The sequence below is a fragment of the Tasmannia lanceolata genome, unplaced genomic scaffold (assembly GCF_043159265.1).
Source record: "Tasmannia lanceolata isolate RefF3 unplaced genomic scaffold, GAP_Taslan_0.1 ptg000018l, whole genome shotgun sequence".
Taxonomy (NCBI): Eukaryota; Viridiplantae; Streptophyta; class Magnoliopsida; order Canellales; family Winteraceae; genus Tasmannia; species Tasmannia lanceolata.
Genome location: NW_027518695.1, coordinates 70,815,582 through 70,887,670, shown reverse-complemented (window position 1 = coordinate 70,887,670; position 72,089 = coordinate 70,815,582). Strand labels below are relative to the sequence as shown.

The window sequence follows — 72,089 nt, the reverse complement described above, 5'->3', positions numbered from 1 at the left end:
AAATGAGCTCTCTGTTAGAAAATCTAACTTGACAGCTAGTCGATTTGCCAAAAAAGGCTAAGACTATGGGCTGTAAGTAGATATTTGTATGTGCTTATACAAAATTATGTTATGGTCTTAATCAAACACCTAAATTGTGACATAAAAAAAATGACAAAGTAGTAAAGAGCTTTGGGTTTTCTGATCAATTACTCTGATAAATGCTTTTACTATCATTTTGTTTCAAATAAGGTCATGATTATTTGCTTGTATGTAGATGTTGATTCTTGTTTCCAATCTCTCTCCGTGGTGAATAATGTGAAACTAACCTTGGGTAAAGAATTCGACATGAAAAGACCTCAGTGTTGTTAACACCATTCTTGGTACGAAAGTAAATTTTTGAAAGGCAAGGAATCACCCTTGGCCTAGCCCATTATATGAAAAAATACTTTTTTATGGGGATGCAATGAGTGCAAACCGATTGAGACACCATTTTGATTATACCAAGAAGCTGATCTCTAAGGCAGAGACAGTGTGTGGATCATTTAGATTATTCTAAACTGATTGGTAGTCTCATGTTTGTCATGTGTTGTACTAGACCATACATAGCCTTTATAGTTGGCATGCTGAGTCATTTGACTAGCACTCCTGGCCATGAGCATAGAAATGCCCTTATGAGGCTAATGAGATACCTTTCGTGTACTCAAGAGTATGCTCTGAACTATAGTGGCCATCCACTTATTGTGGAAGTTTATTCTGATGTATCATGGGGCTCAGAATCAGAGGACAGCAAATTTATTGCTGTTGTGTGGAAGTCGAATTGGAACTTTATGCCCTAACTTCAGCTATAGATGAAAGCTAAGGGATAAAGAATCTGATTATGGTTATGGCATTCCACTGACCCAGATAAAGATTAGTTCTTTAGTGGGTTAAGGATTAGTTCCTTATGTGTGTTATGTGATAATCAAGCTACAACAATAGTTGTGAAGAACTCACTCTTTAATGGTAAGAGGAGACATCTTAGGCTGCAACAGGCCATATGCTGAATTATCTCAAGAACACAGGATTATCATTTTGATTGATACGAAATCGAAGGATAATAGGCCGAAGCTCTTACAACAGGGACTGACCAAAGATCGAATATTCAAAATTGTGGGGGAGATGGGGTTAAAGACCGTGTAGACATGTCTTAACCTACATCCATGTTATTTTGAATTTTTTGAATCTCCCTTTCTTGGCCCAGATAGACACTTGATATGTTTCGATGATGTTTACAGTTGTTGTGTGTCATTCAACATTTGATGTCATTTTTGGAAAAGGTTGTACATTCCAAATTTGATGATATAGCTTAACTCAAATATGGATAAGATGACTGTAACATTCCAAAAAGAAACATGAAATGGTTCTTTGCAAAAGAAACTAGTTTGGTCTTGTTCTTTATTGAAATTTGACAATAATGATTAGTTATTTGAAAAAGAAGCTGTTTAGGTCTTGTTCTATATTGAAACTTGACAATGATGTTATGGTGAGAGTGATACTAATACTTTTTTAGTCATTTTGAAATTGTACTAAGTTCTTCTTCAGGTAGAACTAGATACTTTCGTAAATTATGGAATTGTACTAAGTAATTCTTCAGGTAGAACTAGATGCTTTCATGTTTTCACAATTGGTTGGATTTATTTTCATGAAATTCATATTTGGTAATTCACAGGGATTGGCGAAAAATGAGGAGCTTGTCTTGATTTGGACGGATGACTTACTTGATGAGTAAATCTTCTTAAGTCATGGAGACTATGCTTTCATTTTAGTATGTATAGAGTTCACTTGTTTGCGAAACTTTATTTTAGATCTCGATGAGAATCATACTCCATGAATGAATTCCTCTAAGATCAGTGGGGTTCACTTATATGTGAAACTACTTTTTGGTTGAGTTTAGCTTGTTGTATATCTAAAACTCTTGGTTTGTCATAAAAGGATTCATGTTTTCAGTTGGATTACAGATCTTTTATGATATAGACCATATGGTGATGTGGATGATTCAATATTTTGTTTTGAACATTACACTGTCTATCTATTGGATTGTGCTATATGTAGAACATAGGAGGAGGTTGTTGGGTATATAATATAACCCATGTATGTTCTAATATAAGCCCAATAAGATAATGGACCGGTGTAGTGGGCCTATTTGGGCTAGAGCCCACTAACCTATTAAAACCCTAGTTTATCTAATATATATATATATATATATATATAGGGGCTGGAGGCAACAAACTTGGTATTCCAAATAGATACCTTGGGTGTAATGCTTCAAGCAACCTCTTGCTTGACCTAATTCCTCTAACAGGTGCCACCCTTGATATTTAATCCAATAACAGCCGACTTTAGAAGAGGATATTGTTGGATCAAACACCAAGGGCAGCGGCAGCTAAGTTGTACTATCATTACGCGCAGCTATGCGTGTCCACTATATAATTTTGCCGAAGTACACAACAAAGACAATTTTAGGGTCTAGTAGAACTACCTAAATGGATGTGGAAGGGCTTATAAGGACTTGGGCATCCTCTTCTTCTTAATGCTTAGCATTTAAGAGTGAGTTCTACTCGGGTCCCAACAAGTGGTATTAAAGCCAGAGCATGGTAACTCCGGTGTGCCCTTGAGGATGGAGAAAATCCCTTGGGAAAGATCTCATAGTGTTCATGCGTAGCTTCCGTGTGGAGGAGGAGATTGTTGGGGGTTCCACGTGAAAGCAAAAGATCCCACATCGAAAACTGAATGGATGTGAAAGGGCTCATAAGGACTTGGGCACCGTCCCATTAACGGCTAGCTTTTCAGGGTGAGTTATACACAGGTCCCAACATATATAAAATGGGTTTTCGTCATAGATACACAAAATAAAAGCATATCACCAGTGAAAAGAAAATTCCTTGTGAGACTTTTTTCTTATCTCAAACATGCATATTAAGTATTGCACTATTTTTCATACAATACTGTATTTTGCTTGTCTTCAAGAAATTAATCCCAACATATAAACAGTTGGCAACTAACTAGGCATGGGATTTTAGATTACAGATACTATAAAAAATCCTTATATATTTCATCATAAAACCTTTGTTCTTGTTGAAGAGAAGTAATTCATCTAATAATATCATTTGAACATCACAACTTAAGAGTACTAGTATTCACACGAAGATGTTTTGATAATGGGATGACTCAGTTTGTTTAACCCTACTATGATTAACGTCCCAGAGCCTATCGGGTGCATTTCGATTGCCAAAATCAGGAATCGGTGTGGATATCCGATTCCAATTTAGGCGATTCTAGCAATTGGTTTCGTTTACCAAATGGAATCGGAAACCATACTTAATTGCGATTGGAAAAAACAAGAGAATATTTGGTGCCTTTTTTTTCCCTCCCAATGGGGTGGAATCTTGATTCCTAGAATAGTGAGAGAAAAACGGCGTTAAATCTCCATCCAGAGGCATTTCACCAATCTACATGAAAAATGACTAAAATAACCCTATGACATAAAAAATGATCAAAATACGTCAGTCAAGTAAAAATGACCAAAATACCTCGTGTCATGGAAAACGACCGAAACCCCCTATATTGGGTGAAAAATGACCAAAATACTCTTAAGTCGGGGAAAATGACTAAAATACACTTACGACATAAAAATGATAAAAATACCCACATAGAGGGTAAAATGACTAGAATAGCTCCGAGACATGGAAAATAATTGTAATACCCCTATATCGGATAAAAATAACCAAAATACCACTGAGTCATGCTAAATAAATGAAATCACCCAAGATAAAAAAAATGATCAAAATACCCACATCATGTAAAAATGACCAGAATACCCCTAAGTCTTGAAAAAGACCAAGGTACCCCTAGTCATGGAAAATTGCTAAAATGCCCCCTGACATAAAAATGCTCCAGATACCAAATGTCGGGTAAAATGACCTAAAATACCCTTGAGTAGTGGAAAATGACTAAAATACCCCTATAACATAAAAATGATCAAGATACCACATATCGGGTAAAAATGACAAGAATATCTTAGACCGTGGAAAATGACTAAAGTAACACTATGGTATACAATAATCACAATACCCCATACCAGGTAAAAATGATCATAATACCACTAAGTCATGAAAATGACCAAAATACCCCTAGGTATGGAAAATGACCAAAATACCGCCATGACAAAAAAGATCAAGGATACACGAACTGGGTAAAACTATGCGGAATACCCCTTAGTCATGAAAATGACCTAAATGCCACTAGTCATAAAAATGTGATGATCAAGCATGTTGTTGAATATGGCATGTGTGTTTTAATGCCTAGTCGTCGGTCTGATCTTTATTAAATTGCTATTAGAGTAAAATTATTATAATGGATCTAATTTTGTTATCTTAGCAATGGCATTTCTATGGTGTCAATGTCTTAGTATTATATATTGTTTTACTTTTTAGTAAAAAAAAATCTTATTTATTAAGATATTATGAAATATTTATTGAAATTTAATTCCATTCCAACGTTGGTCTAGACGGTACCAAACGCTAGAATCGGAATTACGATTGATTCCCCAGATGAATTCTAGTGCTTATACAAACACTAGAATTGGAATTGTTATTCCGTTTACGAGGAGATTGGATTGGAATGTGATACTAATACCGATTCTCGATTCCCACAATCCAAATGCATCCTTTTCAGAATTGTAATAGCCATAGAAGGCATAGCCAAACAATGTAAAAACAAGGTGAGTTCACCTCATTATCAAAACATGGTCATACCTCGTACCCTGTTATCAGTAGCCTTTAAAATTTTGTTGTTTGGCTTAAAGCCATGGGTATGATCCCCAATGACGATAGTTCGAATCCCCCTGCACTAAACCTGATGCGCATAGTTTGTGGGTGATTGATGCACATCCATAGGGATTAGTCCTACCCTAAAATGAGTGGCGATACCCATCATAAAAAAATTAGCCTTTAAAATTTGCAATGCAATTTCGGGGGAAGTCATTTCGCGGCTCAATTTTGCATGAGAGAATAGCCACAGGCTCACTTTTTAGCAGATTTTGTCAAATTCATTTAACTCATCTGCAGCTGTTGTTCTCTCCTTTGAAAGTGAGCCGCAAAATAGATTTATGTAAAATTGCCTAGCAAAGCCCAAGTAATTTCATAAGAAAAATTCATTCAACGTGGCATGATTTGGCATGATTGGTGTAAACTATTATGTTCGTGTTAGTGATTTTGGATTTTCAAAATAATGTATTCTGCATGTTTTAGTGTTTTTGAAAAATGTTTTTATCAAAAGCGTTTGGGAAAAAGAAAATGTTTTCTTGGAATGATTTGCTTTTTACAAAAGGATGTAGAAGTGTAGTTGAAAAGATAGTCCCGTACCGAATGAGAAAAAAGGAAAGAAAAGGGCTTATAAAGCCTTACCCTTCTCTACTACTTGTTTGGTTGCACATTGGGTTGAACTCATGGGTGGACCCGTGGGACGGTGCAAAGCACTGTATAGGGCGCATAGTGGCACTTTTTTAGGCGCACTTTGCACTTCATCGATCACAGCCATTCAATAATAAATGGGTGCGATCTAACAGTCAGATTTCAAACATTCTGGAAAGGTGCCCTGTAGAGGTGTTCTTTACACTGAAAAGACACCAGAGGTCTATCATTTGAGTACAGAAACGAATTGGCAATTCCCTTGTGCAATTCTGACAAACTTTAAACACTCTTCTACATTCTTTCAAAATCCCCAAGTATTTCTACATACTGTTTTTCTTTTGTTTACTGTTCTAGATACTGTTCTTATGCAGAAACTGTATCTAGAAATTTTTCTAAGGCTTGAAATTTCTGAAGGGCATTTCGGGTTTGATTCCGCTAGTGCGAGTGTGGACCCCGATCCGAGAGAGAGGCGGCGGTGAGGGACGTGTGCCCCCACGCGAGTCAGTCTCAGGATCATCCACGTGAATGGAGAGCTCTACCAAGGAACTCTCGAAAGAAGTGCCTCTCACAGCATGAGTGGCGATACAAAGGTGAGATACCTCTCGATTCGGGGACTAGCCCAGATTCGAGGCGTACCTTATACAAAGAAGAGTCGCCATCCAGGGAAGTAGGCCCTGGATCCCACACTATGCTCTGTTGCAACGGATAACCAGAGATATAAAATAAGGTTCGTGCCTGGTTACGAATTCGGAAGGTCTAAAGAGCACCTCATCCGCCCAAGTGCAAACACCTGGTCTCTTATGCCATTTACTTAATAATTTTGAAGAGTTTTGGGCGAAAATCATATGAAATGGGAATGAATATCTCCGAGAAGACGTCTATCTAATCATGCATGTCTCGGAGATGAAATCAAAGGCACACAAGATAAAATAAAAGAAACATGTGCCACCTAAGCATAGCTAGGTTATTAGTGACATGCCTAATGGGTGTCTAAGTTCTGATGAACAAACACATGCATGACACACCAAAAAAGTATAAGGTCTGCGCAATAAAGTAAGAAAAACACTGCAAAACATAGAAAATGACTCGATACCATACAACCCTAAGACTCTAATCTATACCTAGGCCCGAGTCTTTAGATGATCTGATGTTCATCCAAAGAAGCCTACGTATCCCCGCCTCCACGAGAATCAAGGCAACGTAGTTCTTCGCACCTATTCTAAGCTATGATGCCTAAGACATCTAGACTTCTATCCTAGACTCGATCTAAAAGACCGGACTAGTTCTTAAAGCTTCTTGTGTGATTATTTAATTTCCAATGGATTGTAGATTTTAGGACACCCTATATGTCTTAACTAAATGCAGGTTAGCCCTAAGCTAATGCAGGTGGTTCCTATAATCTATTTGTAACTAAGCTGTATATCCTAAGGAAAACAGTAGGATCTATCGCATCTTAGACCTAGTCATCAATTGGCGATGTGGATCGCCAACTGACCGGACGGAGGCGTAAAACTCCTAGCTAGGACTCACTCCTAACTCTAACACAAACAAATGAAACACACAACAAACAAACAACGAATGAGGGAGCAACTCCCGACTAAAAAACTCTCTAACTAGAATAACTTCCTAACTCTAAAGGAAGATCATTTCGAAGAAAACAATATTTTGAAAGATTTTTGTAATTTTGAAAGATTTAAAATGCTTATTTTTAAAGGTTTGGCTGGACTTGGGATGTGGATCCCAAGCTGCACTACGTACCCTGTTGAAAGGGATCAAGCCAACGTAGTTCGGAAAAGATTTCCTAACTACTCCTAATGACTCAAGATTTTTGAGATTTTTGGTTATTCAGATGTTTTTGTTGTTTTTAAGTATTTTTGACTCAAGGGGGACAAATCCTATCATCATAAGGGGAGGACAGACTCCTGATATCCCGCAAAGGTTGGACAGCATCCTATGCTTTGCGGGGGAAAAGAACAGAAACACAGCTCTGCAAGGGTTGGACAGCATCCTATACCTTGCAAGAGTGGATAAAAACATGATACGATGAGAGGTAGAATAGAATCCTAAACCCTATGATGATAGAATTTGATTCCTGAACAAGAGGATTGACTCTCTAGACTAAGGACGGATTCCTGTGCTAGTTGACTAATCAAACTAAGATAAAGCTCAACAAGTAACAAGGAAAAAGAGACTTTGCGCATATTTGGCAAAGGTAAAAACACCCAGCCAGGCCGGACAGCTACCTAGCCCTAGGGTGCAACAAATGTGCAACCCAATACCCATAAGAGTAAGGGGTATGTTGCCAAGCCGAGCAAGGTGTTCTCCCAAAACCAAAAGACGCACAAAGATGAGTTTTAGAAAGAAAAATGAGATTGGGTGAGACTCCTAAACACAACGATGAACTCCAAGAGAGGTGCTGACGAGACATGGCATGTCTCCTAAGGATAGACTCACTAATGAGACAAAGCTTGTCTCTAAAGGATACAACTTTCTCTGTCTGAGACATAGCCTGTCTCCCTGAGAGAGCTCTAGAGAACTCTTTCATTGCCCTTGCAATGAATGGATTTCTAATTTCTAGGGGATACACACCATAAAGACTTGGACAAGTCTTTAAATAAATGAGAGGAGTACTACTTGGACTAAGCGAGTCCCCTAAGGATGGGCTTAGGCTAGCGCCTTCATCGCCCTTGCAACGAGAGGGAATTCTAATATCTAAAGAATTTAACAAAAGTCTAAAAGACTGTGTTAGTCTATCAAAAGAGAGAAGGAAAGTCTACCATATAATCACAAATTCCATTATATTCTTATAAAAATAAATCAAGTACTAAACAAAGAAAAATTTTCAATAAAACAATACACGATCTATAGCAATTATAAAATGATAAACAACATTAATTAGTCCAGACCAGCCGCTGGATAGCCTAATAAAGTAAAAACACTTCAAAACCAACCACAAACCCCAATACGGGGACTCCAATGAAATCAGATGATGCCAAAGTAATCATCTGATATCAAATACATATGATAATATTTCTAATCCCGCCTTGAGATCAGACAGTACTCATGTCGATAATATCGAACAGAGTAGTCATCTGATCTCCTTCTTCCTATTAACAATTTATTTAAATAAATTAATAGGGCAGCAAGCAGTAAACTAATCAGTGGACAGCAATTATGTGCTAGTGAAACAACCAATGGGCAGCAATTTATGCAAATAAGGGGCAGCAAGTAATGAACCATTAATGGACAGCAGCTATATGTTAGTGAAAAAAACAATGGGCAGCATTTTATGCAAAATAAGAGGCAGCAAGTAATGAACCATTAATGGACAGCAGCTATATGCTAGTGAAAAAGATCAAAGGGCAGCAGTTATGTATAGAATAATGGGCAGCAAGGAATGAACCATTAGTGGGCATCAACTATGAGTTTTTTTTTTTAGACCAACACAAATCATATTTATAAAGTGCAGATTTGAGCCAAACTAGTGCCAAAACAGGGCAAAAATGTGTAATAGATGTGCAACAGATGTGTAGTTGATGTGCAACAGATGTGCAACATATGTGTAATTGATATGCAACAGATGGCAACTGACGTGCAACAGATGTGTAATTGATGGCAAATGTTATGAATTTTCTTCATACATACTATGGTAATAGGTTTGTATAAATTTACAAGTAATTATTTCGACAAACATATGAAATAGAAATCAAATACTTAATCAAAATTATCAAGACAAAATAAATAGAACAAATTATTCCACCAATTATGAGGATTGCCTTACTCCAACAATAAAATGAAGGTTGCTAATGATTTTCATTTCAGGTTATGGCTAACTGGTTTAAAGTTTTATTAATGGAATATTCAGCTAAATTTGATAGTAAAAACAATGAATAAGGGATAGAATACACAATGGCACTGCTTATACTTTCAATATTATGCTTTAGTAATGATCTAATCATACCATACAATCAGGAAAACACAGCTAAACTAATCTTATTTGCCCAAAGAATAATTTAATTTGCTCACAGTTACAAGAGAATTTCTTATGAATCAAAATTTTCTACGACTATGATAGGTCATATGGCCATGTAAACTTATCAAAGAATATAAAAATCTAAAAAAGGATGAGGATAAGCACTGGTAAACAAAACAGGGCATACATACTATGTGAAGCTTTTCAACATTTCTATTCCTCTTTAATGTCATTCATTTTCTAAAAATTTTGGATAAAATCAAAACCTGCTGAAATTATAATAAACATGAATATTTGTAGTAATACCTTTACCAATGATACATATTATATTGTATCGATCAAACAGAACAACGCAGAAGTTCTTAATACTAATGTTAAGATCCAACCATGTAGCGCCCAAAAAAAAAAAAAAAGAAAAAAAATCTAAATTTGAAAGAGAATCAAAACAACCTGTTTTGACATCTGATATCTGATATAACAACAATACAACAAGTAACAACGATACAACGGGCCACAAAATGCAGAGATCAGATGAGGAAATAAGATCAACTTCTTTTCTTTAAAATACCTCTAAATCCAAAACTTTTTCTAAATCCTTTTGATTACTTTTTAACTCCACTTCTTCCTTGCTTGATCTGTACTCAAACCTTCTTAAAGAAGCTTAGATTTTTTTATAAAAGCGAATCAATAGAAATTTGAATAAATTAGACACATCATGAATTCCCTAAAGAAATCTGTAATGTGTAATACTAATGGAAATATCCAAGGTGTATCTGTGCATCTATGATACATGCAACTGAAATGATAGAAACAACTCAATTTAATGCATTCCTCAAGGACTAGTATGATTAAGATAACCACTCCCCTTATTACAATCATTTTCTTAAACCGGTCTCATAAAAATACCAAACCAGAGAACAACAATGGCCAAAACAATTCCTTAGTCATCATTTTTTTTTTATAAGATTGATCTAAGTATACATTGAAAACCGATTCTAAATAATGAATCAAAATTAATGAGAAAATACCAGAAATTATCATTATGATTTTGCTTTATATCTAGATTATAAGAACAAGTGAATAATGAACATGTGCAATCAAAATCTGAGTACTAACCTAGATTTAAACTACAACAAACTCTCAAAGCATAAATTAACCTTGAAGATTTAAATCAAAGACCTGATCTGGATCTAGCAATAATCAAGCTATTAAATGCTAAAAATTCAAGTCAAAATTCTTCAAAATATAGATTATTCCTATCAGTAATCACATAATAAACAAATGTACAAATCATGAAGTGAAATTAATGAAATTAAAAGTAAAAGTAAACCGTATAATTGTTACCTGAACTGAGAGTGAAAATGTCGTCCTGTTATGACAAAAATATATCGCACAAGCTAATTGAACTACTAGTTCTCCTTTCTTCTTGAAATTCTTGCTAAAAACACGATCTGACCTTGAAAATTCTTCAATCAGAAACAATGAGATACCTTGATTTGCTCAGATTTGGGATGGTTTAGATCCATAATAGAGATGAGGAAATGATAGATCTGATCGGAGCTTTAACAGAGGTCGACTGGAGCTAGAATATTGCCGGAGAAGAAGATGTCGGAGATGAGGAGGGTGCGCGGCTGCTAGCCGGAGATCCCGTCAGAAAAAATGAAAAATAGATCTGAGATCTGCTTTCTCTCTCTAAAAACACAGTTCTCTCTAACTCAGATCTGAACCTCGGTGCTTGCAATCTCACCGGAGAAGAGAATCGGTCAGAGCTCCGATGTATATGCCGGAGAAGATGAAGCTTGGATCGGATTTGGGAAAACGAGATCTATTTTCTCTCTCTATCTTTGCTAATTTCTTTCTCTCCTCCTCGAATTTTCTCCCTCTTCAATGAAAGATCGTGAATCTCGATCTGGAAATCATCTCACCATAGCTGTGTAGATCCGATCTTTAAGAAAGAGAAACGAGCCGGAGTCTTGACGGAGGTTAGCCGGATTTTATGGAGATCAGCCGGATTCCGGCAATGGCTTAGTCGGAGAAGATGCTTGCTGTCAACGAGGAGTAGTCGGAATCCAACCGGAATCCGGCAATGGCCTAGTCGGAGAAGAGAAAGCGATGATCGGAAGAAATGGGTTTGGGGTTTTCTCTCGATCTCTCTCTCTCTTTTGATTAAGGGAAAAAAAACTCGATCCTCTGTTATCAGGCTTAACCTCATATATATAGTTTTTTAGAAATTTGATAATGGCACCCCATTTGATAAGCGCACAAATGCGCGAATTCACTTGGATAATACACCCCTCCCATATTTGATAACTGTACCAACTTGGCTTGTCTTTTCCGAAAATCTTCATCGGATTTTTCTGAGATTTTGCAGGGGCTTTTCTGAAGTCTCGAGGCTTCTAAATATGTGTTCATGGGCATTTGAAGCAATAGGTTGACCTAGATTTTCATTAAAAAGCAAGGATTTTGGGATAAAAATCAAAACCTAGTGGGCCATTCCTTGATTGCACTACATATACTCTCTCAACCCGTTTGCTGGGCAAACGCGCTCGGCTCTTCCTGAAATTTTGCAGGGGCTTAGCTGGGACCCTAAGCTAGCTTGGGGTGAAATTTGGGATTCTATCTCATTTATCTGATGCGGCTTTGCTCAAACATGAAGGGATTAGGGCACGGTCAAAATGGGGTGTCTACAGCGAGGCGTCATCAAACATTAGTAGGGCGGCTTCCCTACTAAGCTTCATTGTATCTTGGAGGCAATTCATGGATCCCCTTTGCACACTACTGGTGGGGGCAAATCTTGTCTTAAGGAAAGTGGTATCACGCCTTGAAGCAACAAATTTTTGTTCTCTCCTCACCAATAGTAACCATCAATTCTACAACAATCTTAAGACAAGAATTTCTATTGTTGTTTCAATGGCACTCTATTCAGTTCGTCAAATGACCTAAGACTTTATCAAACTCGAACGTTTCGCCAAAGGAAATTTCAAGCGGTGGCAGAAGAAATTGCACTTCATTTTGACATCACTCAAGGTTGTTCGAGTTCTCACAACACCAAAGTCGGTAGCAGTTGAAAATGAAACTTTGGCGCAAGCTCGTGCAAGGCTGAAGTGGGAACAAGATGACTATATTTGCAAATGGCACATACTCAACGCTATGTCGGATACACTATTCGACATATATCAAGCCATGGGATCAGCAAGCGAAATCTGGAATGCACTTGAAGTCAAATACTTGGCGGAAGATGCCAGTAGTAAGAAATTCGCTGTGAGTCGATTTTTAAATTATCGCATGGTAGATAAGTCTGCTATTGATCAATTACATGAGATACAACATGTAATTAATCAAATTCATATGCAAGGCATCCTTCTGGATGATTCCTTCGTTGTCCCTTCAATTATCGACAAACTTCCAGCAATTTGGAAAGACTTTAGAAAAAATCTAAAACATAAGAAAGAGAAAATGTCTCTTGAAGACTTGGCTCAATGCCTCAGGATTGAGGAAGAGTCAAGGATAAGAGACAAGAAAGAAGAGCTTGAACCTCTATCCTCTAACTCTAAAATTCATTTGATGAAAAATGTCAATAATTCGAACCAACAATGGAAAGACAATCAGAAGAAAAACAAGCATCTTTAAAATAAGTATAATAAGAATAAGAATAAGAAAAAGAAGGGTACTTGTTTCAACTGTGGCAAACATGGCCATTACAAGAGTGAGTGTCGGCTTCTTAAAGATAAGAAGTTGGGTGCACCAACAGACAAAGATAAGTTTGTGGCCATGATTTCTGAGGCAAATGTCCTTGAAGATGGCAATGATTGGTGGATTGACTCGGGTGCGACGAGGCATGTCTGTAAAGACAGGAACCTATTTTCAACTTATGAAACAGTTGAAGATGGAAGCGTGTTATACATGAAAAATTTGTCGACCGGAAAGGAAATGTGGAACTTGAGTTGACATCCGGCAAGCGACTCACTCTAACCGATATGTATCATGTACCAGAAGTTAGAAAGAACTTAGTATCTGGAAGCATTCTTAACAAGAATGGCTTCAAACTTGTATTTGAATATGATAAGTTCATTTTTTCTAGGGGGGTACTTTTGTTGGGAAGGGATATATGTATGAAGGAATGTTCAAACTTAATATCAATAAAGTGAATGTCTTTGCTTATGTTTTGGATTCTTCTTTATTTTTATGACATAATCGTTTAGGACATGTAAATACTAGAAAAATGAATGATATGGTTAAGTTAGCCTTAATTCCTAAATATGAAAATAACTTTGTAAATAGATGTAAAACATGCATGCAAACTAAGAAAATCCCTAAGTCATTTCCTAAAGTAGATAGAACTACTAACTTGTATAGTGATGTATGTGACATTCATAGTGTTCTCACAAAGGGAGGTAAAAAGTACTTTGTTACATTTATTGATGATTATTCTAAGTATTATTATGTGTATCTACTTAGTAATAAAGATGAGGTTTTAGAAAATTTTAAGATTTATAAAACAGAAGTCGAAAACCAATGTGAAATAAGCATTAAGTGCCTTAGATCAGATAGGGGTGATGAATATCACTTTTCTCATTTCTGTGAATCAGTAGGCATAGTCCATGAAACTTCTGCCCCTTATACACCACAACAAAATGGTGTAGCAAAAAGGAAGAATATGACTCTTATTGAAATGATTAATGCTATGCTTGTTAATTCTTATTTAAATAAGAGTTTTTTGGGTGAAGCTTTACTTACGGCTTGTCACATTTTGAATAGGGTACCTAGTAAGAAATCTAATATAACCCCTTATAAATTGTGGAAGAAAAAGAAACCAAACTTAAGTTACCTTAAAGTTTGGGGTTGTAGGGCTATAGTTAAAGTTTCTAAACCTAAGTTAAGGAAATTAGCTGAAAAGGGTATTGCGTGTATCTTTTTGGGATATGCTAGTCACAGTAAAGCCTATAGGTTCTTAGTTATAGAATCTAATGATTTCATAGAAGTCAATACTATAATTGAGTCTAGAGATGCCATTTTTTACGAAAATAAGTTCACTTCAATTCCTAAAGAAATTGAACCTACAACTTATGTAGAACAACCTTTAGAATCACTAACAGAAGTTGGTGAACCTAGTGTATAACCTAGTAAAATAAGAAAAAGTTCAAGAGATAGAAGGGATAGGAGTTTTGGCCCTGACTTTGTAACCTACCTGGTAGAAGGGACAAGAAAAAAACTCCAAGGTTCTGTCTTGTTAAACTTAAGTATAGAAAGTGACCCTAAAACCTATGGAGAAGCCATAAAGTTACAAGATGCTACCTTTTGGAAAGAAGCAATTAATGACGAAATGGATTCTATCATGGGCAATAAAACTTGGATTTTTGTTGATCTACCACCTAGGTCTAAACCTATAGGATGTAAATGGATCTTCAAGAAGAAGATCAAAGTAGATAGGACCATAAAAAAGTTTAAGGCAAGGTTAGTTGCCAAAAGATTTACTCAAAAACCCGGCATTGATTATTTTGACACATGCACCAATTGCTAGGATCTCTACCATTGGAGTGTTGAATGCTCTTGCATCCATATACAAACTTCACATTCACCAGATGGATGTTAAAACTGCATTCTTAAATGATGAACTTGATGAAGAAGTGTACATGGAACAACCTGAAGGATTTATTCTGCCAAGCAAAGAGCATAAAGTATGTAAATTAGTCAAATATTTATATGGCCTTAAGCAAGCCCCTAAACAATGGCATGAAAGATTTGATAAAGTCTTAGTGTCAAATGGTTATAGGATACACGAATCAGATAAATGTGTGTATAGTAACTTTAAGGGTGGCAAATGTGTTGTTATTTGTTTATATGTTGATGACATATTAATATTTAGTACCGACATTGAAAGCATTCAAAGTACTTAATCATTTCTTTCTCAAAACTTTGATATGAAAGTGATATCATGCCTTGAAGCAACAAATTTTTGTTCTCTCCTCACCAACAGTAGCCATCAATTCTACAACAGTTCCAACGTGGATGCCTAACCACCACGTCCCTTAGTTCCTTCCTTTTTCGCTGCCAAGGCCTACCTTGGCTTTTCGCGGAAGCAGAATTAATGGAACGAAAGCTGAAATACTGCAAACGTCCCCAAATGTGGAAATGATTAGGGGAAGAGGGTATTTTAGTCCTGGAATATTAATTTATAAAATATTAAATTAAAAATTAGAAAGAAATTAGTTTCCTAGTCAGAATGAATTAGGGTTTCCAAAAGCCTGCTAAATTAGGACTCTTAAAAACAAGAGTCTATAAATAAACTCTTAAGGCTACAGATTTTGGAACTTTAAACCCTAAAGAAAATTTCTGTGGAGCTTTGGGAGAGGAGAACGAAGAAAGCTTGGAAATCCATCTCCTAAAGAGGTAAATAAATATAATCAAAATATAATTTTGGTTTATTCTACTCTCTCCAGAGACTTAGGTCTCTTGAGAATAAAGAAGAGATCATATCTATATAGATTTAAATCAAGCCTTGTGTTCTTCGATCAAAGAACCACTGATTAGGGTTGAGGAAATTGATTTTCCCCGAAGATCTGTGCACTCTTTAGCGGTAGATGCCCTGATCAAGTGAGGAGATTAATAAATAACTTATTAAGATGTTTAATATGTTTAAAGGAATAATAAAGAAGCGTTTTCGGGTAGAAAATCCGGATGGAAAAATGTTCTTGCGGGTTTTGGGAAAAACTCAAATCGCGAGGTTCGGACGCCCTAAGGAGGCACCTGAAGGGTAAGGGTCGGGCGTTCGAACACCATAACGGAAAATTCCTGAGAGGGGAAAAATTGCAGGGGCGCCGAGAGGGTGGCTCAAACGCCCGGTTCGAACGCTCGAACACACTATGAAGGGCTGATTTTTGGGAGGTTTTTCCAGTGAGTTTTTGGGACACAGATTTGTTCCGTAAGACCTAAATAGTAATCCAAGGTATTAATTAAGGGTTAATATGAATTGTAGGTGATACTACAAAGTGATTTAAAAGATCTTGTTCGTGAGAGACAAATCAAACAAGTACCACAGATGAGTAGACTTGTTCTACCACAATTATTCTATATGTTGAATATGATTATTTATGCAAGTTTATGCATGTTTCTAATTGATATTGATTGTGTTAGTGTACACGAGGGTCAATATTCATAGTGTGGTATTGACTCCTAGTTCGGATCTACCATACGTACGTATGTGCCAGTTGGACTTTATAGCCACAGTTTTTGCATCAAGACATGGTGTTGTCTAAATGAGGATGCAACAATTAACGTCCCTTGAGACGAAGTGTTTTGCAAGATTACTAGTACATAAGACTTTTTCTAGGCCGTCGAAGAAAAGTCACGGATCAAGCCGCAGTTACCACTCTACGCAGTATTTTCGGGGGTGTAATCTCGTACGAGATCGTTGGGATTCGGCTTCCTACGAGTTAGTAGGCAGGTTCCGTTGGCTACGTAGTCTAGCAGTACTAGTCTCACTACACTAGGCATCAGGCACAGTTACAGTTACAATTACAGATACAGTTATGCATGTTTATGCCAGTTATACAGATTTGCTAGCTAGATTGCTATGCCAGTTACAGATTTACATACTGTAGACACCCCATTTTGCTCTACCTTAATCGATAAAGAAATTAGGGTTTGTTTTCCGTCGGTTTTCCAATGTCTTTCTTTCCCGCATCCGTTTGTTACAATTTCTAAATATTTTTGGTCATTTCCGTCGTGTTTCGCATTTTCCCGCTAAATGTTGAGAAGGATTATTCAGAAAAATCTAAACTAGGGAGAATTTGTACCCGCTGGTGTGGGACCTGCTAGTGTGGGACCTGCTAGTGTGGGACCCGTTTGTGTGGGACCCGCTGGTGTGGGACCTGCTAGTGTGGGACCTGCTAGTGTGGGACCCGCTGATGTGGGACCCGTTTGTGTGGGACCCGCTGATGTGGGACCCGCTTGTGTAGGGCCCGCTGATGTGGGACCCGCTTGTGCGGAACCCGCTGATGTGGGACTCACCATTAGCATGACTTAACTTTCTCTACCATTTCCACTAACTTCATTTTTCCCTTTAAAATAACACCATTATCTCCATTACCATTATATATTCCATTATCCCCACCACCATTCCCACCATTACCATTATATATTCCATTATCCCCACCACCATTCCCACCATTACCATTATATATTCCATTATCCCCACCACCATTCCCACCATTACCATTATATATTCCATTATTCCCACCACCATTCCCACCATTACCATTATATATTCCATTATTCCCACCACCATTCCCACCATTACCATTATATATTCCATTATTCCCACCACCATTCCCACAATTACCATTGTTTATTTCCATTATTCTCCACCACACCCACCATTCACATTATATATTCCATTATTCCCCACCACAATTCCCACCATTACCATTATATATTCCATTATTCTCCACCACACCCACCATTCTCATTGTTTATTTCCATTATTCTCCACCACACCCACCATTCTCATTGTTTATTTCCACCTCTCCACTAAGTTTTTCACTATATAAAGAGAGGTGATGAGAGAAAAAAAAAAAAAAAGGAACACATTGTTTTTGGATAGTTTTCTCTTTCTCTCCCTCAATATCTCTCACTCTCTCACTCTCACACTATCATTATCTACTTTCTCTCCTTATTTGTTTCTCCCCATCTCACTCCCTTGTTCCATATAAAAAAAAATATAAAAGAAAATAAAACAAAGAAAAAGAGAAAGAAAGCGGAAGCGGATCAAGTGGCGGTGCGATTTTCGAATTTTTCGGCTCTCGGATTCGGCGAGGATTTCGATCACAGGTAGGTACTTAATTTTTAGATTTTTCTAGAATTATTTGGTATATTTGCATGATTTTTAGTATTTAATTGGATTTAGTTGAAAATTAAATATGTATGCTCAAAATCATGATCTCCATGAGTGTTTCGAAAATAAAATATATACTAAATGAATTCCAAAATTAATGAAATTTCGTGGGAAACTAATATGATACCAGTACATTCTACCATGAAATTTTGAGAATTTTGAGAATTTGTTTGGTATATTATTTTATGCTTTCTTTGAAATTTACCAGCTTTTGGAGGAATTGTTACTGACATCAGATCACAACTAAAATTCTTAAAATTTTTACAGTAGTCTTCAATCTCACATTTCTAGTTACTGTAAAAGTTTCAAGTGATTTGGATCTGTTTTCATATGGGATGTAGGGTTAATTCATAATCTGGTCTGAAAATTAAAAAATCTGAAACTGATAGTAAATGGTTTCCAAAATTCATGAAAATTTCTCAGTATGTTATTTTTACTTATATCTTATTACTGTAGAAATTTCATTGAATTTAGATTCATATTTCTAGTGGTTTCTGTGTTATTTGTGCAATCTGGTCAATCAATTGTTAAATCGAAATTAAATATGAGCTTAATGTAAAAATCTGTAAAACTCTTTCCGTAAGCTACATTTCATCATATCTTGCTGCTGTAGAAATTTCAACTCATTTCGAATTCGTTTGCTACAATTTCACTTGTAAAATCACTCATATGTTTAAAATTGATAAAATTCATTGAAAATCCGAAATTAATTGAAAATCATCTGAATATTTCTAAAGAACCTTAAATCTCTGTCACACATTAACTCCTTAATCCATTGAAACAGAAATCTTAGGATCATTAGAATTCCCTGGAAAAATGGTCAGTGCATCCATAATCGTATCCCAATTGCAACCGATCTTTGACAATTTGAATACTTAAGCTATAGCATGTTGTTGGCTCCGAGGTTACTGTCCACGGAAATCCTGAGATATGCCAGGCAATAAGATGTTATAACCTAAGTATTAAATTGCGCAAGGAAAGAACGCACGATTCCCTTCCTTGGATGCTATTCTGGGCCGAAATTGGTGAACCCTAGAACCATTGGTAATCCTCAAGTGTCCATAAATCGAAAATCCATGAAATCTGAAATTAATTAACTTCAAGAATTTGAATTGATTTGTCTCGAGTCTTCCGGAACCATTGGATTATGGTTTCCAATCTAAGAACCATTAGAGCCCAATTTAGGAACACTAGTGTTGTGTCGTGTCCTAAGTTTTAGGGAGTCCTAGAGTTAGGAGTCCAGCCTCATCACGGACGTTTGTTATGTATAACAACCGTGCCATAGGTCTAGTCACACTAGTCACCCAATCTTTCCTTAAGACGAGCCTAGTAACCTAGGATGTAGGCAAACCTGCATTAGTCTAAGGAACAATTTGCATTTAGATAAGAATCATATAGCATCTCAGATGAAATCCTAAGATAATAAAATCCTCAACTTGAATTAAATAACTTCTCTCAAAACTGTTGAAACAGTCAATTCTGTCTAGGTCGGTGTCCTAGTTGAGTTAGGCATAAGTAGCTTGGCTTAGGTGCACCGAACTACGTCGACTCTGATCCCAGTGAGGCTTGGGTACGTAGGCAGCTTGGATGTCTGATGGCATACCACCCGCGAGTCGGCACCACAACAAATTGTGGTGTTTTGTATATTAATTTTCTTGTAAATGCTTAATCAAATCACTTAGGATTTTCCATGAAATTAGAATTTTAGGAGAACTGTCACTTAGATTGAATCCAGACAAATAAAGAAATCAAGATACACATTTAGGATTCACATTGAAATTAGATCATAGGATGCATGTCCCGTAGTTAGCACATTAACAGAGAGTTGAATGAGCCATTTAAAATAAATTTAAAAGAGTTAGCTTTTGGAATCGAAGACCGATTATCGGGCAGGAATGGTGCATGTGGTGGATAACTCCCCATACCTTCCATTCTCGTAACCAGGTAGCGAGTCTAGATTTCTGGTTAATTACGGGTCCTAGATCCCACATCTAGGTGGCGACTCTGTCAATCTCTTTCGTGTGGAATTCGGATTGCCTTAGTGATCCCAAGTTCACATGAAAGATGAATTCAAATCAATATTAAAATACACACGCCAATCGCGTGGGTACGAGAGACCAAGAGAGAGAGTGCATGGCGGCTCGCGCCCCACCCCTCTCGCGGGATCGTGTCCCACACATACACTGCCAATTATTCTGTTTTTATTAATTGGTATTATGTTATTATTGTAGACAGTTTATTTCACTGGGCATTAGCTCATTCCATGCATTCTATGTTACAGATGGAGAATAGTAGGATGCATGATTTCGCAGGCTGGGGAGTGAGCAAGGGTGACAGTTTAGGATATATTTATTATTTTCAGTTATTCAGACAGTAGCTTTAGTTTGAATGAACAATTAGTTATTTAATTTGGTTTAAATTGATGTAGTCCGTTGGACAAAGATATTTAGTTTCCGCATTGATTACTCTGATAGTTAATTAATTGGTTAATTTAAGTAGCTCTGTTTATTGTACGGTTCTAGTGTGAATGCCTTACATATTCGTGGTTGATGAATATGTGGCGCTATTGTGTGCCTAGACCGGGAATTCGGTTTGGAGCGTGAGAAAAACAAAATAATGTAGGGAAGGGAGAGAAGATAATAAATGCTAAGGGTTTTACTTCAAGGGAAAACCAACCTCCAAGAATTTGTAAATGTGAAAATAAATCCCTCCTTCAATGCCCTTGTACATACTTTTAAATAGCAACAATAACAATGCCCTTATCAAATCCCTATCAAATAGCAGTAATTCCTAATAGCTAACATATAACTCCTAATAGATACTGGGGGTGGACATGGTTCGGTTCGGTTCGGTTTTGGGGCATACCCAAAACCGAACCATATATAATCGGTTCCCTAAAATTGGAACCAGAACCGAACCATATATGTTTGGAACCGAACCGAACCAGAACCATATATAATCGGTTCGGTTCGGTTCTGTTCTGGGTTTACCCAACCTTAAATAAAAGCACAACATATGATGAAAAATGCAAGAAAATAACAGAAAAGAAAACACCCAATGAGAAAGTAGCCTCTGAAATTCACAGAACACAAAAATCTCATGACATATTCACCTTTTCTTCTCTGGAAAATCTTGTAAACCCCTCACATAGAGCTATGCATATTGAAAATCTTAAAACCCTCAATTTCTCCTGTGGGCATGCAACTAGAAAAGAACTTGAAGAAGATTAAACCCATTGACCTTGAATAAAAGTAGAGCATACCTGGTTTTTCACTTAAAATCGGAGAAGATGAAGGCAAGTTGCAGGTTACGAGGTTGGAGAGAAGGAGGCAGGGTTGGAGAGAAGGAGGCGGCGAGAGTGGAAAGCTAGGGTTTCTTTTTTTTAATTTTACGATTGTGATTTTTGTTGGTTTTTAATTTTTTACTACTTAAAGTCGAAGCAAATCAGTAACATGGGGGTGAATTAAAATTTTAAAGGCAAAAGAACACGTTAAAGAGGGGTGAATTAAAAGGGGGAGGGGTGATTTTATCAAATGCCTAAGTAGGGTCAGTTCTCGGTTCGATTCTCGGTCCTGGGATCCCAAACCCAGAACCGAACCGAATTTCAACCGGTTCCAGATTTTCCTAACCGGAACCGAACCATATATAGCTGGAACCGAACCGAACCAAATGTGCCGGTTCGGTTTGGTTCCCGGTTCGCACCGGAACCATGTCCACCCCTAATAGATACCCTATTTTAGTAAGAGAAAGATCAGCACAGAGTAAATCCACTTACACCCAACCCTTGCTAATCTCTTACTGCAACTAGCAATCTTACTAGTCATGCCATGGCTATGAATGTGGGGCCATGCCATATTCAAGCACGTAAAAAAAGCCCACTAATTGCACCAATCATAACAGGATAAGAAAACGATTTGAGGAGGGTATAGGTCAGGATGGCCTATGTGCCTTGTACGTGTGGACCAATTAGGTCCACAAGCAGGGTACTTAGGCAAAGGCCTTCTTAGCCATACCTATCATCTCTTTCTATTAAGGAAAACACTTCTAAAATGTAGAGGCAGGCCATTTTCACCTTTTTTTTCTTTTTTGCATCTACATGCTATGTCGATCATCCATTTGTAATTGACACCATTGATGAGACGACCCACATGCATGGTGGTGGTCCCATATTGACATACATGGCTTTCTTTTATGTCTTATGTCAGTACAATTTAGGCCTACTTGTTCAACGATTCAAACTATTCATTTCTTAAGTTTTGCTATGAATGAAAAAGGGACTAGATCATCTAATGAAGATAAGGCTGACTTCAATGGGTTCTACTTGTGCTGGTCAGTCAGATCAATGGACCAGATCACACCCATGCAGCACAAATGGGTTCCAAAAAGTGACTGTTAGGAAAGAGCCTAACATCCATTCTTTAGAGAGAGAGAGAGAGGTGGATTTGAATTGGATTTTCAGGTTGGAAACTTCTTCCAAGTCTTTGACTTTGAATTATTTATGAAGCGTGTAAAATGGTGGAAGATTAAAAAAATGGACTACTCCGTATTTTACGCTCACGTCAAAGAAGAGAATACTTATCTGTATAAATTTATCGTTGAGAACATATAATTATGTTCTATCGGGCTCACTCAGAGAGCATTGGCCAAAGCAATTTTTAATTGTGATTTAAAAATTAGCAACTTATGTGTTACGTGCCAAATCGGCCGTCACACAAATAAACATAAAGAAAATAGAAAAGAGAGTGGAGAGAGGTTGATTCGAGACAACCGGACCTCCTAATGGCTCGATTCGAGAGGAACCATGACCCTTCAAAACAAAGTTGCCTGTGCTGTTTTAAAATTCATCTTATTCTCATTATAATACTCATTTCATCTCATTAAATACTAACACAAAGTAGTTACACATCACCCATCCACTTCCCCACTTACAACACACACCATCAACAATTAACACCCACTACCCTAAACACATACACCATAACTAACACCCATAACTCTAAAAACACATTCCCACAACTAGATAATAATTAGATTGTAACTACCCATATACACCATAATTATATGCACATAACATTATGCTTAAAATCTTTTAGATTTAAGGTACTTTTGGACTGAGAGATCCAGCACTAGAATCTGCATTCTATTTCAAATACGTTCAATTTTGGCATTTAATTCAAAAAAAGAACAGAATCAGGAGATAAATATGACATCGAGGTGGAGTTAGAGTGGGAAACGCCAGAATCTGTTTCCCACCGCCCAAGAGGTGGTGTTATGATTCAGTCCTTATCAGAATGAAAATTTTACTAGAATTTTTTTAATAATTTTTTTTTTTTTTAATTCCATTTACACAGGAAATGAAATAGAAACCGGGATAAGATGCCGATTCTGATCGATTCGTTTGTACAAATAGAACTCCACGAATAAGGTTTGCAAACAATCATCGATCCGGCCTGATGCCGATTCATAGGTGCAAAGGCTACCTTTTGATCATATTATCTTAGATAGGGGCATTTAAAGAAATGCTCAGCGCATAAGCATCCTTATTCGTTTAGTCGGGAGGTGATTGATATGCTCAGAGACAATAAAGAAATCCCTTGGTCCGGTAAATTTATTTTGCAGGAACTGCACTCTCTCATTCTAGAGTTGAAGCTGAGGATGTCTCATCTGTAGAGAGGGGCCAATCAATTAAGTTGCCAACATTTTGGCCAACTATGCTTGTGATATGAAATCCAATACTGCCTTTAGGCATTGGAGGGATCTTCCTACTTAAGTTAGAAGTGCTTTAAGCAGTGATGTCTTGGGTCTTCAAAGTATTCGATGTAAGTAATTCTAGTATAGCTATAGGTTTTGAGGTGATTTAGGCGGGACGTCCCCACTTGTAATTTTCTTTACCTTATAAATAAAATTTAGGCTACTGATATTGGCACTGCAATGTTTTGATAATTTCACTAATTCACCTTGTGTTTTCTTTTTACTTGGCTGCTAAGAGCTTTTTGGGAATTGTAAGCAACTGGTTAAAAAAGAAAAGACATGGTAAGTTAGTGCAATTATCAAAACATAGCAGTGCCAATATCGGTAGCCTAAAATTTAATGTGCTAGCCCTGGTCCCTAAATAAATTACAGGCTAAAAAAGAACTGAATTAGTCTTTTATACAACCCCTCACTAACAAACCCCAGTCCCTGTCTCCCTCTGTCTATCTCAATCTGATTTTGTATCTTTTTGGCTCTCTTGCATGTTCTTGCCACCCTTGATATTTGATCCAACCACAACCAAGTCTTTTATGGAATAAAACATCAAGGCAGCTAGGCGCACACACCATATAAAGTCACTACTCAACAAGCCTAGTTTAGGCCGAGCCACATGGCATTGTCATGATTTAGCCCTCCTGACTTGAAACTTGCATTTAGGGGACGATCACAAACTGTTTGATCAATGCCTTGTGAATGTTAATGGCAGATGACCAAATCCCTATTTTACAAATGTCCCAAACGGATGTGATTTCCCCATAATGTACCTGTAAATGCAGACCTCTAACCATAGGACGATGCTGACATTGGGTGGGCTTCTCATGCTTCTTGTAATAAGAGCTTCTCATTGTACCATTCCCCTTAAGATTGGAATTTGTCAATGGACCCAATTTGGTTCGGATCTACCTATGTCTATGTCATGATCCATTGGAATTAATCTTTCTTAGTTGGATCCCAAGGTCTTACATTTTGTGTTTTGTCACAATTTTATTAAATGGGAGTATCCTTGGTCCTATCGTTTTACATAGGCCCTGTTTCTTTGGAGTAAAATGGGCCCAAAATAAATTTGGCGTGAAATGTTTTTATGCCCATTTTATGTAGAAAGAAACAAAACCATAGCTAAATTTATTTATTTTTACAGTGGAGGCCCACATTGTTTGGGTGATCCAAACCATTCATTTGATTGGTCCTCACATAGATAGGGTGTCCACAAAAAATCAGCTCCATAGGATCCTCCTAACCCTTAGAACCATGGAGGCAAAAAATGGACAGATTTGTGAAAGTTTATACACGTCCATTTTACCTCCACAAATCGTAGGGTTGGTATGACCCTATGGATGTAATTTTTTATGGACACCCTATATATGTGAGGGCCAATCAAATGAATGGTTTGGATCACCCAAACAATATGCCCTCCACTGTATTTTAAGCTAGTGTGTAGATAACTTATCGACACATGTGTGTAGAAACTGTTTTCTCTTACAAAGTTTAAATTTTTAACATGTATGTTCAGTTTCTTACAATGAAACTAGAGAGCGTGCTTTAGTGTGTTTTCTATCCGATGCAAAGAGAATATATGCAAAATCTATAGTGATTAGTAGTGATTAATTTGAAGGGGAGTGATAAATCGACTCCCATATATCTTAACTCGACCCCGTGTGTCTATCTCTCTCCTCTTTCTCTCTAACCCAGAGAAGAGAGAGAAAGACACAAACGGAGTCGATTTAAGATATTTGGGAGTCGATTTATCACTGCCCTAATTTAAATTGATATATAATGCACACCCAAGTTGTGAAAAAACTAAAAAACTACTTTACAAAGGAATATCTACAGTATTAAATAGGTCAAGGTATAAATTAGAGCACACGAGGGCCCATCTATGGTTGATACAGACCAACATGGGCCCAACCGTGATATGGCCCACTCTCGCTTTTTGACTGAACCTCAAAGCAAGACAAACGCCGGTGTGATTGGTCCTTGGCACACCGACATGGAGATCAACAAAACAGCGGAGAAAGTCAAATAACTTAATATAATAAGAAAAAAAGCTTTCACACAGAGGAAGTCAAATATAACAAAAGCCTTTAAGACACACTTGGCCTTTATTTCCAAATTCTCTCTTCCTGTGTGTAAAATGGAGGAGGAGATAATAGAGGAGAAGAAGAGCAGGGGAAGCTTAAGCCTAAGATTCGAGAAAAGGGCCTCCTCCTCCTCCTCTAAAATAGCTAGATCCAAGAGCTCTTTGCTCTCTTGGGAGGTGAGGGGAAACACAAGGTACGAGAGACTCTCTCAATCCATGAGATTACCCCATGAATGGACTCCTCCTCCTTCAACCAAGAAAACATCTTGGCTCTTTTTCAATCGTGTCTTTTCCAGGAATGCCACCGACAAAACCCAAGGGAGTTCTCAAGAGAAGAAGAAGAAGAAGAGGTGGTCATCGTGGCTACCAGATCCCAACAAGAGATGGCCTGTCCAGGGATGGTGAAACAAAGAACACAAGATAAATATGACTAGACATCAATCAATAGATATTCTGTACATATGTATTATTTGATTTAATTGTTTCTGCAATGGTTAAAAAAAATTGAGACACCATTCTTTCCTTCATTACTTTTTTCTGACTTGTCTGGGTTCTCCAATAAATTTTGATTCTGATTCTTATCATTTCTAGGTCATTATTTTTTCTGGGTCAACTCTAGAATTTCCAAGTAGCATTCGATCATCATTTGTTGGGGATGTGAAGATGAGTTTAGAGGTTTACAATCAGGGAACACAGGATCCGTAATTAATAGGGACTTCAAATCAGTATGGACAGGCTTGGTGAAGAGATTATAGGGATATCTAAATCTCTATATCTCATAAATAAGAGATCGGAGGTTGCATCATGATTTTTACTATTTTAAAGCTGAAACTGTTGGATATATGTTCTAATATAAGCCCATAGATAATGGACCAGGTGTTTGGGCCCATATGGGCTGAAGCCCATAACCTCTTATTCTCTCATCCTTATCCTCTCAATATTTATACTTTGTATAAATAGGGGCTGGAGGCAACGTGGTAGCATTCCACTTAGATGGAACCCATGTAATGCTTCAAGCAACCAAGTTCCACCGAATCTCTTTTCTTCTCACTGCCTCTAACAGAAACTAGAGATTTCATAAGCCCTTGTTCTTGTAATCGTGCAAATTCATCAGGATTTATTTGAATTCCATGGAGATTCTCTTCTTACATCCAAACCCCTGCACTGATCTAACATCGTATCGATCCAATGTGCCACCCTTTACTGTCCTCCTTTTTTGAAACGTGTTTGTGCTAAGTTTAAGTCACTCAAGCTACTCTTATAGCTCCATTTTCAACAGATCAACCTAAATGTGGGGTTTCCCTTGATTTCTGCAACAGAAACCCAAATCAGTTCAATTACCAAAAAAAAAAAAAAGACCCAAACCGGTGACTTAACTGTGCCTGGATATTATGGATCCACATCAAAACCTGCTTCCAATTGTTTAATGTGGACAGAAAGAGCCCAATAAGGAGACCTTGATCATTCATGATTCAGTATATAAAGGCTACACTATTTAGGCATGGACACATCTGTCAGTGTTAGACAGTATGAGGTGTCAAACATGGCAACCTTCGGAAAGTTTCATCTTAACATGTATGCACGGTTATATGATGATGTGAAACCATCAAAGAGATAGATATAAATATCTCTTAACCAAAGCATAAGATATAGAAACTTTTATCTAGATGAACAAGAGCCATTATTTTAAAACTCAAACATGGACCTTCCCAGAAGCTCGAACAATCTGCATGAATTGGAGATTGATACAACCTGGAATATAAGAAGCTGGAATATAAGAAGAAAAAGAGGTGGTCATCCTGACTACCAGATCCCAACAAGAGATAGCCTGTCCAGGGATGGTAAAAAATTTGATTTGCTTCTGCAATGGGTAAAAAACTCAGACACCATCCATTCATCTGTTACGTTTTTTCTGACTTCTCTGAGTTCTACAATAAAACTGGATTCCGCATTCATTGATTATTTACAGATTGTTATCTTTTCTAGGTCATTATTTCTTTCTGGGTAAACTGGATCCTAAAATTACCAAGTAGGAAACATCACTCGATCAACATGTGTTAGATGGAAGAGGAGTTCAGAATTTTACAATCAGGGAATGCAGGTTCCATAATCAAGGGGGATTTCAAATCAATATGGGAAAGACTTGGTGGAGAGATTATAGGGATATCTGAATCTCTATCTATCAGAAAAATAAGAGATCAGAGGTTGCATTATGATATTTACTATTTTAAAACTAGAACTAGAGATTTCATCTACATTTATTTGAATTCCATTGAGATTCTTTTCTTACCGTTTTTTCTCTTCCTTATTTTTTTCATGTTTCTCTTCCCTTAAATCTGGATTTTGTAAAAGGAAAATGCTAAAAAGAGAGCCACTTTTATGTTCCTAAAAACCAAAACTTATTAGGCTGGATTTTGTAGGCTGGAGTTCCTTCCTAAAAAGAAAGTCACTTTTATATTCCTTCCTAAAACCAGACAAATGGTCCCCTTTCAACTGGCATTACCACCATAAGGCAGTCTAGTTTTTTTTTTTTTTTTTTTTTTTTGGTAAGTAAGTTAGGGTTAGGCAGACCCCGACCAGCTAAAATTAATGAGAAAGAGTATTACAATCTAAGGGGGCTCAAAGGCCAACAGGCGGGGAACATGCTCCCAGGCAACAAAAAGAACAAAAGAGACAAGAAGAAACATAAGAGATACAGAGCTATGTCCTTGTGTAGGGGACTCCAGCAGAATCTGTTGCAATAATATCTTTGAGAGGGTTTGGGATGGACGACGGAGGGATGTCATCACCCTTGCAAGGGCAGTCCTCTTTTGAAAGGAAATCAGCAGCTGAGTTTGCTTCTCTCCAAACATGAGTGACTTTCCAGTCAACAAAGGTAGCCAGACCAAGGTAGATTTTGTCCAACAAGGTGAGGGCCTTCCATGGGCAGGGGACTTGAGAGTTGATAATATTGACTGCATTGAGGGAGTCAGATTCAACCCAGATTCTGTTGAGGGCTTTTTCCTGAGCCAAAAAGATTCCATAGTCAATAGCTTTCAGCTCCAAGATTGTGATGTCGTCCCCAGAAGCAGAAATAGAGAAGAGGGCGAGAACAGAGTTGGGATTCCTAATTAGACCTCCCAAGGAGGCACCATTAACAAAAAGGGAAGCATCAGTGTTAATTTTGGCAACACCGACAGGGGGCTTGATCCAGGAGCAGGTTCGAGTTAGATTAGGTTTCAGATGGATAGGGATATTGAAATGGAGAGCAAATTGGAGACTTCAGGGGGAATGATTATCATGGGGGTGGAGGAATCTAATTCTAGTTTGAATCTTGTCGATGATCAGATGAAGAATATCTCTTTTGTGGGTTGGGGTACCGACGTGAAGTCTTGAATTTCTTTCCTGCCATATACAATATATGGCTGCCCCAAAAGAAACTTTCATGGCAATGGTATATTGGCTTAAGCCCCTGAATTGATTTCTCACCTATGCTTCTTCATCACATAGAGTTTTGCCAATTTTCCTTCTGTGATTAAATCTCCAGAGCAGAAAGTTCCAAATCCATTTGGAGAAGGCGCAATTAAAGAAAAGGTGGTTTACTGATTCAAGCCCAGAGTGACATAGAAGGCAAGCTTGATCAGTGGTAATACCCATGGAACACAGACGGTCTCTTGTTGGGAGTCTGTTGCTGATGGCTTGCCATGCTGTGAGAGCATGCAGGGGAATGTTTCCCGAAAACCAAATGGTTGAGCACCAGGGAACTTTCTGCGCTTTGATTCTGACTTCGTTCCAGGCTGATTTTGAGGTGAAAATACCATTTGAGCAAGGTTTCCAAATAGCTTTATCAGGGTAGCCAGGGCGGATGATTTCAGAAGAAATGGTCTTTTCTAAGACGGCGAGGTGGGGGAGATCAAACATCTGGTCCCAGATGCCATTAAGGAGAAGTCTACTTAGGTTGGTTTTCTTACTGATGTTGGTTTGAAGAGAGGCAGAAGAGATTTGGTTGGATATAGTCCCTTCAGGGTGCCAAGGGTGGTCCCAGAAGTTTATGTTTTCCCCTGTTCCAATAGAATAGCAAATGTGATTTTTCATGATGTCCCTGGTTTGGAAGATTCCCCTAAATCCCCATGAAGGATGACTGGGCATCTTCATTTGCCAAATGCTTTGATTTTTTATGTATTTGAGTTGGACCCAGTCATTCCATAGGGATTTCCTATTCGAAATCAGCCCCCAGAATTGCTTCATTTGGCCAATACGGTTGGTGTCTCTGATTCTTCTCAGACCAGCTCCCCCTTCTCTTTTGGGAGTGCAAATGACCTCCCAAGAGATGGCATGAAATTTTTTGTGCCGATCTTCTCCACTCCAAAAGAAATTTCTCAGGATTTTTTCAATATCATCTAACACCCCAGCTGGAATGTTGAAAGAAGAGGACCAATAAATCTGAAATGAGTTAAGGACAGACTTTATCACCTCAAGTCTCCCAGCTCGGGATAGGTTTTTGTTGCACCACGTGGAGATCTTTTTCCTAACTTTAAAAACAAGGGGGATGCAATCAGTAGAGTTCATCCTGGAGGAGGTTAGGGGAAGACCAAGATATTTGATTGGGAGGGTGCCTTCAGGAACTTTTAGAATATCCAGGATGGTCTCTCTACCATGGGTGCAGGCTTTACTGAAGAAGATTTCGCTTTTACTTCGGTTAATGTCGAGGCCAGTGCACATTTTGAATCTATCAAGGCAACTAAGGATTGCTTTAGCTGTGGAAGGGGTTGCATCTGCAAAAATCATCACGTCATCTGCAAAAAGGAGGTGAGAAATTTTTGTTTTGCCCCTTGAAAATGGGGTTCCAAGGGAGCCAATAGATAGAGCTTCGTTTAGGAAACAAGACATCATTTCCATGACAATAGTGAAAAGGAGGGGGGACAGAGGGTCTCCCTGCCTCAAACCATTTGAGGATCTGAAGAAGCCTTTAGGGGATCCATTTAGGAGGATAGAAAAGGAGGGGGTGGAGATACATTGAGATACCCAGTTGCACCAAGTATCATTGAATCCCTGTTTGGACATGAAACTCAAAAGGCTTTGGAGATTTACATTGTCAAAAGCTTTTTGGAGGTCGAGATGGCTTGTTTGGAGTCTTTTGAATGGAAGTTATGCATGACATCATGGGTAAGGAGGATGTTATCTTGAATGAGCCTACCTTTGATGAATGCAGACTGGTTGGGGCTGATGATGTCGCAAATGACTCCACTAAGTCTGGAAGCAAGAATTTTGGTGATAATTTGGTATAAGAAATTGCAGAGGGAGATAGGCCGGAATTTGTCTGGGGAGGTTGCATCAGCTGATTTAGGGATCAAAGTGATGAAAGTGGTGTTTAGCTCCGAGAGCATTTTACCACAATGGAAGAAATTCTGAATAGCAGCTGTCACTTCTTCCCCAATGAGATACCAAAAAGCCTTGAAAAAAGCAGCATTGAACCCATCAGGCCCAGGGCTTTTGTTTCCATCCGCTTGGTGAATGACTCTTTCAATTTCTTCTTTGGAGATAGGATCGGTAAGGGAAGAAGCTTGAAAGGGGGAGATGACCCTTAAAGGGTCAGGGACCTGCCAGAAGTGGGGGTCAGTAGAGTTAAGGGTTTTTTGAAGTAGTTGACGAAAGATTCTTCTATCTCTGATTTAGAGGTAGAAATATCTCCATTGGGCTTTGTCATTCCGTGGATGTGGTTCATGTTCCTTCTTGAGTTGATGGCTGAGTGGAAGAAATTGGAGTTGGAGTCCCCCAGATTTAGCCAATCGATTCTAGCTTTTTGACGGACAATGGCTTCCTCTTTTCTTGCTACAATGATGAGGTTTTCTCTGATGAGTCTTTCTGTCTCTCTGAGGGAATAGTTTGTGGGATCAACGGCAATTTTAGATTGAATTTCATTTAGTTGATCCTTGATAATTGGGAGGGTGATGTCTATTCTTCCATAGATTTTGTAATTCCAGTTTTTGATAGCTTGTTTCACCAACTTTAGCTTTCTGACTAATCTGAACATGGGAGTCCCTTTAAGATTGATTTGCCACATTCTTTCGACAACTTCATACAAGGAGAGGTCTTCCAGCCAAGCAGAGAAAAATCTAAAGGGGGGGGTGATCCCTGGAGGATTCCGGGAGCAAGTGGATAATGATCGGAGAGTGATCAGAAATGCCGGGGTTTTTGTTGACTACAAAAGATTGAGGAAAAAGGGAGAGCCACTCATCATTTACAAGAACTCTGTCCAATTTTCTCAGTTTGAGATTATCCTTTTTTGACTTGTTTGACCAGGTAAGGGGTGGGCCAATAGTCTTTAGTTCAAGCAGGGAGCAATGATCGATACAGTCATTGAACTCTTTCATGTCTTCTCTGTTAGGGCTGGCTCCTCCCAGAGTTTCGTTGATGTATCTGATAATGTTGAAGTCGCCAATTATCAGCCACGGGGAGTTTGGGGGCTTTAAACTGTTGAGGTTGTCCCACAAGGTTCTCCTGTGAATCCCAAAGTTGCTAGCATATACAGCAGTGAGAAAGCATGAGGTTTGTGATTGAAGGTGAAGGACAGTTCCATGGATATGCTGGTCAGAGTCCCCCAGAGGAGTGAAGTTAATGTAGTGGGGGTTCCAGGCAACCCAAATCCTACCCTTGATCACATGAGAGTAATTGGTAACAGCATTCCAATCGGGGCAGATTTCCTGAATGAAGGGGAGGAGGTCATCCTTCTTTGCTTTTGTTTCAAGGAGGCAGATTATCTCAAGGTTTTCAGAGGCAATCAGGTCTCGAGCAACTCCTCTCTTTGTAGAGCAAAGTCCTCTAATATTCCAGCTTGCTAGCTTGATCATTGGAGAAGGGAAGGATTTTAATGGGGGCTGAGTCAGCATCTTGATGGAGATTTTGCATAGGGTAGGTGCAGGTCTTGGGTAAGTGGGGAGGATTGAGGGGGCAGATTTGGTGAGCAGGGTTGAGAGGGAGGTGGAGAGTGGAGGGGGATTGATGATCCTGACCCAGGGGAGGGGGAGATGGGTGGGGGGGTGGATGGGGGGAGGGGTGTTGGGTTTGAAAAGGGGAGGGAGATTTGAGATAGGGTCTGGGGCAAAACAGGGTGTTGACTGGGTCTGTCAATGGGGATAAATCCGTGGAGTTATCAGGGTGGGGAGAGGATTTGGTGGCTCCATTGGCCTCAAGACCATAAGAAGATATCTGAACCTCTTTGCCTTTGCCATTAGTTTGGTTGCTCTTGTCCATTCCAGGTCTTGGAGGAGGATTAGATAGATCTTCCTCAGAACCTTCATCTGATCCTTCTTCTTGGATCTCACAGAGAAGGATGTCGAATTTGTTTGAAATGATTGTGGGTTTATCCTTTTTGCTCTCCAGAGTTGTGGTTTTCTTTGGGCTTGATGCTGGATTTGGTTTCTTGGAGTTTGGGACTAGGTTGGGGTTGGAGGTTTCAGTGGGGTTTAAAACTGAGTTTTGGGTTGTCTCATCATGGGAGGGTCCAAGTACAGGCAGATAAGGCAGTCTAGTTGCCGGGTGGATCCAAGTATTGTAGGCTGAGGCCAAGTACAGGCAATCCTCAAGATCCCAGGTGAGAAAGCTGAAGCAATGAAGCAGCAATGGCTTGGCCTCTGACAAGGGCAACGTGGAGGTGATCCTCAGAAATGTTTTCTCCAATTTCTTGTATAATTGTTTCTGACTACAAGGTATTGAGGAAACATTCCTCTTCTGGTAAGCAATCAGCACCGGCAACCAAAACACGTACAAGCTTCAAATGAATCTGGAAAAAAAAAAGAAACAAGAAAAAAAGGAAGCCTTTAGTAAAACTTAAGCAACCATAAACAGTTCTGACATGCAAATTTTCTATCTTTAGGTTTAGGGTGTTTTAGCAAGCAGGGAGATGTCCAGTGTCTCCAATTTTCTAGACGCAATCAATATTTCTATTCATAGAAGAGTTCCATCACTGAGAAATTCAATTGTCTACCCTCAATCATACAAAAAACAGTGACCATCTTCCATGCAAAACCCCATATGTGGATTATATGTTGGCCAATCAAAGATTAGGAGTAGGTAAAAACACATAATTCTGGTAAACCGTGTTTCAAAGAGGTATCACAACTATGTAAATTTTACAATCTATTATTGCATGCCCTGCTTAAATTTCCCACAAGCATGAGCAGATAAAGGAGATAGACTTCACCAGCCAATTCTTAATGATGATCGTAAATCCAGTGGGAAAATCAATTGTTCGTTGATCTTCAAAAGATAGGGTGAATCAGTAATGTGAAGCTTATCTGGTACATGAGACACAATCCCTATGTGTAGGGGTTTGTTACAAAAAGATGCGGTTAGAGGCATTCACTACAACCCTTTTGTTGGAAAGAAAATGAAAGCGACGGTGAATGACGCATTTCCTACAACCCTTTGGTTGAAAAGAAAATGAAAAGGTGAGGATACGGCATCGACAGAGTGGCACAATGGGATCCAGTTGTGGAAAGAGTTGAGAAGAAGCTGTCGACATGAAAAAAGCAACATTTATCATTTGGAGGAAGAATTACACTTGTAAAGGCGGCCTTGTCAAACATGCCAGTATATTTCGTGTCACTTTACAAAATCCCGACAAAAGTGGCAAAGCGGTTAGAACAACTCCAAAGAGACTTTCTACTGAAATATTATATGAGATGGGAGAAAGTATGTAGACTAAGACAAATGGTGGTCTAGGACTTGGACAATTAACAAATGGTAAAATGATTGTGGAGATACGAAGAGGAGAAAGAGGCTTTGTGGCATAAAATCATTGGGAATAAGTACGGGCGAGGATGGGGGGATTGGGAGAGTAGGAACCCAGTCATAGGCAAAGGTTTGGGTGCATAGAAGTCTATATGTGTCTCAAGACACTGGTATGAAACATTAGTTAGATTTAACGTGGGAAGGGGGAGGGTATCCGTTTCTTGCTAGACCTGTGGATCGGAGAGTCTTTGTTATGCGCACGCGAGCGAGAGGGGTGCGTGGGGGGGGGGGGGGGGTGTGATCTATAAAACTTAGGAGATAGCCGCCCCTTTTGATTACTTGGGACATAACATACATAGTGAAGTGAGATAGCCGCCCCTTAGATACTAACAAGAAAAAGGAAATCCTAAAACGCTAAGGGGAAGTGATATAGCCGCCCCTTTTGATTACTTGGGACACCCAACCGAGGTGCATCAATGACTGCAGAGGGGCTGATGTACTTCACATCATAAGGATTCAATGAGGTTGATTGCCACGTACAGTGCTGCTGGGTGGCCCAAGCAATCAAAAGAGGCAAGTATATATATCAGTTCCCGTAAAGGGTACAACATTTCTAGCTTCTAAAACATCAAGTTGCCGAGGCCCAGTTTGTTTTAGATCTGGTATGGGTCAATAACTGGTTGTTGGACTGAATTTTATGTCTAGTTAACCAGTCCGGTCCATGTTTTTAACGGATTTGGAGAACGTATTGAATGGACCCTAATATTCCACAACAAAAGCAGGGACTTAGCTCATATGCAAACATGAAATAATTTGTTCTCATAAGCAAACACATAAGCAAACATGAAATAATTTGCTGTTAGAGTGGGTATATGAAGTTGTTTCAAGCCCGAACCTTACCTTTCTAGCAAGGGCTACAATTAAGAAACATGGGATTACTCCCAGCCCAGGGTGAATCACTGAGACTCACTTTGTATAGGCGAATGAAACTGGCCCTAAAAGACCAAATATACCTTGAGCCTATATAAAAGAGGAAGCTAAAGCAGAACAAAATTAAATCAAAACAAGTGGAATAAACTACCGAGGTTTCTTCACATATCTCACCTAAGCAGTCACAATAATTTAATTTAACTTAAAAATAAATCATTGAATCACAGCCATTGAACAAAATAGCTTATTTTTAATCTCAGCCATTCATCTAAATATCCTTTAACCACAACCAACCAAATTCTGCTTTATCAAATAGCTATATTGAGAGAGATCAAAACACCTAAAAACACACAATAAAGTGAAACTTTTAACAAACAATTTATAATTTTAAAAACAAAAACCTGAGGAATAATAGGTTGCACACTACATTCCTACGACTCTGTAATGAGTCGTGTCTAGATACACTAAGGTCAAATGAGAAAATCACCCAGCAATTTCTGAATAAAGAGAAGGCCCTTCCCTCACCCAAGGAACTCTGAATTCCGATATTCCACACCTATATACAATGATCTATAAAAATTATACTTCAATTAAGAAGATGATCAACAGATCTTTTCACATGAATTGTGGTAGACTGTTAACGCTTTTTGACATTAAATCACATGAAAAGGGGGGGCGCATAATCCCAAGGGGTGGGTGAAAAAAATCATCACCATTATTTTACACCTGTTAACAACAGAGTAATATGTTGTGACAACCTCATCCTTCCGGAAAAGAAAAACAATCTAACCCATCTTTCCCCAATAGGAAGGCTTGACTGGCACACATATAAAACTCCTAAGCTGCATAACAAAACGGTGGTTGCCCAAATCTTATATACTGTGACACTAGGGGAAATAATGAAGGGTAACTCAAAAGGCATAAAAATGACAACTAAAATGGAAAGAAAAAACAAATATGAAAATAAAATAGCAACTTAGCTCCTCGGCTCGCTAATGAGAATAAACCTCACCGGAAACAAATATTCAGGCAATACATATGAAAATAGAACAAAGAAAAAACCAAATGGATAAACAAAACTCTAATGCTTGCAAATATAACGAATACAAACACAGTACCTTAACTCATTGGTTGAGAATCTTGGAAGTATCATGAATGATAAGAGTGCGACTTATCGGGCAAAGCCTCACCTATCACGATCTGTTGCAGGCAAGACAATGAGACCGGTCCATTCTGTTCATACAATGAGAAAGTTATGTAATACAGCTAGCTATCTTCCACACCTCCCCCACCGTGGTGCCAAGCCCAGTGACTTCTTGAAGCTGAGAGACGAAAAAAACAATGGAGGAACCCAATAAAAGAGACATGGCTAGTCAAAAGTGGGGGACTCGGTAGATGAATATCTCGTGCTACCTCCCCGGAAGACGAGGGAATATAATCATATATATTCAGTAGGGTATATTTCGACCTGCCATGCAAGCGCACCCGGTATGGCAAAAGGTCGTTTACGCTCACATTATACTTACATATATAGAAACAGTAAAAATCGCTTCACCATAACCTAGAAAACCTAGAATAGTTCTTTCCACAGAAGTGGAGAACCATGTTCCAACGACATCCCTGGAACTCCAGCCAACCGTATTTTTATGTTTAGAAACACTCGTCATCGCCATCATAAGCCTCCACATACATGCAACAGCAGATTTCCCGTCGTTCGAAGCACGGTCCAATTGAAAAAAGAATAACCCCCCGCGCTGCAGCTTCTTTGGAATCACCATTAGACCCTGGAGCTTTTCCATGGCTTCTTTTACGCAGTATACTCAACTACCAAATTTATATGATAACAATACAAACATAAATAGGTCTGATAAAGTGGGTACAACACATGCAAGGCCCAAAGCCATATACAACGACGATGGCAACATAAGCAAATATTAAAGGAAAATTACATTACATGTAACAAGAACACAATTTTCCAACTATCTAAGAAATTCAAATTCTAGAAACAAAGAATAGTGGATAATAACAAGAGCAGCATTCGATGCAAAATAGCAAACACCCATATATGCCATATAGTGGTGGGATGATGTTTAAATGAAAAGATGATATTTTCCAGTTTCCATCACAAAAATTCAACATACCCATTCTTGCATTTGCTGTATCGATGCTCAATTGGAACATTATAAAAATTCCATTCATAGAATTCCAATGATGTTTGCCACTGTCACAAATTCGATTCATAGTCATATAAAGGCAAACCAGAAACCGAAGTCAAAATCTCAATCTGGGGGTTGATCTGCGCAGGATTGCTAAATTAGAAAAGGGATGCCATTTTATTTGACCATGAAATATTTTTAGATAAAACTGTAACAAAGGCATCGATCCTAAATCCTCAGCTTTTCTCTTTAGTGAAGTGAGTGAATGGATTTCGGAATTCAATGCTTTAATTTTTTTTTACATAATTATAACTCTAACTACTTCCATCTAAAATCTTATTTTCAAAATACAGCAGAAAGTTTAATTACAATCATTCAAATTTCAATGGACTGAAGTAACACATAATTAAAAAGTTCATAAAAGTTATAATGTTTTTATAAAGAAACTGAACAGAGGAGATTGACGAGGGTCGTCATCTTCACAACCGATTTGCTTTCACACCCATCCCAATGACTAAGTCTCCTCATTTGCAAAAGCTCATTTACTTCCGTTCTCTAAAACTCGGAGAAAATGGGTCAGAAGTTCAACAAGTATCAGAAATCAATATTTAGAGACAGTTCTATAAATATGAATAGTAATTGGTAGGTCCCTCGATGAATAGTAACTATGAATATTAAATTGAAAGTGATTATAAATACTATCTTACATATGTGAATACATATATATATATATATATATATATATATATATATATATATATATATATATATATATATATATATATATATATATATACACACACGCATTCTTTTTTATCATCATCTGAGGTGGTGGCTTAGTGGAAGAAAGTCGTTCAATCCAAGTAGTGTCCTGGGTTCGAATCGTGCTACCCCCATTTACGCTTTACTCTATTTGCTGGTATTTTTACCCTTAGTGAGGCCGGGTAATACCATTCAATCTAAGTAGTGTCGTGGGTTCGAATCGTGCTACCGCCATTATGTCAGATGATCTTATGCCCTGAGTGATTCAAGGGAACATGAGCAAAAGCAAATGATTACCCACCTACGAGGCTCTAAAGTTTTGAAAAACTGTCATCCTTTTACCCATTACGCTTTACTCAATTTGCTGCTAGTTTTACCTTTAGGGGGGCCGAGTATCACATCTGCTGCTATTTTTACCCTTAGTGGGGGGCCGGGTATCACATTCTACCCTCCTTAAAAAAAATTTCATCTCCGAAATTCGACTCTCTAAATTCTCTTCAAAGAGACTATAATATGTTTAAAGAGTATAACTCCAAATAATTCGAAAAAATACTAATGAATATAAGACTCCCAAGTGGCATCTTTGACGCCGTAGTGATGCCAAAGTACCTTAACTAATGGAGTTTTCTTTGTTCATTAATACTTTTCCCTTTTGTTCTAGGACACGTATCGGTCCCTCTAAAAAAGACCAATCATCTTGAAGCTCTACCTCGTCTTCTTCATGACAATAAAGTGGGCTGACTTGGTGAGACGGTCCATACTTACCTAGATACTATCAAAGCCACCCTTCGTCATAAGTAATCCCATGGCAAAGTCCATGGATAGACTGTCCCATTTCCACACAGGGATCTCTAAAGGCTGACGAGTGCCTCCGGGTCTAATGCTCTAGCTTAATTTTCTAACAAGTCCAGCACCTGGGAACATAATCAGCCACTTCCCTTTTCATTACATCCCACCAGAAGTCCCTTTTCATATTCTAATACATCTTGGTGGTACCTGAATGGTTGGTGTAGTGAGATTTATGAGCCTCATCCAAGATGCTCTATCTGAGGTCCTCCTCAGGTGGTACACAAATTCTGCTCTTGAAATCTAAGCAGCCATTTGTTCTAACGGAAAAATCTGGCCTTGATTCCACATCCGCACTCAATTTTTCAATCTCTGCATCAGTTTGCGCTATCTCAATCGAATTTAGAAAGTCCGACTGAACTTGAAGAATGGCTATGAAAGATCTAATACCAAGCTCACAAGTTCCTAAAACTCAAATCTCTAAACTCTTCCCGAAGCTTCCACTCTTTCATCATCAAGCAAGCAAGCTTAACACATCCCCGACGACTGAGGGAATTTGCCACCTACAAGAAGACGAGGTGGAGCTTCAAGAGAATTTGGGCATTTTCAGAAAGAGAAATAAATATCCTACAACACAAGAAAAAAGCATTGACGAACAAGAGAATTCCACTAGTCAAGGTACTTTAGCATTACCATTGCGACGAAGAGGCTACTTGGGGGAGGAAGTCCGATATTAATAAGAATTTCTCTTGATTATTTAGAGGTACTCTTTCAAAATCATAGTCTCTCTTCAGGGAGTTGAATTTCGTCCCAGAAAGGGACGAAATTCCTTTAAAGGGGGGTAGAATGTAATATCCGACCACATCAAGGGTAATAATAGCATCAAATAGAGTAAAGTGTAAAAGGTAAGATGATGACAATTATTAAAAAAAAAATTAAGCCTCGTAGGTTAATGTTCCACCGAATTACTCAGACTATGAGATCATCTAGTGATCTGTTTATCCGGTGGATTCAGTAAAGTAGGTGTGGCGTTTAAGCGGTGGGCCCCACTGGGAGTGGGTCTTGTAAGTAGGTCACACAAATATTAATAGTAAATGGTGAGTCCCACTCAACTCAACATAGCCTTTGTCCCAAATTAGTTGGGGTCGACCAAATGAATCCTTTAGAAAAAAATTCATTAAGGCAGTAAAAGGAATCTACTCGGCTCTGCTCTAATCCTTGTTCTAGTTGGGTTGTTCTACGTGGATCATTTTCTTCCATTCTATCATATTTAAGGTCATGTTCTTTGTTACGTTCCAAGCCGTTTTCGATTTACCCCTACCTCTCTTTACTCTTTCAATTTGGCACGAGTCACCTCTTCTAACCAAAGCATCCAAATGCCTACGTTGGATATGTTCAAACCATCTTAAGCGATGCACTCATCTTCTCAATTGGTGCCACTCCCACCTTTTTATAAATGTCTTCATTTTTAATTCTACTTATCCTTGTGTGGCCGCACATCCATCAAAGCATTCACATCTCCACTACACTCTTATGCACATGATGCTTCTTGGTGGCCCAACATTCTGAGCTATATAGCATGGCTAACCTCACAGCTGTCTTATAAAACTTTCCCTTCAACTTGATATAGATTGGTGAGACCTAGTATGAATAGTAATTATAAATAATAAAATTAAAGTGTTTGTGAATAGTATCTTCTATAAGTACACAATCGTTTTTTTTCATCATCTGCGGTGGTAGCTTAATGGTAAGAAGCCGTATAATCCAAGTTGCGCCTTCGATTCGAATCGTGCTAGCCCTATTATATCCCACAACCACTTTTATTAATTCACCAAATAACTAGTTTAGCTTCATCAATGAAAATAAAAATAAAATAAAGAATAAAATATTTACTGATAAAAATAATATAAAATAATACTAATAATAACAACGAAATAATATTTATTTATTTATCATTTACTATTCATTTATCCTGCACATTTACTATTTAATATTTCTCATAAAATATAGATATAATTGTAAAGGAACTGAAGAGGGCTATTGAATATGGTTTTGTTATATTTAAAATTTTCTTGTCCCAAGATGTGTAATTTGGGGTCATCAAACAGTATTAATTTCTATTCAATGAATATCCTTTATTTCCAAACTAGTATCCTTTCTATTCTAAGAAAGTGTCGTTTCTCTCTAACTTATGTTCTAAAAATAGTGTACTTTGTGAACAATATAGTGTCTTTTGTGTCCAAAATTTATATCTTACAAACAGTGTTCTTTCTGTCCAGTTTTAGGATCAGCATATATAGATCTTAAATTATATTTTTTCAAATCTTAAACTTATAGCACACTTATATACGGGTATGATGTCCTTAACGCATAATACTCGTACCCTAGGTTTCAAATTTTGGTTTTGGAATACGTTTGTCCTTACCGAAACCGAAATTCGTGTCTTTTTGTGTCCAAAATTTATATCTTACAAACAGTGTTCTTTCTGTCCAGTTTTAGGATCTAGAACTTAAATTATATTTTTTCAAATCTTAAACTTATAGCACACTTATATACGGGTATTGTCCTTAACACATAATACTAATACTCGTGCCCTAGGTTTCAAATTTTGGTCTTGGAACACGTTTCTGTCCTTACCGAAACCGAAATTTAGGACAAAATTAGACGAAATCTATTCACGCCTATTTTTCTCCAAATATACGCCTATTTTTTCTCCAACTTTATTGCGGCTGAAATTTCAAAATGTTTATAAAAAATAATTATAAAAATCAAAATTTTTGGTTGGAATCCGTCAAATTTTGGACGAAATTTCAGGATAAACAAAATTTTGACCAAAATTTCAATTTTCAGTCAAAATTTAAAACTTTGCTCGTACCAATATCATAGTCATACTAAAATTGTGCACAATGGTGATAATGTAAACAGTTAATGAAAATGATGTATACAGAAAGAGAGAAGTGGTTCTCCAAAGCCTTTACTCCTTTTTCTCTCTGTTTCCTTTTTCCGCACTACTTTCTTTCTAACTTCCTCTCTTCTTCCTAATTTATTCTCTCTATTTTGCTTCTTCACTTGGTGTGTATTTATTCTCCCATGTCTTTTTCCCTCCTTTTGTTCTCTCTTCCTCTCCTCTCTTTCCCTTTTCTTTCTTTCTTCCTCTCCTCTATTTTATTCTCTATTCTTCTACTTCTCTCGGTGTCTATTTGTAGAAAAAGTTTGAATAAAAAGTACAATTAATAATATCTAAATAGTGATAGCTTTACTAAATTCAGACACATGTCATTACTATATTTATTTTATTCATAAATAAAAGAATAGTATAGGTTTACGTATTTGAATAATGAAGACTTTTGAATAATATAAAAGATTAATATTAATTATTAAATATTCTATTTTTTTTTATTCAATCAAATTTCGTCGATTGTATTGTAATAGTAAAACATAACAGTTTCGTCGGTTATCTATTAAACGATTTTGTCGGTAATTTATTACAATCACCATTTCGAAAATTAAATCCAGGTTAAAATTTATTGTGGTAGTTGTGAGCCCCACTAGTGGTGGGACCGGCTGGCTGTTGGACTCGCTTGTGGGCCTACAGTTAAATAATACTTGGTGGGTTCTATTACTAATAGTAAATATGAATAGTAATTTGGATATTGTCTATTAATAGTAAATTTAAATAAAAATTTTCTTTTATAGTAATCTTGAATAGTATTTTTCAATAACATATTATATGTATATAAATATAATTTTTCTTTTATCATCATTTATGTTGATGAACTAGTAGCAGCAAACTGTTCAACTGAACGTTTTAAATTCAAATTGTGTCATTCCCATTTATGCCAGATAATCTCATGCCTAAAGTAATTCAGAGGAACATGAGCAATAGTCGACGATTACGCAACCTATGATACTTTCAAAACAAAATTTCAATTTTAGCAACCGTCAATAGTAAACTTGAATAGTAAATGGTGATATCAAGTGTGAATAGTTTTTATGAATAACTATTTTTTACAGGATATTACATACTACTCACCTTACAAGAATTTTGTCCCCGAAATTCATCTTTATCAAAACAAAATTAGGTAAAAAATACACAGTTATATTTAAACCATGAATAAAGTCAACAAAAAAAAATACCACTAAATAACTAAAAACTTCTCCATAATTTCAAATTCTCATTCCCAAGTAGCATCTTCGACATCATGATGATGCCAAAATACCTTGATTAATGGAATCCTGTTTCTTCTTCAAAACTTTTTCCTTGCGCTCCAAAATGCTCACGGGTCCTTCAAAAAATGACCAATCACCTTGACGTTCTACTACGTCCTCCTCAAGCACATGGGAAGGGTCAAGATGATACAGGCAGAGCATGGAAACATAGAACACATTATGTATCCGTTCAAGATTTGGAGGTAACTCCAACTCATGAGCAAAAGCTCTGAATCAGCCTAATGAAGCGATAGAGAGAGATCTTCACAAAAACTGCATCACCATTTTGAAGGGAGAGATTAGATATTCGTTGAAGGTTTGGAGGTAACTCCAACTCGAGCTCCATACGTCAGCGTAACTCTTCTGCTTACTCTGAGCAGCTTTCAATTTTTCATATTCCTCTTAGAGTAATAGATCTGACATAAATGGCTGACATGATTCGAATCTAAAACGTTGAATTGAACGGTTTCCTACCATTAGGCAATCGCCCCAAAATGATGATAAAAGAAAAAATATATATACATACATAAGATGTTATTCAAAAATGCCATTCAAGATTACTATGCATAAAATACTATTTAAATTTATTATTGACAAACACTATTCAAATTACTATTCACAGTGCAACCCACCAAGTATTATTATTCACAAGCAGAGCCAACAAGTGACTCCCAACAACAGCCAACAAGTGACTCCCAACAACAGCAAGTCACACTACCAACGAGTCTTGCCACTACTAGATCCCACCACTAGCGGCACACACCTCAAAACTACAACCATAAATTTTCATCTCTGATAAATAATAGTTATAATAAATCACCGAGAAGACTGGTTGTGATAAATAACCGAGGACACTGTTCGATTTTAGTATTAAAATAATTATAGACAAAATTAGTTAGAATAAAAAATTAATAAAATTTATAATAAAACAATATTAATCTTTTATACTATGCAAAAAGCCTTCACTAACTATTCACAATAGTCACTATGCAAGTTCACTATTGAGATGCACTATTTAAAAATACTATTCACACACGGGTCTCACCAACAGTGGGTCTCACAACAAGCAGGACCCACAAATAGCAGGTCACGCCACAACTATCATTAATTAATAGTTAAATAAGATTAATTATTATTTTTAATCTTATTTTTAAGAGAGTAGTTGAAGATGGTAGGTGAAATAATAATTAAATAAGATTAATTATTATTTTTAAGAGAGTAGTTGAAGACGGTAGGTGAAAATATATCTATAAATAAAGGAAGAAAAGAAGAAAAAAAAAAGTAAAGAGAGAGAAGGAAAAAGAGAGGGAGGAGAAGGAAAAGAAAATCCACTTCATCACTAACAAGGTAAGTCTTTCATATAGATAGTTAAAGTATTTATTTCATATAAATAGTTAAAGTATTTATTAATATGGTTGGTTCTACCACCTATTTAAATATCAGGATAAAGCATGCATAAGAGGCGATAACTCGCTATAGATTATACAAGTTCTAGCATTTCACCGTTCAAATAAGATAATAAAACTTCTATAATCTATAGTGAGTTATCGCCTCTTATGCATGCTTTATCCTGATATTTACATATGTTGTATAACCAACCATATTAATAAATACTTTAACTATTTATATGAAATAAATACTTTAACTATATATATGAAATTAATACTTTAACTATATATATTAAATAAATATTTTAACTATTTATATGAAAGACTTACCTTGGTAGTGATGAAATGGATTTCCTTTTCCTTCTCCTCTCTTTTTTCTACTCTCTTTACTTTTTTTTTCTTCCTCTTCTCTTCCTCTATTTATAAATATATTTTCACCTACCGTCTTCAACTACTCTCTTAAAAATAATAATTAATCTTATTTAAGTATTATTTCACCTACCGTCTTCAACTACTCTCTTAAAAATAAGATTAAAAATAATAATTAATCTTATTTAACTATTAATTAATGATAGTGGTTGTGGCGTGATGAGCTATTTGTGAGTCCTGCTTGTTGTGGGTCCTGCTTGTTGTGGGGCCCGCTGGTGGTAGGACCCGCTTGTGTGGGGCCCGCTGATGTGGGACCCACTGTTGGTGGGACACGTGTGTGAATAGTACTCGGTGGGTCCTATTGTGAATAGTATTTTTAAATAGTGCATCTCAATAGTGAACTTGCATAGTATTTCTGCATAGTAATCTTGCATAGTGACTTGTGAATAGTAATTATGAATAGTAACTATTGGTAATTTTTAATATATGTAAATATCTACTCCTTTTTAGTTGACATCTGGGGCGGTGGCTTAGATGTATGAAGCCGTTCAATCCTAGCTTAGAATTGAGTTCGAATCGCGTATGCCCCATTATGCCAGATGTCCTCATGCCCGATTAACTCGGAAAAAAATGATTAATGGCCGATGATTACCCACCTATGAGGCCTTTTTTTATATTTATTTGTATATATATACAAATGTATTTTACCGGTTATTACATTCTACCCCCCTTAAAAAAAATTTCGTCCTCGAAATTTTACATACCTTAAGAAGTAAATAGATGAGGATACTTTTGTTTCATCTCCTCCTCCGGTTCCCATGTTCACCTATGAGGCCTTTTTTTATATTTATTTGTATATATATACAAATGTATTTTACCGGTTATTACATTCTACCCCCCTTAAAAAAAATTTCGTCCTCGAAATTTTACATACCTTAAGAAGTAAATAGATGAGGATACTTTTGTTTCATCTCCTCCTCCGGTTCCCATGTTACTTCCTCGGTGGCTTGGCTCTTCCACAGAATCTTCACCAGTGATATTCTTTTTGTCCGAAGAATTTGTTCCTTTCGATCAAGGATTTGTACTGGTTGCTCTTCATAAGACAAATCTTGTTCCAACTGCATTGGTTCTGTTTCAGTACATGTGATGGGTTCGCCAAGTATTTCCTTAAAAGTGAGACGTGAAACACATTGTGAACATGTGACAAGGCTGGTGGCAAAGCTACACGGTATGCTACTGGTCTAATTCGTTCAAGTATTTCGTATGGTCCAATATATCTGGGACTGAGCTTCCCTTTCTTTCTGAACCTTATCACACCCTTCCAAGGTGATACTTTTAAGAATACACGGTCACTCACTGCAAACTCCAGGTCTTGACATCGATGATCGGCGTAGCTCTTCTGTCTGCTTTGAGCCGTCCTCATATATGTTAATGTGCGAACTAAGTGACATGCATCTTATGATCTAATTTCAATGTGAATCTTAAATGTGTATCTTGATTTATTAATTTGTCTGGATTCAATCTAAGTGAAAGTTCTCCTAGAATTCTAATTTCATGGAAAGCCCTAAATGATTTGATTAAGCATTTACAAGAAAATTAATATACAAAACACCACAATTTATTGTGGTGCCGACTCGCGGATGGTATGCCATCAGACATCCAAGCTGCCTACGTACCCAAGCCTCACTGGGATCAGAGTCGACGTAGTTCGGTGCACCTAAGATAAGCTACTTATGCCTAACTCACCTAGGACACCGATCTAGACTGGATTGACTGTTTCAACAGTTTGAAGAGAAGTTATTTAATTCAAGTTGAGGATTTTATTATCCTAGGATTTCATCTAAGATGTTATATGATTCTTATCTAAATGCAAGTTGTCCCTTAGACTAATGCAGGTTAGCCTACATCCTAGTTACTAGGCTTGTCCTAGGGAAAGAGTGGGTGACTAGTGTAACTAGACCTATGGCACGGTTGCTATAAATAGCAAGCGTCCGTGATGAGGCTGGACTCTTGACTCTAGGACTCCCTAAACCTAAGACTCCATAGGACACGACATGACACCAGTGTTCTTAAATTGGGCTCTAATGGTTCTTATGACAGAAACCGTAATCCAACGGTTCCGAGAGACACGAGATGAATCGATTTCAGTTCTTGGAGTTAATGAATTTCAGATTTTGAGGATTTTCAGTTTTTGGACATTTAAGGAATACCAACGGTTCTAAGGTTCGCCAATTTCGGCCCAGAATAGCATACAAGGAAGGGAATCGTGCGCTCTTTTCTTGTGTAATTTAATACTTAGGTTATAGCACCTTATTGCCTGGCATATCTCAGGATTTCCGTGGACAGTAACCTCGGAGCCAACAACATGCTATAGCTTAAGTATTCAAATTGACAAAAATCGGTTGCAATTGGGATACGATTATGGAAATCTAAAGATCCTAAGATTTCTGTTTCAATAGATTAGGAGTTAATATGTGACAGAGATTTAAGGTTCTTCAGAGATTTTCAGATGAATTTCAATTAATTTCGGATTTTCAATGAATTTTATCAATTTTAAACATATGAGTGATTTTACAAGTGAAACTGTTGCAAATGAATTCGAAATGAATCAAAATTTTTACAGCAGCAAGATATGATGAGATGTAGCTTACTGAAAGATTTTTACAGATTTTAACATTCAGCTCATATTTAATTTTGATTTAACAATTAAATGACCAGATTGCAAAAATAACACAGAAATTGCTAGAAATAGGAATCTAAATTCAATAAAATTCCTACAGTAGTAAGATATAAGTACAAATAGCAGATATAAGAACAAATAGCATGCTGTGAGATTTTCAGGAATTTTGGAAACCATTTACTATCAATTTCGGATTTTTCAATATTTAGACCAGATTATGAATTAACACTACATCCCACATGAAACAAGATCTAAATCACCTGAAACTTTTACACCAACTAGAAATGTGAAATTTAATACTGTAAAATTTTAAGAATTTTCGCTGTGAGCTGATGTCAGTAAAAATTCCACCAAAATCTGGTAAATTTCAAAGAAAGCATAAAATAATATACCAAACAAATTCTACAAATTCTCAAAACTACATGGTAGAATGTATTGGTATCATATTAGTTTCCCACGAAATTTCATTAATTTTGGAATTCATTTAGTATATATTTTATTTTCAAAACACTCATGTAGATCATGATTTTGAGCATACATATTTAATTTTCAACTAAATCCAATTAAATACTAAAAAATCATGCAAATATACCAAATAATTCTGGAAAAATCCAAAAATTAAGCACCTACCTGTGATCGAAATCCTCGCCGAATCCGAGAGCCGAAAAATCCGAAAATATCCCGCCTGTGAGCGATCCGATCCGCCTTTCTTCCTCTTGATCTTTTTTTTTTTCTCCTCACTATGAATGGGGAGAGAGAGATAGAGAGAGAGGGCTTGAATTCTCTAAGAGAGGGATTCTTTTTTTCTTTTTTCACCCCTTTGGATGGTGGGATGAGAGGGTATTTATAGGAGAATGGGATAGCAAAAGTTAGGTGAGGTTAGGTGAGGTTAAGTGGTTAGGTGAGGTTAGGTGAAGTTAGGTGAGGTTAGGTGAAGTTAGGTGAGGTTAGGTGAGGTTAGATGAGGTTAGGTGGTTTTGGATGGTTTTGGATGAGAGGAGAGGTTTGGTGGTTTTAGATGGTTAGGATATGAGGAGAGAGAACACTCGCGGAAAATATCGTTTTTTAGAAATTTCGGCATCGTTCGGCATCGGATTCCGATAATTTTTTCATCTTTGGAATCCTTGATTTTTACTCTTTCGTTGAAGCCCAATATTGCCATAGAAATATCAATTTCAAAATTTTGATGAATGAGAGCCGTCGATCCTCCTCGGCAAAACATTTTTTTCAAAAGATTTAGCAAATCGGTGATCCAAATGAACCAACCGATTCGATCAATTTTGGATCAACGACCAAAACTATTAAACCATGACATCTACTAAGATTTTTTATATTTTTTTGTTATTGATGATTTAATTGAATAAATTTCGACGGTTCTCCTTCATCATGCCTTGATCCGTGATTTTTCCCTGGGTTTTTGCGCAATTAAGTGGCACAGTGTTTGATCTGAATTTGAGATTAACCTTGATCGATCCTATGATCACAAATTCTTGGTAAGGAAAGACACCCAGGTCAAGATCTGCCCTTGATTTAACGATTTACGAAAATCGGGTCTCGGAATGGAATCAGGGTCCGGGCTATGAAGTGACCCTAGCTTATTTTGTCCCGATTGATGATCCGTAAAGTCAGATCAACATATAAATCCATGATAGAGGAGGTTCTCACATGGATTTAACACACTAAATTCACCAATCAGGGTATCTTTCAATTTTTCGGTACATCATTTTGTTTTTTCAAAAAATTTGAGGATGCATACTTTACCGATGAAATTCTACGGATCAATATATTAGGTTATTGTTGGTTAAAGTAAAGCAAAATGTGAACTATGATGCTTCATTCCCTTGGAATCCGTACAAATACGGTATTTCATTCTCTCCGAGTCCATACAACTATGGTCACTTATCCCCTTTTAACATCATACAACTATGATGTCTCATTCCCTTGGAATCCGTACAAATACGGAATTTCATTCTCTTCGAGTCCATACAACTATGTTCTCTTATCCTCTTTGAGCATCACACAAATGTGATATCTCATTTTCTCCCCGAATATCCATTCAAAAATGGTATCTCCTACTCTCGTTGCACATTTGTGAGCGGCACCGCAACGGGATTTTTTTTATTGCATTCTAATTCTAGGATTTCATCTAAGGTCTTGCATTATATTAGGTTGCATTGTGTTTAGGGAGTCCTTTAACGATTAAAGCTACGCAAAATGGTTCTGTCATTTTAACTTTGCTATTCGATGACTACGTCGTCTCTACCAAAGAGGGGCATCTGTACACCCACATTTTGCTTTACTTTAACCAACAATAACCTAATATATTGATCCGTAGAATTTCATTGGTAAAGTATGCATCCTCAAATTTTTTGAAAATACAAAATAATGTCCTGAAAAATTAAAATATACCCTGATTGGTGAATTTAGTGTGTTAAATCCATGTGAGAACCCCCTCTATCATGGATTTATATGTTGATCTGACTTTACGGAACATCAATCGGGACAAAATAAGCTAGGGTCACTTCATAGCCCGGACCCTGATTCCATTCCGAGACCCGATTTCCGTAAATCGTTAGATCAAGGGCAGATCTCGACCTGGGTGTCTTTCCTTACCAAGAATTTGTGATCATAGGATCGATCAAGGTTAATCTCAAATTCAGATCAAACACTGTGCCACTTAATTGTGCAAAAATCCAGTGAAAAATCACGGATCAAGGCATGATGAAGGAGAACCGTCGAAATTATTCCATTTAATCATCAATAACAAAAAAATAAAAAAATTAAAAAAAATCTTAATTGGTGTAGATGTCATGGTTTAATAATTTTGGTCGTTGATCCAAAATTGATCGAATCGGTTGGTTCATTTGGATCACCGATTTGCTAAATCTTTTGAAAAAACGATTTGCCGAGGAGGATCGACGGCTCTCATTCATCAAAATTTTGAAATCGATATTTCTATGGCAATATTGGGCTTCAACGAAAGAGTAAAAATCAAGGATTCCAAAGATGAAAAAATTATCAAAATCGGATGACGAAATTGCTGAAAAACGATATTTTCCGCGAGTGTTCTCTCTCCTCACATCCTAACCATCCAAAACCACCTAACCTCTCTTCTCATCCTAAACCATCCAAAACCACTTAACCTCATCTAACCTCACCTAACCACCTAACCTCACCTAACTTCACCTAACCTCACTTAACCACCTAGCATCACCTAACCTCACCTAACTTTTGCAATCCCATTCTCCTATAAATACCCTCTCATCCCACCATCCAAAGGGGTGGAAAAAGAAAAAAAGAATTCCTCTCTTAGAGAATTCAAGCCCTCTCTCTCTCTCTCTCTCTCTCCCCATTCAAAGTGAGGAGAGCAAAGAAGAAGAAAAAAAAGATCATGAGGAAGAAAAGCGGAAGCGATCGCACATAGGAGGGATTTTCGAGTTTTTCGACTTTTGGATTCGGCGAGGAACTCATCACAAGTAGGTACACTGTTCACGGAATTTTTCAGAATTATTAGGTATATTTTCGAATTTTTGCATGATTTTTTACGAAGAAAACTAAAAGATATACTAAACAGATTCCAAAAATAATGAAATTTCGTGGGAAAATAATATGATAATGATACATTCTACCATGAATTTGTGAGAATTTTTGGATTTTTTTTGGTATATTATTTTATGCATTCTTTGAAAATTATCAGATTTTGGAAGAATTGTTACTGACGTCAAATCACAGATAAAATTCTCCAAAATTTTATAGTTGTCTTAAATTCTATATTTCTTTCTTCTGTAAAATTTTCAAGTGATTTGGATCTTATTTCATATGAGCTGTAGTGTTAATTCATAATCTGGTCTGAAAATTAAAAAATTCGAAACTGATAGTAAATAGTTTTCTAATTTCATGGAAATCTCACATCATGCTATTTTCACTTATATCTTACTACTGTAGAAATTTTATGGAATTTAGATTTCTATTTCTAGTAGTTTCTGTGTTATTTTTGCAATCTGGTCAATTAATTGTTAAATCCAAATTAAATATGAGTTTAATGTAAAAATCTGTAAAAATCTTTCAGTAAGTTACATCTCATCATATCTTACTTCTGTAGAAGTTTCAACTCATTTCGAATTTGTTTGCAATAGTTTCACTTGTAAAATCACCTATTGTTTTACCAAAACCCTAAAACCCACCTATTGTTTTACCAAAAAAATGTTCATATGCAACATCTAACCAGCTTCTTCTTCAACAAGAACCAATCACAGAATTAGGTAACGACGTAGAAAAGGATTGAATGACAACAATTATTGTTATAATATCAACAGTCACACGGATAGTAAAATGAAAATGGATCTCGGTGGATTCGAACCACCACCCTCCCAAACATAATTTGAGCGCTTGGAAAAAGATGATCGATCTTCATCTGTCTGAAATTTCTAAAAAAAATGTAACACTCTTCACAGATTAATTATAGGAATTTTTGCCTTATTAATCCCTAAGAAAAGCATATTATCTTAGAAGTCCTACTTTTGGAAAATATTTGCTAAAAAGTCCCTAAAACTCACCTACGTCAATTTTCTTCGTTAAAAATTCTAAAATGGCAAATTTACCCCTAACCCCTTTAATCCATTTTGGCGTATTTCGATTTCCCTCACAATATTTTCAGAGAAAATTTAGGAAATAAGAAGAGCAGTATCTTTTCCAATTTTCTCTTCAAAAATCTTGTAATATCCTTCAAAGGTGTTAACATTTTATCCCATTTTGACTTTCCCTTTGATATTCTCCCTCAAGAACAATAGACATAATTCCCCTCTTAAATCAATGAAAACAAATTCAATAGAAATAATTTTCCAACAGAGATATTTTCTTGCAATCCAACCATGGTAGGAATTTATTGAAAAAGTTCAAAACGAAAAATATACCTAAAATTTCTTACTTAATTCATCCATGAAGAAAAGATAATTTATTTTAGAGGGATTTTCAATTTATTTAAAAGAATTTCTTGTTGAAGGATTTTTGACAAGATTATTAAAAGAGATAATATTTTTGCTGATTTTGTAGTTATTTTCCAAAAACATTGAAAGGGAAATCCTAAAACACTAAAATGGATTAAATGACTTAAGAATAAATTTGTCATCATATAATTTTTAAAGGAGAAAATTAACGTGGGTGAGTTTTAGGAACCTTTTAGCAAATATTTTATAAAGGTAGGACTGTTAATCTAATATGCTTTTCTTACGGACTAAAAAGCAATTAATGTGCCATGTAGGGACTGATCAGCTAAAAACCCTTACTTATACGACATAACATACAAAGTGAAGTGAGATAGCCGCCCCTTAGGTACTAACAAGAAAAAGGAAATCCTAAACGGTAAAGGGAAGTGATATAGCCGCCCCTTTTGATTACTTGGGACACCCAACCGACGTGTATCAATGACTGCAGAGGGGCTGATGTACTTCACATCAGAAGGATTCAATGAGGCTGACTACCACATACAGTGCTGCTGGGTGGCCCAAGCAATCAAAAGAGGCAAGTATATATATCAGTTCCCGTAAAGGGTATGGAAAAGAAAAGAACATAGTGAATGATGCTCGGTACAACATTTCTAGCTTCTAAAACATCAAGTTGCTGAGGCCCAGTTTGTTTTGGATCTGGTATGGGTCAATTTTACGTCTAGTTAACCAGTCCGGTTCCCAAATCCAAAACTAGGCCATGTTTTTAACGGATTTGGAGAACGTATTGAATGGACTCTAATATTCCACAACAAAAGCAGGGACTTAGCTCATAAGCAAACATGAAATAATTTGTTCTCATAAGCAAACATGAAATAATTTGTTGTTAGAGTGGGTATATGAAGTTGTTTCAAGCCCGAACCTTACCTTTCTAGCAAAGGCTACAATTAAGAAACATGGAATTATTCCCAGCCCAGGGTGAATCACTGGGACTCACTTTGTACAGGCGATTGAAACTGGCCCTAAAAGACCAAATATACCTTGAGCCTATATATAAGAGGAAGCTAAAGTAGAACAAAATTAAATCAAAACAAGTGGAATAAACTACCGAGGTTTCTTCACATATCTCACCTAAGCAGTCACATTAATTTAATTTAACTTAAAAATAAATCATTGAATCACAGCCATTGAACAAAATAGCTTCTTTTTAATCTCAGCCATTCATCTAAATATCCTTTAACCACAAGCAACCAAATTCTGCTTTATCAAATAGCTATATTGAGAGAGATCAGAATACCTAAAAAGACCCAATAAAGTGAACTTTTAACAAACAATTTATAATTTTAAAAACAAAAACCTGAGGAATAATAGGTTGCACCTTACATTCCTATGACTCTGTAACGAGTCGTGTCTAGATACACTAAGGTCAAATGAGAAAATCACCCAGCAATTTCTGAATAAAGAGAAGGCCCTTCCCTCGCCCAGGGAACTCTGAATTCCGATCTTCCACACCTATATACAATCATCTATAAAAATTATACTTCAATTAAGAAGATGATCAACAGATCTTTTCACATGAATTGTGGTAGACTTTTAACGCTTTTTGACATTAAATCACATGAAAAGGGGGGGCGCAAAATCCCAAGGGGTGGGTGAAAAAAATTATCACCATTATTTTACACCTGTTAACAACAGAGTACTATGTTGTGACAACCCATCCTTCCGGAAAAGAAAAACAATCTAACCCATCTTTCCGCAATAGCAAGGCTGACTGGCACACATATAAAACTCCTAAGCTGCATAACAAAACGGTGGTTGCCCAAATCTTATATACTGTGACACTAGGGAAATAATGAAGGGTAAACTCAATAGGCATAAAAATGAAAAAAAAGAGTCAGATTTCACTAGCATAGAACAACATCACAGAGTCTTTCATCAAAACCCCCAAAAAAATTGAAAATAAAATAGCAACTTACATCAAAAGACAACTAAAATGGAAAAAAAAAAACAAATATGAAAATAAAATAGCAACTTAGCTCCTCGGCTCGCTAATGAGAATAAACCTCACCGGAAACAAATATTCAGGCAATACATATGAAAATAGAACAAAGAAAAAACCAAATGGATAAACAAAACTCTAATGCTTGCAAATATAACGAATACAAACACAGTACCTTAACTCATTGGTTGAGAACCTTGGAAGTATCATGAATGATAAGAGTGCGACTTATCGGGCAAAGCCTCACCTATCACGATCTGTTGCAGGCAAGACAATGAGACCGGTCCATTCTGTTCATACAATGAGAAAGTTATTAATACAGCCAGCTATCTTCCACACCTCCCCCACCGTGGTGCCAAGCCCAGTGACTTCTGACTTCTTGAAGCTGAGAGACGAAAAAAACAATGGAGGAACCCAATAAAAGAGACATGGCTAGTCAAAAGTGGGGGACTCGGTAGATGAATATCTCGTGCTACCTCCCCGGAAGACAAAGGAATATAATCATATATGATGGGGTCCAAAATCTGCAACCAATCGGCTGTTGACACGTGGCCCTCACAGGGACCACTGCAAAGCCAACACCAGTCCCTGCTAGGTATGACACCTGGATCAATCGGGGACTTCCACCTGTCCCTGCTAGGTATGACACCTGGACCAATCGGGGACTTCCACCTGCCCCTCCTAGGTATGGTAGTCCATACAGGGGCTACCACCTGTCCTGGACAGGTGGCTCAGAACCACTATAAATAGCCTTCACTTGTGCTAAGGTGAGGGATCTGAGATCAAAACCCTAAGCTTTTTGCTCTGACATTGCTCTGCACTCCTGCTCATACTGACTTGAGTGTCGAAGCGCCCGTCCGGAGCACCACTCCGGGTTGGTCTTCTGACCCTTTGTATCCTTGTCTGTGCCCTTGTGCAGTGCAGGACTCCATTAGCTCTTCAGCTGTGGCTTGCCAGATCAGCCCTTCCGGCCCTACCATAACCTGTTACCAATTTTAGACCTAACAGATTTGGCGCCATCCGTGGGACCCCGGAACAAAAGCTGTTCGGAACCTCACTCAAGCAATGGTAGGGAAAAACGGAAAGCATGTGCCAACCTCCCGGACGACCCGGGCTACAGCCCCCCGCGAAGGAAGAAGCGAGCGACTGGCCTCGCAGATAGAGGCCGGGGCGGTCGGGGAGCAAAGTCCGACTCGCTCGGACCGCTCAGACCCTACCCCGACCCCAAGGGAGATGCGGGCCCTTTTCCAAGAAATGACCGCAGTTCAGGAATCTGGCCCCCGCACTCTAGCAGCACCCAGTCGAGGCTTCTCAGCCCACCCAGAGGAGGGGAAGCTCCCGCAGAGAGCACACGCCCTTGCCCCGGGAACAGACTCGTCACTCCACAAGACGAGACCACCTCTCCCGGGACAAGCATGTGCGCCCCGAGCCTCGCTTACATCACCGGTCACGATCTCCTCCCGTACAAAAGCATGGTAGCAGGAGAGACCCCGCGCACGGAGAAGGATCGCGGCACCGGCGAAGGAGTCCGGCCAGTCAGTCCGGCTCTGCTAGTGGTGGGACCGGCTGGCTGTTGGACTCGCTTGTGGGCCTACAGTTAAATAATACTTCGTGGGTTCTATTACAAATAGTAAATATGAATAGTAATTTGGATATTGTCTGTTAATAGTAAATTTAAATAAAATTTTTCTTTCATAGTAATCTTGAATAGTATTTTTCAATAACATATTATATGTATATAAATATAATTTTTCTTTTATCATCATTTACGTCGATGAACTAGTAGCAGCAAACCGTTCAACTGAAGGTTTTAAATTCAAATTGTGTCATTCCCATTTATGCCAGATAATCTCATGCCTAAAGTAATTCGGAGGAACATGAGCAATAGTCGATGATTACGCAACCTATGATACTTTCAAAACAAAATTTCAATTTTAGCAACCGTCAATAGTAAACTTGAATAGTAAATGGTGATATCAAGTGTGAATAGTTTTTATGAATAACTATTTTTTACAGGATATTACATACTACTCACCTTACAAGAATTTTGTCCCCGAAATTCATCTTTATCAAAACAAAATTAGGTAAAAAATACACAGTTATATTTAAACCATGAATAACTAGTCAACAAAAAAAAATACCACTAAATAACTAAAAACTTCTCCATAATTTCAAATTCTCATTCCCAAGTAGCATCTTCGACATCATGATGATGCCAAAATACCTTGATTAATGGAATCCTGTTTTTTCTTCAAAACTTTTTCCTTGCGCTCCAAAATGCTCACGGGTCCTTCAAAAAATGACCAATCACCTTGACGTTCTACTACGTCCTCCTCAAGCACATGGGAAGGGTCAAGATGATAGAGGCAGAGCATGGAAACATAGAACACATTATGTATCCGTTCAAGATTTGGAGGTAACTCCAACTCATGAGCTAAAGCTCTGAATCAGCCTAATGAAGCAATAGAGAGAGATCTTCACAAAAACTGCATCACTATTTTGAAGGGAGAGATTAGATATTCGTTGAAGGTTTGGAGGTAACTCCAACTCGAGCTCCATACGCTGCGCTGACCAGCGTAACTCTTCTGCTTACTCTGAGCAGCTTTCAATTTTTCTATAATCATAGCCAGCTTCTCTGTAGTCTCTTCCACCAAGTGGTGACTAAGTTACTCATAGGTAGGTAATTAGCGGCTATTGCTCATATTCCTCTTAGAGTAATAGATCTGACATAAATGGCTGACATGATTCGAATCTAAAACGTTGAATTGAACGGTTTCTTACCATTAGGCAATCGCCCCACAATGATGATAAAAGAAAAAATATATATACATACATAAGATGTTATTCAAAAATGCCATTCAAGATTACTATGTATAAAATACTATTTAAATTTATTATTGACAAACACTATCCAAATTACTATTCACAGTGCAACCCACCAAGTATTATTATTCACAAGCAGAGCAAACAAGTGACTCCCAACAACAGCAAGTCACACTACCAGCGAGTCTTGCCACTACTAGATCCCACCACTAGCGGCACACACCTCAAAACTACAACCATAAATTTTCATCTGTGATAAATAATAGTTATAATAAATCACCGAGAAGACTGGTTGTGATAAATAACTGAGGACACTGTTCGATTTTAGTATTAAAATAATTACCGACAAAATTAGTTAGAATAAAAAATTAATAAAATTTATAATAAAACAATATTAATCTTTTATACTATTCAAAAAGCCTTCACTAACTATTCACAATAGTCACTATGCAAGATTACTATGCAGAAATACTATGCAAGTTCACTATTTAGACGCACTATTTAAAAATAGTATTCACTGTAGGACCCACCGAGTATTATTCACACAAGGGTCCCACCAACAGTGAGTCTTACAACAAGCATGACCCACAACAAGCAGGACCCACAAATAGCGGGTCACGCCACAACAACTATCATTAATTAATAGTTAAATAAGATTAATTATTATTTTTAATCTTATTTTTAAGAGAGTAGTTGAAGACGGTAGGTGAAATAATACTTAAATAAGATTAATTATTATTTTTAAGAGAGTAGTTGAAGATGATAGGTAAAATAATAATTAAATAAGATTAATTATTATTTTTAAGAGAGTAGTTGAAGACGGTAAATGAAAATATATCTATAAATAGAGGAAGAAAAGAAGAAGAAAAAAAAGTAAAGAGAGAGAAGGAAAATGAGAGAGAGAGGAGAAGGAAAAGAAAATCTACTTCATCACTAACAAGGTAAGTCTTTCATATAAATACTTAAAATATTTATTTCATATAAATAGTTAAAGTATTTATTTCATATATATAGTTAAAATATTTATTAATGTGGTTGGTTCTACCACCTATGTAAATATCAGGATAAAGCATGCATAAGAGACGATAACTCGTTATAGATTATGCAAGTTCTAGCATTTCACCGTTCAAATAAGATGATAAAACTTGCATAATCTATAACGAGTTATCGCCTCTTATGCATGCTTTATCCTGATATTTACATAGGTGGTAGAACCAACAAGATTAATAAATACTTTAACTATCTATAGGAAATAAATACTTTAATTATATATATTAAATAAATATTTTGACTATCTATATGAAAGACTTACTTGGTAGTTATGAAGTGGATTTCCTTTTCCTTCTCCTCTATTTTTCCTTCTCTCTTTACTTTTTTTTTTCTTCTTCTTCTCTTCCTCTATTTATAGATATATTTTCACCTACCGTCTTCAACTACTCTCTTAAAAATAATAATTAATCTTATTTAATTATTATTTCACCTAACATCTTCAACTATTCTCTTAAAAATAATAATTAATCTTATTTAAGTATTATTTCACCTATCGTCTTCAACTACTCTCTTAAAAATAAGATTAAAAATAATAATTAATCTTATTTCACTATTAATTAACGATAGTGGTTGTGGCAGGACCCGCTATTTGTGGGTCCTGCTTGTTGTGGGTCCTGCTTGTGGTAGGGCCCGCTGGTAGTAGGACCCGCTTGTGTGGGGCCCGCTGATGTGGAACCCATTGTTGGTGGGACCCGTGTGGGGCCCGCTGATGTGGGACCCACTGTTGGTGGGACCTGTGTGTGAATAGTACTCGGTGGGTCCTACTGTGAATATTATTTTTAAATAGTGCATCTCAATAGTGAACTTGCATAGTATTTCTGCATAGTAATCTTACATAGTGACTATTGTGAATAGTAATTATGAATAGTGACTATATGTAATTTTTAATATATGTAAATATCTACTCTTTTTTAGTTGACATCAAGGGCAGTGGCTTAGTGGTAGGAAGCCGTTCAATCCTAGCTCAGTGTTGGGTTCGAATCGCGTATGCCACATTATGCCAGATGTCCTCATGCCCGATTAACTCGGGGAAAAATGAGTAATGGCCGATGATTACCCACCTATGAGGTCATTTTTTTATATTTATTTGTATATATATACAAATGTATTTTACCGATTATTACATTCTACCCCCCTTAAAAAAAATTTCGTCCTCGAAATTTTACATACCTTAAGAAGTAAATAGATGAGGATACTTTTGTTTCATCTCCTCCTCCGGTTCCCATGTTGCTTCCTCGGTGGCTTGGCTCTTCCACAGAATCTTCACCAGTGATATTCTTTTTGTCCGAAGAATTTGATCCTTTCGATCAAGGATTTGTACTGGTTGTTCTTCATAAGACAAATCTTGTTCCAACTGCATTGGTTCTGTTTGCAGTACATGTGATGGGTTCGCCAAGTATTTCCTTAAAAGTGAGACGTGAAACACATTGTGAACATGTGACAAGGCTGGTGGCAAAGCTACACGGTATGCTACTGGTCCAATTCGTTCAAGTATTTCGTATGATCCAATATATCTGGGACTGAGCTTCCCTTTCTTTCCGAACCTTATCACATCCTTCCAAGGTGATACTTTTAATATTACACGGTCACTCACTGCAAACTCCAGGTCTTGTCGACGTAGCTCTTCTGTCTGCTTTGAGCCGTCCTCATATGTTGTTAGATCATACGTACTTTGTCAGTAATTTCTTGTCCTAACTCGAGGCCTAGAAGTTTTCTTTCTCCGACCTCATCCCAACACGTCGGTGTTCTACACCTCTTACCATAGAGAGCTTCATAGGTTACACTCTCTATACTAGAGTGATAACTGTTATTATAAGAAAATTCAACTAATGGTAAGTGTTAGTCCCAATTACCTTGGAAGTCTATTATGCAAGCTCTAAGCATATCCTCCAGTGTCTGAATTGTCCGTTCGCATTGACCATCAGTTTGAGGATGAAAGGCAGTGCTGAAGTTCAACTTTGTCCCCCAATGCGTGAAGCACGGGTCACGATCAGACACAATGGATGCTAGTATGCCGTGTAAACGGACTACTTCTTTGATGTAGAGCTTCGCCAATTGATCTAAGGAAAATTTTTCTCGTATTGGGATAAAATGAGCTACCTTCGTCAGTCGATCAATGATGACCCATATTGCATCATTTCCTTTCGTAGTCCTCGAAAGTCCCGTAACGAAATCCATTGCTATCATATCCCACTTCCATCTAGGCACTTCTAGTGGTTGTAAGGCTCCCTTTGGTAGCTGTCGTTCTGCTTTAACTTGTTGGTAAACCAAGCATGTAGACACAAACTCAGCAATCTCTCTCTTCATATCATAGTATCACATTAGTAATTTAAATTATAACTCATATTTAAAAACATTTATATACAGAAGTATCACTATTTAAAAACATTTATATACAGAAGTATCACAGAAGTCATAAATAGCACATAAGTTCTATATTAACCAACGACTAACGGTATAGTCAAGTCTATATATAATCCTATCTTTTCGAATCCTAATTCCCAAAACCGACTAAACCGACTAAAATTTAATAAAGCTATCACTATTTACATACAAAAAGAGGAGTTTTTATACTATTCAGTGAAACTTTTCCTATAAATACTCACCACCGAGAGAAGAAAATACAGAAATATGAGTTTTTATATTATGGGCGCGACCTTTTTTTGATCCAGGTCAAACACCCTTTTTTGACTTTTACCTTCACAAAAGTCTTCTCTCTTCATATCATAGAATCACATTAGTAATTTAAATTATAACTCATATTTAAAAGCATTTATATCCAGAAGTATCACAGAAGTCATAAATAGCACATAAGTTCTATATTAACCAACGACTAACGGTATAGTCAATTCTATATATAATCCTATCTTTTCGAATCCTAATTCCCAAAACCGACTAAACCGACTAAAATTTTATAAAGCAATCACTATTTACATACAAAAAGAGGAGTTTTTTTACTATTCAGTGAAACTTTTCCTATAAATAGTCACCAGCGAGAGAAGAAAATACAGAAATAGGAGTTTTTATATTATGGGCGCGACCTTTTTTTGATCCAGGTCAAACACCCTTTTTTGACTTTTACCTTCACAAAAGTCAAAGAAAGAGATAGTAAAATAGAGAGAAGAAAGGAAGAAAAAGAGAAAGGAAAATGCTTGGAAGAACTATTTCTATAAAGAGACGAGAAAAAGAAAAGAAGAATTAAAAATGCTTGAGAGATGCACTTCTCCCTAACCATGATAACCATTTTCACTAAGTGTTTACATTATAACCATTATGCACAATTTTACTGAAATAATTTTTAAGAACTTCTTAATTATTTCAGACAATTAAAATTTGAATAATTGTAATTAAACTTTCCACTGCATTAAAAAAAGATTTTAGATGGAAGTGGTCAGAATTATTATTATGTAAAAAAAAAAATTATGACATTGAATTGTGAAATCCCTTAACTAGTTTAGCTTCGTCAATGAAAATAAAAATAAAATAAAGAATAAAATATTTACTAAGAAAAATAGGGAAAATGACAAAAAAAAAGGCCTTTATTATGATAATGACGTGTCCAGAGGGGAGATTTGAAAATGACTAATATAGAGTGATAATGACTTGTTTGGGTGTTTTAAGACCAAAGTACCCCTCAGTTGAATTTATTTTTTTCTTTGGGAATGAGTAAAAAGATATTTTCACAAAGATATTTTCAACTCTCTCTCTCTCTCTGTCGCAATCACCGGCCTTTCTCTCCGGCCTCTCTCTCCGGCCTTTCTCTCTTTACTCTCTCTCTCCGGCACTCTCCGTCGACGGCACGGCACCCTCTCTCGACCTCTCGACGGCCCTCTCTCTCGACGGTACCCTCTCTCTCTCCGGCCCTCTCCGTCGACAGCACGGCACCCTCTCTCGACCTCTCGACGGCCCTCTCTCAACGGCACCCTGTCGCTCTTACTCTCTCATAGGTTGGCACTCTCTCCCTCTCAGTTGTTTCTTGGGATTTTAGGGTTTTGAAAAATTAGGAAAACCAAAAATTAGGATTTTAGGGAAACAAAATTTTTGGAAAACCAAATTTTTAGGATTTTAGGGAAACCAAAAATTAGGTGTTTTGAAAACAAAAATCAGTTTGAAAATCAGTTTTCTCAAAACCCCTAATTTTTAACCCCTAATTTTTTACTAAATCTATGGTTTAAAGCCCTAAAGGTTGGTTTAAACCCCTAATTTTGTACTAAATCTATGTTTTAAAGCCCTAAAGGTTGGTTTAAACCCATAATTTTTTACTAAATCTATGGTTTAAAGCCCTAAAGGTTGGTTTAAAGTCCTAAAGGTTGGTTTAAACCCTTAAGTTTTTACTAAATTTATGGTTTAAAGCCCTAAAGGTTGGTTTAAACCCCTAATTATTTACTAAATCTTTGGTTTAAAGCTCTAAAGGTTGGTTTAAACCTTAATGTTTTACTAAATCTATAGTTTAAAGCCTTAAAGGTTGGTTTAAACCCCTAAGTTTTTACTATATCTATAGTTTAAAGCCCTAAAAGTTGGTTTAAACTCCTAATTTTTTACTAAATTTATGGTTTAAACCCCTAAATGTTCCTTTAAACCCCTAATTTTTTACTAAATCTATGGTTTAAAGCACTGAAGGTTGGTTTAAACCCCTAATATTTTACTAAAACTATGGTATAAAGCCGTAAATATTGGTTTAAACCCCTAATTATTTACTAAATCTATGGTTTAAAGCCCTAGAGGTTGGGTTTAAACCCCTGAGTTTTTACTAAATCTATTGTTTAAAGCACTAAAGGTTTGTTTAAACCCCTAATTTTTTACTAAATCTATGGTTTAAACCCCTAAATTTTCGTTTAAACCCCTAATTTTTTACTAAATTTATGGTTTAAACCCCTAAATGTTCGTTCAAACCCCTAATGTTTTACTAAATTTATGGTTTAAAGCCTTAAAGGTTGGTTTAAACCCCTAATTTTTTACTAAATCTATGGTTTAAAGCCCTAAAGGTTGGTTTAAACTCCTAATGTTTTACTAAATCTATGATTTAAAGCCCTAAAGGTTGGTTTGAACTCCTAATGTTTTACTAAATCTATGGTTTAAAGCCCTAAAGGTTGGTTTGAACACCTAATGTTTTACTAAATCTATTGTTTAAAGCCCTAAAGGTTGGTTTAAACCTATAATGTTTTACTAAATCTATGGTTTAAAGCCGTAAAGGTTGGTTTAAACCCCTAATTGTTTACTAAATCTATGGTTTAAAGCCCTGAAGTTTGGTTTAAACCCATAATTTTTTAAAAATGTATGGTTTAATGACCTAACGTTTGGTTTAAACCTATAATTTTTCAGAAATCTATGGTTTAAGCCCTAATAATTTTGCAGAAATCTATGGTTTAAGCCCTGAGATACAATATAATCGAAAATATATGGTTTAAAGCAATAATTTCTCACACCTTATTGGTTTAAACTCTAAATCTTGAATAATATATGGTTTAAATCAATAATTTATGACAAATCATTTGTTTAAACTCCTTTTTCGAAAACCAGCCCCTAAGTTTCGAAAAATAATGGTTTAAACCAATAATTTATGAGAAATCATTGGTTTAAACCCTTAATATTTGAGAAATCAGTTGGTTTAAAGCAGTTGTTAACTTTTTTTTCACCACATCTGTTTCAACAGGTCGAAATCTGATTTAGTGGATTTGATTCCATCTTTTCCCCCTAGTGATCATCTCATCAAACCATGGTAATGCCTCCGTTATTCTTTTAAGCATTGTATTTTTAAAAATGTTGTATATATCTAATAATGGTTTGTTTTGCAGGCGTCTTATGCTACGTCGAGATGCTGCCCCTCTAAGTTATTCAGTTTGGAAGTTTAAATTAATTGTGGAAGAGCGTGGTCGATGATGTGTTGTTGTTTTGTAGCAATGATTGGAGGTTGTTTGTGCTTAAGGAGATGGACTGCCTGGCACGTGACGTTCCGCCAGAGTTCAGTCAGGCAGATATAGAGCTGATGAGAGGACAATTGTTGGAGGATTTCTTAGAAGGGCGGTGTGGCACGGTTTTGAACTTGTAGGAGTTGATGAACATGCGACATGGCGAGGTTGAATTACATTTCAAATGTAGGCTTGTAAGAAACAATATCGTTGTAATGTTTATATGTGGGTAAAGGCTGGGAAGATGCCAAAAATCATTTTTCATATCAACATTGTAATTGGTTTGTCTTTTTGTAGCAACCAGAAAATGCTGCTGTAAATAAGATAGGCTTTACATGGATATGTAAGTGGTACACATTCCAACACGAAAACATCTCTGTTGTTCTATATGTGGATTTTATCAAATACATGGATGATTGTTTGTACTCTAAAAAATTGTTTAAGATTTTTAGATCCAATGTAAGCCGAAAGTTAATTACTTCAGTCAAACTTATTAAAGTAAATTTGTGGCCAATAATCAGTTTTGAACCAAGACTAGGTTGGGGAAAATGAAAAAAAAAAAAAAAAACGTCCAAACTCTACTGCGGAATTCCGACGAACTTCTCGAAATTCCGCACCCGGAATTTCAAGAAAAGCTTCGGAATTCCGCAGTAGCCATAAACAGAACCCCAACAGATGAATATGTTACTGCGGAATTCTGCCGAATTCTCAGGATTCCGCAATAACCAAATTACGCAAAAAAAATTGTGTCGGAATTCTGATTTTTTTTTCGGAATTCCGAGAGTCGGCCAAGGCGCGCATAATGTCTGGACCAACTCGTTGAACTCATTTTAATTTCTTTCTCCCTTTTTCTCCTCCATCTCAAAAACCTCATTTGTTTTTGTTTTTTTCTTCCCTAAATCCACCATCCATCCTCCCTCCATCCTCGATCCTCTTCTTTCCTAAACCCTACATTTCTCTCCTAAACCCTACCCACATCATTTTTCTTGAAACCCTTTCCCCTTTCTCTCATTTTTCCATCTTTTAGCTGTCCCTTCCCCTTCCTCTTCTTTTCCCCTTTCTCAATTAAGTCACAGTGAGAGGGGTACTGCCATCTTTTGTGCCGGTGGCGGGGAGAGAGAGGACCGGCGAGAGAGGTAGAGAGAGTGCCGGAGAAGACTGCCGGAGAGAGAGAGAGAGAGGTGGGTGGGTGTATACTGTTAAGTGCTTTGGGTTTCTCAAATTAAAAAAATCTAACAGCTGAAAGTAATCATCATAGCCTGTAATTTGATTTGATAGGGGGAGAGAGAGAGGGAAAGAGAAATCGTAGAGTGAGGGCATTCTCGTCCTAAAGACTTTATATTAGTCATTTCCAACTCTCTCCCCTTGAGAGGTCATTGTCATATCAAAGCCCTTTTTCTTGGTCATTTTCTCATAAAAATAATATAAAATAATACTAATAATAACAACGAAATAATATTTATTTCTTTATCATTTACTATTCATTTATCTTGCACATTTACTATTTAATATTTCTCATAAAATATAGATATAATAATTGTAAAGGAACTTAAGAAGGCTGTTGAATATGGTATTGTTATATTGAAAATTTTCTTGTCCCAAAATGTCTAATTTGGGATCATCAAACAGTATTAATTTCTTTTCAAGGAATATCCTTTATTTCCAAACTAGTATTCTTTCTATTCTAAGAAAGTGTCGTTTCTCTCTAACTTATGTTCTAAAAATAGTGTACTTTGGGAACAATATAGTGTCTTTTTGTGTCCAAAATTTATATCTTACAAACAGTGTTCTTTCTGTCCAGTTTTAGGATCAGCATAGATAGATCTTAAATTATATTTTTTCAAATCTTAAACTTATAGCACACTTATATACGGGTATGATATCCTTAACACATAATACTCGTACCCTAGGTTTCAAATTTGGTTTAGGAATGCGTTTCTGTCCTTACCGAAACCGGAATTTATGTCTTTTTGTGTCCAAAATTTATATCTTACAAACAGTGTTCTTTCTGTCCAGTTTTAGGATCTAGAACTTAAATTCTATTTTTTCAAATCTTAAACTTATAGCACACATACGGGTATTGTGTCCTTAACACATAATAATCGTACCCTAGGTTTCAAATTTTGGTCTTTGAATACGTTTCTGTCCTTACCGAAACCGAAATTTCAGACAAAATTAGACGAAATCTATTCACGCCTATTTTTCTCCAAATATAGGCCTATTTTTTCTCCAACTTTATTGCGGGTGAAATCTCAAAATGTTAATAAAAAATAATTATAAAAATCAAAATTTTTGGTTGAACAGTCAAATTTTGGACGAAATTTCAGGATAAATAAAAAAATTTTGACCAAAATTTCAATTTCAAAATTTTTGGTTGGAATCAGTCAAATTTTGGACGAAATTTCAGGATAAACAAAATTTTGACCAAAATTTCAATTTTCAGTCAAAATTTAAAACCTTGCTCGTACCAATATCATGGTCATACTTAAAATTGTGCATAATAGTGATAATGTAAACATTTAATGAAAATGATGTATACAGAAAGAGAGAAGTGGTTCTCCAAAGCCTTTACTCCTTTTTCTCTCTTTTCACTTTTTCGCTCTACTTTCTTTATAACTTCCTCTCTTCTTCCTAATTTATTCTCTCTATTCTGCTTCTTCAATCGGTGTGTATTTATTCTCCCAGGTCTTTTCCCTCCTTTCGTTCTCTTTCCCTTTTCTTTCTTTCTTCCTCTCCTCTATTTTATTCTCTATTTTTCTTCTCTCAGTGTCTATTTGTACAAAAAGTACAATTAATAATATCTAAATAGTGATAGCTTTACAAAATTTGGACAGATGTCGTTACTATATTTATTTTATTTATAAATAAAAGAATAGTATAGGTTTACATATTTGAATAATGAAGACTTTTGAATAATATAAAAGACTAAAATTAATTATTAAATATTCTATTTTTTTTTATTCAATCAAATTTCATCGATTGTTATTGTAATAGTAAAACAGTTACAATCACCATTTAGAAAATTACATCCAACGGTTTTAATTAATGACAGGTTAAAATTTATTGTGGTAGTTGTGAGCCCCACTAGTGGTGGGACCGGCTGGCTGTTGGACTCGCTTGTGGGCCTACAGATAAATAATACTTCGTGGGTCCTATTACAAATAGTATGAATAGTAATTTGGATATTGTCTGTTAATAGTAAATTTAAATAAAAATTTCTTTTATAGTACTTTGAAGGGTATTTTTCAATAACATATTATATGTATATAAATATAATTTTTCTTTTATCTTCATTTACGTCGATGAATTAGTAGCAGCAAAACGTTCAACTGAACGTTTTAAATTCGAATTGTGTCATTACCATTTATGCCAGATAATCTCATGCCTAAAGTAATTCGAAGGAACATGAGCAATAGTCGATGATTACCTAACCTATGAGATACTTTCAAAACAAAATTTCAATTTTAGCAAAGGTCAATAGTAAACTTGAATAGTAAATGGTGATATCAAGTTTAGCAACGAGCTCCATACGCTGGCGCTGACCAGCGTAACTCTTCTGCCTACCCTGAACAGCTTTCAATTTTTCTATAATCATAGCCAGCTTCTCTGTAGTCTCTTCTTCCACCAACTGGTGACTAAGTTACTCATAAGTAAGTAATTAGCGGCTATTGCTCATTCCTCTTAGAGTAATAGATCTGACATAAATGGCTAACATGATTCGAATCCAAAACGTTGAATTGAACGATTTCCTACCATTAGGCAATCGCCCCAAAATGACGATAAAAGAAAAAAAATATATACAAACATAAGATGTTATTCAAAAATGCTATTCAAGATTACTATACATAAAATACTATTTAAATTTATTATTGACAAACACTATTCAAATTACTATTCACAATGCGACCTACCAACTATTATTATTCACAAGCAGAGCCTGTTAGTGACTCCCAACAACAGCAAGTCACTCTACCAGCGAGTCTTGCCACTATTAGATCCCACCACTAGCGGCACACACCTCAAAACTACAACCATAAATTTTCATCTGTGATAAATAATAGTTATAATAAATCACCGAGAAAATGGTTGTGATAAATAACCGAGAAAATGTTCGATTTTAGTATTAAAATAATTACCGACAAAATTAGTAAGAATAAAAAATTAATAAAATTTATAATAAAACAATATTAATCCTTTATACTATTCAAAAATCCTTCACTATTCAAATATGTGTATACATATTATTCATTTATTTTACAAATAAAATATGATACAGACATCTACTAAAATTTAATAAAGCTACACTATATACATACAAAAAGAGGAGTTTTTATACTATTCAATGGAACTTTTCCTATACATAGTCACCACCGAGAGAAGAAAAAACAGAAATAGGAGTTTTTATATGATGGGCGACCTTCCAACAACAAGGGTAGAGAGAGAAAAAACTCTCCCCTTGATTTTTGATCAAGGTAAAAGTCAAAAAAGGGAGTTTGACCTGGACCAAAAATAAAAAATTTTGATCCAGGTCAAACTCCCTTTTTTGACTTTTACCTTCACAAAAGTCAAAGAAAGAGATAAAATAGAGAGAAGAAAGGAAGAAAAGGGGAGAAAGGAAAATGCTTGGAAGAACTATTTCTCTAAAGAAAAGAAGAATTAAAAATGCTTGAGACTTCACTTCTCCCTAACCGTGATAACCATTTTCACTAATTGTTTACATTACAACCATTATGCACAATTTTACTGAAATAATTTTTAAGAACTTCTTAATTATTTCAGACAATTAAAATTTGAATAATTGTAATTAAACTTTCCACTGCATTAAAAAAAAGATTTTAGATGGAAGTGGTCTGTAAAAAAAATTTTATGGCATTGAATTGTGAAATCCCTTCACTCTGTACTCTAAAGAGAAAAGCTCTGAAATTATTTCAGTTAATAATTTTTTTGGTTACTAAAAAATCCTAGGTAACTTTTCTTCTCGTAAAGATGTCAGTGGAATTTTTTGATAATAAAGGTTCAAGTATTACCCTAAACCATACTTAAAAGCAGATTTCATGCCTGAAATGTGTGCGATTGACCCATGCACAATCAATTTTAGAGAAAAATTGAAGACATGTATACTCTTAGTTTGTAAAGTACCTTTTAGATGATGAGTTGTATTTGAAGGCATGGGGAACAACCATATTTGCCGCTGCTGTTTCTTCGATCTGGTCTCCTTGAAATATAAAAAGCGTGTGTGAAGGACGTGGGGTAAAGACAAAACGAAAACAGGGCAGGACACGGGGAGAAGAGATCCCGGGCGAGAATGTCCCGTGCGATCTCCTCCCATAACCAGAAAAGTGATAAATTTTATTAAGGTACTGTGACCTGCCATGCAAGCGCACCTGTCATGGCATAGGTCAGGGCACATAATCTTCCATGTATGCAGAGATTACCCTTCTTCATCTACAACTCCAATTGATAATCACACCACCAAATCCATCCATCGCCTACCATCTACATTAAAATTCAAATCAGACATCAATCCGTCACGATCTACACCATCCTTCACCACACCCGCTAAGATATGAAATAAAAAGCAAACGAACTGCTCCTCTGATAAATCTGAAACCAAAACTACGGATCTGTCGCCTGATCCGGAAAGATCCAAAGGCCTTCATCATCTGGATCACACTTCGACTACAGACCAAAACAAACGGTTAAAGCGACGCAGATCTGCAAACCAAGCAACCAAACGAAGAAAAGAGCAGATAAAACAGCGTAAAAAGCTTTAAAAAAAACTTCTTTGCAACAAAACCTGGGACTTTAAATCATACAGGATTCCCACAAACAAGAAATAACAGGGCAAAAAAACTGAAACCTTCAAACAAATAAGCGAAACAAGCAAACGTACCAGGCCTAGCTTCTTCAGATCGATTCGAGGGGTAAATCTCTTCAAATGGAAAGAAAAGGAACAAAAAAGAAAAAGAAAAAACGACTATCAGAACGTAGATCAGCAAGCGATCTAAACAGATCTGCTCATACAATAGACAATAACGTCAAACAAAGTAACAGATCTAAGAAAGAAACTCGAAGCAGAAGAAAATGAAGAGGGTGAGAGAGAGTGAGAGAGATGCAGCCCTAATTTATTGAATTCCCATGAGAAATTGACGGTTGGATTAATTCTCAGTAGGTGGATATCCACAGCTGGAAACAGCTGTGCTTTTGTTTCCCAACAAGGTGGTGATAATGAATCAACGGCTGATATTAATCAGACCTTTTCTTTATCTTTAATAAGAGAGAAACACGTGGTGATGCGTAATTCTTAAGCACCGTTGTCGCGTGGAAAACGATAAAGCTTTTCTTCAGCACTAAATTCGGCTCTTTGGCGTAAAGCCATGGGTTTGCTCCCAGTGACGAGCGTTCGAATCCCCCCTTGCTTACCCGATGCGCGTGGTTTCCGGGTGATTGCGCGCATCCGTAGGGAAATAGTCCTACTCCCGAAGGGGGTGGGGACACCCTTCGTTATCAAAAAAAAAAATTCACCCACTTTTGCTGGCAGGGAAAAATATCATCTCCAATCCGTTCATCTCCGCCGTACACGTGCCTCATGTAATAATATCAATATAGACCACAGATCTTGTCATCTGAAGTGAAATATTCCTACCCAACAAAATGTGGGTCCCAGTATGGATCGTACGTGTAACGTCGAAGACTGTTGATCCTGAGACTGTTTATGAAAAGTGTTTCATCTTTTTAGCCGTTGCATGGATTACCTGGGCATAATTTTGTAAAATAACAAATACCCAGTGAACAAAATCTGAGAGAAACGAGCCTGCTACTTTCACATACCTGACAGGGGTTTTTTGTAGGGTTGTGAGTTGTGACAATCATGAGAGAGAGAGAGAGAGGTGTAACTACGGTGAAAAGGGGATAGGTGAAATAGGGAGGTTTCATGGAAGTTACCGATGAAGTTAAAACCCAACTAGTAGGAGATCTCCCGTTTTAGATTTATTTTGACCGACTTAGCGGGATATATCTCTATTACCAAAATTAAAACCGATTTAAGTGGCGGCAAACCCAAATAAACCTAATTAAAATAGTGTGAAATTCGATTTGGGGGTTCTGTTATTAACATGCCTAGTGTGTGTATAGAAAGAGAGAGAGTTTTTATATTGTGCCCGATCGGGCATGCCCTTGGAAAAGGGGCCACCTTAGATATTTGATCCAACACCAGCCCCCTTTTTCATCTTTTTGAGGGGCTGCTG

The 72,089-nt window shown here is 36.8% G+C and overlaps 1 protein-coding gene and 1 long non-coding RNA gene across 6 annotated transcripts; both read right to left on the bottom strand.

The window, feature by feature from the left end:
• Window positions 1–32,221: 32,221 nt before the first annotated feature.
• Window positions 32,222–32,995, bottom strand: LOC143850679 (uncharacterized). The gene has a single exon (XM_077359904.1). It carries the CDS (start codon window positions 32,993–32,995, stop codon window positions 32,222–32,224), a length of 774 nt encoding a protein of 257 aa, XP_077216019.1.
• A 21,200-nt stretch (window positions 32,996–54,195) lies between these two features.
• Window positions 54,196–71,419, bottom strand: LOC143852016 (uncharacterized). Of its 5 annotated transcripts, none has more exons than XR_013236601.1 (4): window positions 70,736–71,419; window positions 69,982–70,521; window positions 54,744–55,350; window positions 54,196–54,573 (listed from the first exon to the last, which is right to left on the bottom strand). It is a non-coding gene; the product is annotated as an uncharacterized LOC143852016 (long non-coding RNA). The 5 variants fall into 5 exon arrangements; XR_013236602.1 differs by having other exon boundaries at window positions 54,196–54,857; window positions 55,236–55,350; window positions 70,736–71,242; XR_013236603.1 differs by having other exon boundaries at window positions 55,236–55,350; window positions 70,736–71,241.
• Window positions 71,420–72,089: the final 670 nt, after the last annotated feature.

Bases quoted from the DNA above. Each gene is read 5' to 3' on its own strand.
- LOC143850679 (XM_077359904.1), bottom strand. From the start codon at position 32,995: ATGCTGACTCAGCCCCCATTAAAATCCTTCCCTTCTCCAATGATCAAG.